The sequence below is a fragment of the Solanum stenotomum genome, chromosome 11, assembly GCF_019186545.1.
Source record: "Solanum stenotomum isolate F172 chromosome 11, ASM1918654v1, whole genome shotgun sequence".
Classification (NCBI taxonomy): domain Eukaryota; kingdom Viridiplantae; phylum Streptophyta; class Magnoliopsida; order Solanales; family Solanaceae; genus Solanum; species Solanum stenotomum.
In genome coordinates this window covers 5,425,351-5,497,439 of record NC_064292.1, presented here as the reverse complement: position 1 = coordinate 5,497,439, position 72,089 = coordinate 5,425,351, and the positions used below count along the sequence as shown (strand labels likewise).

Genomic DNA, 72,089 nt, shown 5'->3' with positions numbered 1-72,089 from the left:
TATTTAGAAAATATGTCATTTTTTATTTTAAATTATAAATACAATTTTTAAAAGAAAAAAAGGCCAAGTGTCAAATCGAGTTATAAAGACTACAAAATTCTGAAAAAGTATCGAAGCACCACAAAATATGAAGGATAAAGAACCGATCACGACATGTAGGATATATGTACTAAAAATATTATTTTTATCGGTCTTTGGTTTTCGAGATTATTGAATGTACGAATAAAATATTATGTTAAAAACATTTTTTGAATTAGCTTAACCTGACTCTGATATCAGAATTAATGATTCGATAAGACAAATATAAAGATGACATATGATCTTTTGGGTCTCGACTTATTGTCTTTGTTCGTCTACTGATCAATTTACTATATATCTTTACAGAAGTGAATTGCAATCACAAAGAGATGTAATAGAAATTTTCTTTTTTTCACACCTCATATTATTGTGTTTGTTGGGTATGCAAACAAATTCACATATTACTAGACGAAAAGAAAAGAAAGTTCAATATAAGGAATATGATTACTTTTACATGAAATTAAAGCCTCTAAGCAAAACAGTGTGAACTTTGTCTGAAATAGATAATATCACATTATTTTAAATTTAAAATATTTTTGAATAGTCGGTTAAACTCAATAACTGATATCAAAATTAATAATTTGATGAAAATAGTATGAAAATGACCGAATGATAATGATATATGGCTCGATTTACTGTCTTTGCTAGTCTTCGAATCGATTTACTATCGTATCTTCTTAACTACCACTACAAAGATTCTGAAAAGTATGGAAGCATCACAAAACATGGAGGATAAAAACCGAGAATATTTTTTTTTACTTTATGGTTTCCAAAGAAACATTATTTAAAAAAAATAATAATCAAAGTTTGCAGAGATATATGTAAGAGACAAGGATAGGACGTAGAGTTCACGGAAGAAGATCGATATATATATTTTACATATTAATTTAGAATTGAATCATTCAAAAAAAATAAACTTACAAGTGGAGTCTGAAGAGGATAGAGGCGTACTCAAACGTTACCCCTATTTTGACAGGTAGAGAGATCGTTTCAGTTAACCCTCAGTTCACGGAAAAATTTAACACAAGCAAGTCATATACCAATATAGTAGGATTTGTAAACAATTTAACGAGATAGGTGTGTATGTGTATGTGTGTTTGGCTGTGTATAAATATTTTTGACCAAGCGATCAAATGTGTAACTTCCCCTTGAAATAATGCAGCTGTAAGCCCATTAGAGCTTCAATAATTGAAGTTTTTCTTATTGAATTTTTGTTTAACTTACATCAAATCTATTATTTTGAAATACAGTATACATCTGTTTTGTTTACATTACAGAGGTAAAAAGCTTTTTTGCCCAAAACATGGCACAAAATTCATTCACTAGCAGATTAAACACAACACGAAAATGTTCATTTCTGGAAAAAACTCTCTTCAATCGATCTCTGAGTTGATCAAGACTCGTGACTGAAGCCTCAAGCGCTCCTGCACCAAGAATGAATCGTGTATTTAGGGATCATATGGACAAGAACACGTCGTGACAGAAAATTCCAGAAGGAAATTGACATTGTAACAACAAACAAGTTACTCGTCTTCCTACAATGGAGATATTTAGCCTGAAGGTACAGCCTCGACTAAAAGATGCATAACATGGACACCGGAATTTAATATAGTAAAAATCACTGGTTAAGGGCATCGATGGAAATTTTAAATCTAATGCAGCGTCTGCAAATGCGCCTTAACATGTCTAATAATCAATAAGAACGTAAAATATGAAAAAAGTATACCAAAATTTGACCACATGTCTTTGCATCAAGCTCCTGATAACCTTTAAACGCTTTAACACAATTTAGTTGTAAATAATATGAACTCCCGACAACATTTTAGCACGAGACAACTTTTTATCAGATTAGCATGCGCGCACACGCATGCATTGTATATCTGTATTAATCATCAATACTGTTAATCAAGTAAAATCACATGACAGAAAAACAATATACCTAATGTAATCCCACAGGTCACATGCAAGGTCTGGGAAGGGTAGAGTGTACACAGACTTAGCCCCTACCTCGTGGCAGTAGAGTGGTTGTTTCCGAAAGACCATCACCAAAGCACAATCGATGAAAAACAGAGGAACTATCTTATTACTAACCCCTCAAAGATTGGTTCTCCACACCAAGCACCAAACTAAATACAAAAAGGGGAAGAAATAACATGCATATGAAAGGTTTCAGTAAGGGTAGTAGGTTATGTCATATCTATGTTTTCCTTCCTGTTTTTCTCTTTTCGGTGCATTCAAGGCCCAACCACATAAACCAATAAAAACGTCTCTCAGTCTGACATAAAAAAGTTGCACATCACCAAGAAGAAAGTGAGAGCCTTAACCTAGGTTGTGTTATCAAAATGAAATTTTAAAATTTTTGAAAAAATTAAGGCTTCTCGTAGCAATATAATATAGCTATCAAAATAATGAGAAAAGACCCTGAACTAAGAAGCAGAACCAGCAGCGTCTTTGATAAGTTTTGTGTCAAAGATCTCGATCCAATAGCCATCAGGATCTTTAATAAATGCAATACCTTTCATTTTTCCTGCAAATATGTTTACCTTAATTAGGAGATGAACTAAAATATATGCAAAGATCAGCTGACTATATGAAAACGAAAAGAGATCAAAGCCTTCCAGTCTAGTATCTGTCAGAAATTAGACAGAAAGGAATCCAATTAAGAACAATAGAAGGCGAGGTAATGATTAATAAATTCAGAATGTGCTAGACAGGGAAAATCCAATAAGCTTTGAACTCAAGCATCTAACTACAGGCAGATCACAACAGAAACAGAGATCTAATGTTTTCTTGCTTAACGTTTAATTATTTTTTTTAACAAGTGCTTATGGTTTCATTTGAGGTTTGTTAATTAATTGGAAACTTTAGTGACATTATTTTATTTTTTTAATCAAACTGAGTATAAGATACTCGATCAAAGATTAATAGTTTCACAAAAATAATACTCTTAAAAGGTTGAACGGTATGGGGAATGGAATAAACAAAGTTATCCCATGGATTGGGATATTCCATAGGATAAGTTATCCCACCATATATAAGGGATAACTTATCCCATTATAATAGTGTAAATGATGGGATAACTAATCCCGAGAATGATTAATATCCCTAACCAAACGTAGGACAAAATAATCCTGCATTTTATATTGGAATTGTTATTCCTTATCCCTCATACCAAACGACCCCTTAAATCCTTGACTTGGGAGCTTCCAATCATACATCTGGTAACTGGTTGCTTTTGTTTTTGGTAGTCGGTCCCTTTCTCAACTACTTCTGATTCTTGATCTTTTCTATGTTCACATTGGTCAAACAAGACAATCAGAGTCCATCGAGCTACCCCGCTTCCTTTTTTTTATTTTAAGCTTGGTCTTTTATGTTACTGTTATCCACTTAATCTCATATCAATTTATCACTTTTTCAAAAAATGTAGTAGCCGTTGGCAATAACTTTGTTATAAATGACCAGAGTACGAGAAGGATCATCCTTATAAGGCATGAGCCACATAGGCTTTTACTATTTCAATCTTCCAAGACCACCATCATTTGTCCGGTTAACCCCTCCATTAGTTTATATTAGGGATTATCTTAGATTTTATTTAGCAACCTCTCTTAAATCACACCACATCTAGATTATTCTTGTGTGAGTTCTCGTTCTCTCTTGGATTTGATTGAGTACAATCTAATTAGTGTCAAGTTATATTTGATTGTTCTTGATGTTAACTGATTGTGCTCTAATTGTTTGAATTCCCCTATCTTTCTAGCTATCTTTGATTAGTGTTTATTATAGGAATTTCAAGTTTAACTAATTCATAGAAAAAATCTAGTTATTTCCCCTATCTGAACCCTAAGCTTCTATCCTTAATTTCTTGTTGATACAATAGTGTGTTCTTGGGGTCCCTTTTTGTATCACCTTCTGTTAAATGCTCTACACCTTTTGGATATGTTGGGTTGGGCTGAATGTTATTTGATATTTCAGAAAAGTTAGATAAAAATGTGGTTTCTCAATCCAGTTCAGAAACAAAATATCGAGCCACGACCAAGGTAAGTTGCAAATTATAACGATCAAACAACTACTTCAAGAACTGAAGTTAGACTAGTCAAATGAAACTTGTTTTAATCAGATACACTTCATAGCGGTTTCTCAATCCAGTTTAGAAGCAAAATATCGAGCCACGATCATGGCAAGTTGAAAATTATAATGATCAAACAACTATTCCAAGAACTGAAGTTAGACTAGTCAAATGGAACCTGTTATAATCAGATACTTTTCATATTTACATCCAATTAAGTATTTCATGAAAAGACCAAGCACACAAAACTCGTCCATTTATCAAAAATACCTCCAGGAGGCATTATTGTTAAGTTTGTGAAATCAAGTAAATAATCATCCTGCAAATATATTCTCCAAGTCTATTGCTTGTCCACACCATTGTATATATAACAGATTAGGTGCATACAACTTGTATTAGAGTCCCACAATGGTGAAATAAGATTGTTCAACTGATCTGCCTTGGTTGGGCTATTGTACATGATGCTTGCTTGACAAGATTTGAAGAAAAGAGGGTTCAACTTATCAAGTATATGCTTCTTTTTCAAGAAATTAACAGAATCAGTCTATATATTATTTTTTTTGCATAGTAAATACAAATGACAGATCAGTGTATGTTCATGTCTACAGGGATAGAGTGGGGGATGCCAGAGAATCTAAAGCTTACACTAGCGTGGGTGATGACAGGGCCAGAGATTGATGAAGGAACGGAGGCATTTCCTTTATGAATATTTTGGACAATTTGTGTTGAAAGCTAAGTAGCGGACTCTTCACTTTCAGTGTTGCACCCGTGGCGACACAACGTGGGTGTGATGAACTTTTGGGTACTTTTACCAAAATTGATTAGAGAAATTCAGGACAAAAGCTAGGGTGAAATAATATTTAGGCATATGTTTTTTTATCGTTAAAAGATATTTGTGTTAAAAAGTCAGCAACTAAGGGTGCTTTAAAGATATTTACAGGTCAACATCACTGTTGAATGTGCAATGAACTCAAGAAGTCTATCATGACTTCTATATCATTTGCAATAGTCATGTTACACCCACAAAACAATAAAGAGATGCATGTGTACTTACTAATTTCATATTTGAACTTTGCTCTTAGTGCTTTCCTTCCAAATAGTCCACCATAATTTACATATATTCTTTCAACTTTGTTTTTAGATATTTGAATTATTTTTAGCCGAATCCCCGCACCCGTAACCATACCTAGATCAGTACCCCCAAATCCTAAAATTTAGATCATGAAGGATCCGACCTCTAGATTTGCACCTGTATCGTACAACCCGAATCCAAGCAACTTAGGTTAAAAGAAATCTTAGGTTCTTTGAAGGGGAAAATAGCATTTATTTTTTTGTAAAATCGAAACGGTGTAAATGATCTAGATAAAGTACTAGAATACTTTAATTCGCTAATACTTGAGAAATAAAGAAGTCTTTTTTTAAAAACTGGTACGATAATCAAGAAAGAATCTTACCGACTAATAGCAGACACGTGAACAAACACATAAGAGAAGATAAGATGAAGAGAGTATTTCTGAGTGAGAAAGGTTAAATTTTACTTCTCATAGCTAGGAGGCCTACTGTACCAATGAGATTCATCCATCAAAGCTCAAATAATCAAAGGTCAGAAAAGCATTTCTTTAGTGATGCATAGCCAATTTCAATTCACTTGTTAAGCTAGCCTTTTCATACAAATATCGTCTCAAAGAGGCCTATAAAGTAAGGTTAAATTACCGTCAAGAGGTTTCTTTACAAACTCCACTCCCAGACTTTCAAATCTCTCGCAAGCCTTGTAGACATCATCAACAGTAACACCTATGTGTCCTGAAAGAGGAGGAAACAAGTCAACCAACACCAAATAGGAATTGTAACATCTACAATGACATGCTCTAGATGCTCATAGAATTGCCGTTAGATACAAAGTAGTGAGCATCAGAAGTTAATGAAAATAGGCAGCCAAGAACTTTCAAGTGCGCAACGTTTGAATTTTCATATAGTTACATAGCTTGTAACATATTTGTCAATAAAAATTGGGCTGGACACTTGGAATGTACAATATGGCCTACATTCATAACAATTTTGGCAAAGGCTTTACTTTTTGCATCCCAATATATGACGCGTATCCTTCATCTACCACGAACCATCTCAATTGGCTCGACTAACTTCTATACAAGGCAAAGTCTTTTATTTCAAAGAAGTCAATTTTTGAACAAAATTGCTCCACTGTTCACACAATTGAAGTGTTATTCAGAACAAATTAAAGTGTAACTAGTATAATATCCTTCAACTTATCTTTACTGATCTCCAGACTTGCCAGATGGGCCTAGCTAAAAAGGGACAGAGAGAGAATGCCTTCTCTAAAATGGATTCCAGAAATCAACAAGTCACCTATCTCATAAGATACGTTCTCGAGAAACACAGCAATTTTTAAAAGAATTATTTTCTTCATTTCAAATTGACAACTTGCTTTTGTTGTTCACCGGCCTAAAACGGAATCTTCACCTTTTCTCTTCTTTTTTCCTTTGATGAAGTGTATCATCATGTTTTATCATAGGCAGTCCAACACTTACCTGCCCTTGCTATTTACCTACCAAGCATTTAAATTAACAGAAATTGATCGATTTCTCCCATATGTGAGCCTAACTGTCAGAAGGTTCGTCTTAAAACAAATCCACTAAGATATCTAATTGAGTGAAAGGAAAAAAACAAACTATTGCCACTTTACTTCAAGACACAACAAGGTAAAGGTTTACTGCAGAAGAAAATCAATGAGGTTTAAAGGGACAGAAAACGAAGCAAACAAAGAAGCTCTCTAAAGTCGAGCAAACAAAATTTGCAAATGTGCAAATTACATACCAAAGCCACGTGGTTCCGAATTTCCATTGTGGTAACCTGTAAAATTAGGGTCACTCTCAGTACCCCAGTTGCTGCAAATAAAATTTAAGAAACTATGAGTCACCAGATAGCAAGAAAATAGCAAATATCATACAGGCACCATATACACAATAGAGTTCTTACTGTGTAAGCTCTAATGTAGCTTTCTGACTAAAGGTCCAAGCAGTACGTTCAACTGGATCACTGGGTGCTAAGGTTGTATCCTATACCACCCGTAAGCAAATGTAAGGGAAATGAATATAAAAATTGGAGAGGGGAAGTATATCCAAAAGGAAAGAAGATAAAATAGCATTCTAAACACAAAGTTATCAGAAACTCACCTCATACCCCATGAAGTATAAGCTGAACTTCATCTCAGGGAAATCCAATCTCTTGAGCAAGCTGTAATGGACAAGGCATAAATCACACTTCTTCCGTTTCAATTTGCTTGTCTTACTTTCCTTTTTAGTCCATTTCGAAAAAGAATGCCTCTTTCCTTTTTTTACTCTTTAATTTAACTTTCCACATGACATGTTTAAAACCACAAGATTAAAAGACATCGAGGCACATTCTGTTTAAGACCACAAGATTCAAAAGTCTTCTTTACTTTCTTAAGCTCCGCATCAAGTCACAACAAGACAGATAAATTGAAATGAGGGAGTACTAAAATATTGAACTCCACATTTAGCTTATGCCTACACTTTGATACAACTAAGACAAATTACATCTATATTCACAGATTTAAGGATTTGATCAAACTCAAAAACATAAAGTTCAGAGATGTATTCGTCAAACATTATACTGTATGGGAATCCAAACAAGAGCATTCAGAACTTAATCAAACACCATTTGTCAATGTCAAACATTATACTATTTGAAAATCCAAACAAGAGCTTTCAGAACTTAATCAAACACTATACTGAACAAATCCTACAGTAACATTACATTGGGTTCCATTGAGTTGTAATTTACCAATACAAAGCATTAACAAAACACAATATTAGGGAGAAAGTGAAATAGATAACATTAGCATAGTAAAAATTAATTCTTGTGTGTTGTTTTGTATTGTTTTGATGAATACAACTTGTTTGGATGGTTGTTACTTGTTGTATTGTATTGTGTTGCTAGTTTAAATGCAATGTTATTTTGATTGTTAATTAAATTTCATTATATCGTATGGTAAAATGCATCCTTAGTTATTGAAGAAACGTCTCATTTGTATAATGACCGACTTGGTGCGATCGCACCGTTATCTCTTTTTTCTTTTGTCATTTTGTCTTAATGTATTATATAATAATCCTGCTTTATCATTAAACCTTTTTATAGTAGCTCTACCTCACACCCTACTTTACTTGAAGGTTAATCCTTCAAATTGTTGATGTTTTAAGTTATACAACAATGAAAAATGATACAATCTATCCAAACGTTCTATTCATCAAAACAACACAACCCAACACAATATTATACAATACTGTATAAAACAATACGAAACAACCATCCAAACAGTCAGTACAGGCAAACGAATATTCGAAATAGATAGAAAGACTTACGACATGCCCAACACTTTGGAGTAGAACTCAAGACTCACTTTGGGATCCTTAATTCTAAACATCTAAATTCAAAAAAACAAAAAGGGGTCATTAACACAATCCATAAAATCATTTACTCAGTATCTACAGTTCCACAATTTTGGGGCTTACTGTTTGTTGCAAAAAGTAATCTTTAGTTGCTTCATCAGGGGTAGCATGAAGACCTGGATTATTAGAAGGCGAATCCTTTGAATCTGAAGCCATTGATGATGATATAAACCTAGAAAAATTAGTAACCTGCAAAGAACAGAAATGGGTATTAGTAAAAATTATAAATTTTTACAAAAATTGAACCAATTTTTTTTTGTTTTTGGAATCAAGAATTGATATGGGTGTTGGACCTTAGGTTTGATTGTGAAGAAAGAAGGTGTTGGAGATGAAAATGGTGATAAGGAAGGTTTATTTATGGTTGAATTAAGCAAAGAGAGTAAAGAGAAGGCTGCTCTAGGAAGTGAAGCAGCCATTTTTGGGGCTGAAGAAATACAGAGAAAAGCTAATAATCTCACCTGGTGAACTTTTTTTTACCACTGTAATTGGCTTTGGATAATTTGTGTAGTTTATTTATATAATAGAAGTATATATACGCAAAGTTACACAAATCTCACTCGTTTATGAACATATTAGTACTTTCCTGTACGGGTTTATAATATTAAGAATTTTATTAAAATTTAAAAGAAGATATATATATTTATTCGCATGTATATTGTTGAAGTGTGTGACCATCTCATCTAAAAATTTAAGTTGTTAAAGAGAGCACATTTTTATTATTTGATTATATTCTCAACACGCCCCTCACGTGTGGGCCTGATTTTTTTCATGGGCCAAGCACGTGAAAATTCTTTTTGATTTGGGTGGCAATGAAATTCGATCTCAGGACCTTTGCCTGCTCTGACTCTCTTCTTATGTATCTATATTTTAAAAGTATGTGGTATTTCTTATACATATATCTAGTGTGATTTGCATATATAAATGTGATACATAAATTATTTCACTTGTCTTTCTCTCTACATTAGCTTGGGTCGCTTGGTAGAGTGTATTAAAAAATATAATGCATGCACTAGGTGTGTGTATTAGTAGTACCTTGTTTGGTACACTTTTTCATGCCATGTATTAGTTATACACTATATTGTGTATTAAATTGTGTATTACTTATACCAAGGAATTCTAGGTATTAGTAATACATAACATTTAAACACTTACATTAAATTAAATAATTACAAAACTACCCTTAAAGCCTTTTTCATTTTCTTTGTTGTCATAAGTTTTTGTTTTTATTTTGATTTGCTTTCCAGTGTCTTTTAATTTGTTGGTGTCTTAATAGGCTTTATGGCCTCTTAAGTATCTTTTTAAAAAGAAATTAGTTTCAATATAATTTTGTTACTATTGTGACAATAAATTTGATAAAATAAATTATTTTGCCAACTTTTCACAAAAAATTTTTGACGCAATAGTACAACTATTTAATATTATTTTTGAAAAAAAGAAGAAGAAGAGTTAATGATGTTTTGGCAAAGAACTTTGTTGCAAAGAAATTGTACAAATAAATAAAGTGTGAAGGGTATTTTTGTAAACATATATTTTTTAATAGAAATTATGCAAGTTTTGTTATTTCTAATACATCAAACCAAACAATGTATAAGAAATAATGTTTGCATAACTGATGCAGGCTAGACTAATTCAAGCATTACTAATGCACCCTATTTTGCATTGTTCTTATACACTCTATCAAACGACTTAGTGTATGTAATAGCAAAAATACATATATTTATGTATATTGAATTGAAATATGATATATAATTATAAATTAATAATACTATACATAATTATTTTAAACTATATGAAAAAATAATAAATATATATATAATTAGATAAATACAAATATTAAACACCGAATAAAAAATCAAAATTATCGCACCAAAAACAGAGAAAGATTGCTCAAATCTACGAGGAAAGAGAGAAAATATTAACCAAATATCTTACCAGAAACAAGCACTAAAAAGGAATAAATATATGGATTTAATTTGTATTTTTTTTACAAAATTGGGGTAAAGAAAGTTCATATAATCAACCATTTGAACTACTGTCATTTCTCAAAAATATGATAGGCACCTGCTGGGAAACAAAGATTTAATTTGTACATACTAAAATACCATTAAAAAATACATTATTAATGGTGTTTAATATGTTCCAGCAAATTATTTGTCCTATTTTTAAATTACTAATCCTAATTATGTAGGGGATTACTTATAATTTATCTTTTTAAGTAAGTGATGATTTTGTTTTATACCATTAGGTGATGTTTAGTTGTTTTTTTATTTTTCTTTTAGTCTTCATTAAGAGTCTGGCGTTCATACTGAAGTTTCGAATAAATTTGGACAACACATTGCAGGGTTTGTTTGAAAATGAAGCTATAAATAAAATTTTGATTAAGGATGAAACAATTCTACCACCGCATCACAATCCATATTGATATATGTAGTTGAGTTCTAGAAAAAACAATCTTGACGTGAAATATACTTTTTTTTCATTTTTATATATATAACTATAATGAATATTTGAACCAAAAAAATAAATCTATTTAGTTGACTTAATAGCATAATACTTACCAAATATGTTTAAAGTAAGGAAAAAATTTGTATTTTTAGTCTTTAATTAATTGAATCAATGCTTAATCCTTCAAAATTCTTCCTAAATTTAATGAGTGATGTGTTCTTGTTATGTGTAGGATCTGAAAAAAGATAGGATCGCAAGGGTTTATTATACATAATTTTACTCTGCATTAATTGTTAAATCATTTAACTATCCAATTATTAATATTTTTTTTATTTTCAGCCAGTGTCCGAAGTCCACATTGAAGCTCCAATTAAATCTGAGTCATATATTGCGAGACATATTTGTGGATGACGCTCCCTCCCAACTATTAATATCACTCTATATTTAAGAATAATATTACTTTTATAAAATAATTTAAATGTTACACACTTCCATGTAAAGGGATAACAAATACACATTTTATTTATTTATTCAAGAATAAATACACCGGATCAAATATTATAAAAATCAAAATTAAAGTTTACCAATATTCCTAGAATAAGAACGAAATTGTGGTCAACTACTACTATTTTAAAGATGGTTTTTCTTCTTCTTTCTATTTGATGTTCGTATCTGCTTTAAAATTTGACTAATTTGAATTTTTATGGAAAAAAATAATTTTTTAAATTTAAAATTCAGACTCAAATTCAAAATCTCAAATTAAGAATAAAAAATAAATAATTACCATTCCATTATAACATTAATCCGGATTTAAAGGCGTCATACTTTGGTAGTGGAGGAATTAAATATATTTTGAAGATTTAATATTTACTTGTGAATAATGTGTAAGAAAGCAAAAAAGATTAGGTAAGAGGTAAGAGGTAAAAAAAAAAAAAAAAAATTAGGTAAGAGGTACCTAAGTTTATTTATTTGCTTACGAGTTATGACTCATAAGTAATCACTTGAATATTAATTTGCTTAGTTCACGATGTGTGTTGAATATAACAATAATTTTAAAAAAAAGGTAAAACATTACTTTCGTCGATGAATATTTAATATTTCATAATTTAAAATTTCGAATATTATATCAATAGGATTTGATCAATATTATGATTTGACACTTGAGAAATAAAAATAACCTTGGTATAAATTTTTTCATTACGCAAAAACTCACACATTTAAATACAAATAATCTTTTTTTAAATATCAAATATATAAATAAATTATTTATTTTGGACTAAATATAAAATATAAAAATATCAAACAATACGGATAGGTATGATATAATTGTTGTCCTTTTGTTATTTACTTCTTGAAGTACTAATTCAATATTCAATAAATCTAAGCATTGAATGTTTGTACTAATAATTGAGTTGATTATTTTTTTCAAAAAAATTAGTTTTTTGATAATTTGTTTAAATGTGTGGTCCGCCTGTTTTTATTGTCAGTCGTTATATCTCATAAACGTACACGACATGTAATAGTACCACAAATAACTGTCAATAGTTCAAAAATGAAATTAATAATTTGCATCAAATTTAATACATAAAAACACTGTTATTAATTAAATTTAGATACACCCCGATCTATCACATGTGACTCTTGACGAAGAATCAAGAAAAATGTTAAAAACAAACTAAACTTGATCAGAATTTAGGATACTTCACTCATATTATAAGATTGAAAGTGTATTTAAATTTATTTAGTTAAATAAATAAGCATTTTAAAAATTATCAATAATTTAAAATTGAACGTAATAATTTACATCAAATTTACGAGCTTACTATATCAGATTTAATACTATCTACCTCACCTACAAACTAAATCATTATAAATGGTCCTAAGAAAAAAAAGACAAAATAATCTTGCTCTAAATATGAATGGTCTACTCTACCATGGCAAGTGTCATCCTCTAATCTAATCTACAATTGTCACACACACTGATGTGATGTGTATTTCATTGTCATCATCTTCATCTTTTTCTCTGTAATTCCAAATACCCAATTTCAATTTCTCACTGAAAAATCCAAAAAATTAAAAAAAATTATCTACAGAAAAGTAAGCAGAATTGATTTTTGATTGTAATGGAGAAATCTGGTTATGGCCGTGATGGGATATACAGATCTCTTAGACCTCCTCTGTTTTATCCAAAGGATGAAAAACTATCTATGGTTTCTTTTTTATTCAGAAACTCCTCATCTTACCCTGAAAAACCTGCGTTTTTTGATGCTGATAATGGTGAAACTTTATCTTTTTCTCAGTTCAAATCTATGGTGTCTAGAATCTCTCATGGACTTATTCACCAAATGGGTATCAAGAAAAATGACGTTGTTTTGATATTTGCCCCAAATTCTGTTCAATTTCCTCTAAGTTTCTTTGGGGTTATTGCTATTGGTGCCATTGCTACAACTGTTAATCCTATGTATACTGTTTCTGAACTTTCTAAGCAAATTAAAGATTGTAAACCAAAGCTTATTATTACTTCTCCTGAATTGTTTGATAAGGTTAATAGGTTTAATTTGCCTATTTTGCTTTTGGGTCACCCAGGAAATTTGAATTCGAATAACTCGGGTGTTGTAAGGTTTACTGAGCTAGTGGGTAAAGCTGGGTATTTTGATTTGGATAAAACTGTGATAAAACAAACTGATACTGCTGCATTGTTGTATTCTTCGGGTACAACGGGGGTTAGTAAAGGTGTAGTTTTAACTCATAGGAATTTCATATCGGCGGCTTTAATGGTGACTAGTGATCAAGAGTTGGCTGGGGAAATGCATAATGTGTATTTGTGTGTTTTGCCTATGTTTCACGTGTTTGGTCTTGCTGTTATTATGTATGCACAGTTGCAGAGGGGTAATGCTATTGTATCTATGGCGAAATTTGATTTGGAAACGCTTTTGAAGAATGTTGATAAGTATAGAGTGAGTCATTTATGGATTGTACCTCCGATTGTTTTAGCATTGGCTAAGAATCCTGTGGTGAAGAAGTATAATTTAACGTCGATAAAGCAAATTGGATCCGGGGCTGCACCTTTAGGGAAGGATTTGATGGAGGATTGCGCTAAGAACTTCCCTCAGGCTGTTGTTATGCAGGTAATTTTTGATGTATGCTTTTATCTTGAATATTGGAATGAAGGATATTGGCGCAATATAAGTAAGAGTTGCCGCCATGTGATCATGATGTCACGGGTTCAACCCTTGGCAACAACCTCTTGTAGAAATGCAAGGTAGGTCTGCGTAGAATTGACCTATGTGTTGTGGTCCTTTCCGAACCTTACGTATAGTAAGAGTTTAGTGCACTAGGCTACCCCTTTTAGTGGAATGAAATAGGTCAAAATGGATCATAATGGATATAGAGGATTGCTATAGCCGACCACGAGTAGTTTGGGATTGACATGTGTTAATTAAACTCCCTCTGTTTCAGATTTGATTGTCAGTAAAGAGAACTTTTGAATCTTGTGGTATTAAACTTGTCACGTGGAAAGTTAAAATTAAGCAGTTGCTAGATAAGGAAAGACATTCCTTTTGAAACAGACTAAAAGGTAAGTAAGCAAATTGGTGACGGAGGGAGTAGTAGTTTTTGTTTTAACCTTCAAATTTCAATATAATACTCCTTGAGTAGGCATTTGCCTTCTAAACATCAAAACTACTTTTCTCTTTATCTGTTTGTCTAACCATTTTTGTGGAAGAAATATAATTCTATGAGCCTCAATTCTTTGATACCTTGTTTATTATGTTCATGTTTAGACCAGAACATCATACGCATGAAATGAATGAATAATCAGACAGACCGTATGGGCAATGTTAATAGTTTTACATATATGGTCATGTCATTCGACAAGTACTTTGGGAAGAATAATGTGGGCTTCTCATAGTACTAGTGCTGTAATTTCAGGGATACGGTATGACAGAAACCTGTGGAATTGTTTCAATGGAGAATATGTATGCAGGTCCTAGACATACAGGATCAGCAGGGACTCTAGCTTCTGGAGTTGAAGCTCAAATAGTAAGTGTTGATAAATCAAAGCCTCTTCCTCCTGGACAATTAGGTGAAATATGGGTGCGTGGTCCCAACATGATGAAAGGTAACATATTTGCTAAATTCGACTTGTAGTTTTTTTTGTAAGAAGTTCATGTATTATGGAATAGGACTATCTTCTTTCTCCCATTGAAGGAGTAACGTGATGTGCTAGGTACTAGCAGTATAATGAATAAAAAGGCAGATCCAAGATATAAACTTGATGAGGTCAACCTTTAATATTCATATATATGAACTCATTGTACTTCTGAAAATTATGGGTTTAGTATAGAATGTTTGTGGTGTGGCCTAGTGGTCAATGAACTAGTTGAGAACTGAGGTCTCAGGAGACAAAAAAAACACTTGGTGATTCTTCCCATCTATCCTAGCCTTGGTGGATAGAGTTACCTAGTATCTGTTGTTGGTGGGAGGTGGCAGGTATCCCGTGGAATTAGTTGAGGGTGCGCGAAAGGTGGCCCGGACACCACGGTCATTAAAAAAAATATTCCTCCCTCCATTTCAATTTGCTTGTCTTACTTCCCTTTTTAATCCGTTTAAAAAAGAATGTCTCTCTCTTTGTTTGGAACTCATTTAATTTCAACTTTTCATTGTGCATGTTTAAGACCACAAGATTAAAGGGCATTTTGGTACATTCTACATATCTTTAGTTTAAAACCAAAAGATTCAAAAGTCTTCCTTACTTTCTTAAACTCCATGCCAAGTCAAAACCAATCAAACAAATTGAAACGGAGGGAGTAATGTTTTTACATGTATATATCTATGTTTTATGTCAAAATATTGTCTTCAGTTGAACCCATCGTTCAAAAGCTCCATCCGATCTGTATGAAATTTACACCTTGTACCTTGTTGCATTTAAATCTCTTGAAGTATGGTCAGTTCTGAGGAGAATAGGATTAGAGTATCATGTACTTCTCTGCTGGCAATTCTTCCCGATATTTTACTTGTCCAAAATAGAAAAAGGAAGATATTATGAGATAGTATCACAGTTGAGATGCTCTCCACGATTTTTGTTTACTTCAATTGACTTCTAGACTCTTATAAATTTAGCTCTGGTTAGTTGCCAAAGGGCATGTTTTTTGAGCTAATATGTTTCTTTTGGACAAGGCAATAATTGTCAATCTAAAAATGAATAGTTTGTAATGACTGTCATGAGATGGACGGGTTTCACTGGGTATGTTGTTGTTGGTTTCTCACATTTCACAATGACCGGGTCATTGAATTATTTTAGCATGTTCTTCATGGAGTCTTGCTATTTTCAGGCTATTTCAACAATCCACAGGCCACAAAGCTCACTATAGATAATCAGGGCTGGGTTCATACAGGAGATCTTGGGTACTTTACTGAGGATGGATTGCTTTATGTCGTTGACAGGATCAAAGAGCTCATCAAGTACAAAGGTTTTCAGGTACCCTCTTTTTTGGTGATGGCGGAGTTTCTCCAGGTTTTAAAAATAGAAGTAGCATAGACTCAGCTGGACTTGCTGGACCCATTTTTGTCCGTGCCCTGACGCGGTGCATATGCATTAGTTTCACGACCAAATGTTGATATATTGAAGGGGTCATAATCCTATCTTTCCGATTTCATTGATTATACATATTTATTATTGTATGAGCTGCTCACGACCAAGTTGCATGCTGGATTAGATTCTGACAACAAGTTTCTGGAGAACATTTGTATCAGTTTTTGCAAAACGTGATTGTTTAATGTTTCTGGAAAACATTTTGGTTTGATTTCTAAAAAGGATCATCTTTACTACTTTCTCAGAACTGCTCACAACATGATCTTTTCAGCTATTGGGACTCCTTCAGTATGTCGTTTCCCTTAAACAGGTTGTGTGCCATGTGTTGGCGAAGCGCCCACTAGGTCTGTCTATTTACAATCTCTACATAATGGCAGGTTGAGTCTGCCTCTGTGGTAGTCGCTTTACGGAATATGCCCTTGGTAGTCCCCTAGTGGATTCTTAATATAGGATTGTAGTCCAAGGAGCTTTCTGTAAAAGTTCAGAATAAAGAACATATTGGGGGTCCCTCCTGAAGGGAAAAGTGCCTTCATTAGATGCTTCATGAGGCAAATATTTCTTGTTCCATTTGGATTGATATACAATTCTTTTCAGAGAGGGTATATTCCATTTTACTTGCTGAATGGGCAAGTAAACTTGCACTAACCTTAAGACAATGGGAGTAGCCGTGATCATTTAAACCCCTTTGGAAACTCTCACACAACCGATGAAGGACAAATGTAGTATGCTCTTAACATTCACATCGGAATCCTAGTAACGTAGTTGAAAATAACCTCTCGTATCCACTAGCCATAGTTAACTTTTCAACATCAACTGTATACTTTCATTTCCGTTTTGCAAAATAGTTGGACAGATGGAATTCCATATTATGAAGGAATTAGTTAGTGCTCTCCGGATGCATATCGATTCCTATATCAATTAATCAATTCAAGCTTATTTTTTTATCAGGTTGCACCAGCAGAGCTTGAAGGTCTACTTGTTTCTCATCCTGAAATATTAGATGCTGTTGTTATCCCGTAAGTCTTGCTTTAGTAAATTTTGAAGCTATCTTATTCGAACATCACATGCTACTGGTGATTTATCCAAAGAAAAATGTCATGTGATACTGTACTGTTACCCGAAAAGATGATGCATCAAAATACGAAGTTTAAGAGTTTCCTTGTAGGTTTCCTGATGCTGAAGCTGGTGAGGTTCCGGTTGCATATGTTGTTCGCTCTCCTAATAGCTCTCTGACTGAAGAAGATGTTCAGAAGTTCATTGCGGAGCAGGTATATGCTCGTGAAACAATGACATCTCTTTAGATAAACATAAGATGCTTGCACGACTAGCTTAGAATATCTCTCTATATTAGCTAAAAAGAAAACATACCTAATAAATCGAGGTTGTTGATAAGATATAGAACTTAAACAAACGACATAAATGTCACCTGGATCATTTCAACAGCACCATAACTGTCTCAAAGTATGCAATTTGGCTGGTGTTAGGCATGGACCCTCTTCAGACTATCTGCCGGAATGTGTTTTACCGAATTATAGTTGTCACCTCACATACTAAAACAGCTACAACAAAATGAATCCTTACTATCCATATCGCTCCCTTTAGACTCTGTCTCGATCCAATATCACGGTTGCCTAGGTGAGCAACCTAGGAGCACATACCAAACATATTTCTGTACTATGAAGATTAATCAAGAATTGACTAGTTTTACATTAACCGTTAACCTACCAAAAACTCCTCCATTATATCTAGGCTTGAGACCGACAATATGCTTAATATTTTGTTGGAGCTGCAGTGGGATGTTGGGTTGGCTCGGGAGGTGGAAATCTTGAAATATAAGTCGTTACAGCTTACTCTGAATGAATGTATGTTTTGTCGATTTCAAGATCTTATTTTCATTTTTCGATCCATATCTATGCAGGTTGCACCTTTCAAAAGATTGAGGAAGGTAACATTCATAAACAGTGTTCCTAAGTCAGCTGCTGGGAAAATCCTAAGAAGAGAACTAATCGATAAGGTTCGTTCAAAAATATAAGATTTGTACCCGATACCTGTGCTGGTGGGAGCTAGCAAGTACCTGCAGATTTAGTCAAGGTGCACACAAACTGGCCCAAACACCATGGTTATATTATAAAATAAGTAATGGTAAGATTTGCATAGTTTGCTCATTAGATGTAAAAAGCACATCCATCTACTGTATTTTTTTCAAATTGTAACAGAATTGTATGAATAATGTGAATGTGAAATTACAAGTGATTTGCATAATAAAAGATACACACTTTGGAACGTAATTATCCATCTCACCACAATTCTTGGTGTTTTCTTCTTCTTTTGTATTGATTGATACGAAATATAATGTATTGTTAAAAGGTAATATATTACCAAAGTATTAGCCTTTGATCTACACGGATTAGGGATTTAGCTAACTCGTGAAACACTGCTCCTGAGAAGTATCATTGCAAGATCGAAACTCAAAAGGAATTTAGGAGGCCATCACAAGCCGTGGAGCATGTGATTTAACTCAGTATATCAAAATTTAAAATATATAAAATTATACCAGTATTTGACATTTAAATAAGTAACTAAGAGTTTTTATACGAGGCATATTATAAGTAAAAAAAATTAATCATGGACAACTTATTTTGACATTGTCATTTAATATGTATTAACCTTTAAAAAAATAATCATGGACAACTTATTTTGACATTGTCATTTAATATGTATTAACCTTTTTTTAATTTTAGCACATATTCCAACATTTACTTGTGACGTTAGAAGTAAGGTTTTGATAAAATGAAACTTCAAATACAATGTACATATGAAGTTACATATATGGCTAAAATGTAATTATTTTTGCCAAAAGTTTAGACAAAAGTGATTGAACTTCAGTAATTTTTACCTGATTTCAGTTATTATGTTCGAAGTTCATGCACATACAGCTAAAGTGCAAGAAAAAATGGCTAAAGTCACGCAAAAATGACAACTTTTGCCATATATGTATCTAAACTTCAACTATATGCAAACTTCATATACAATATCTGAAATTGCCCCAATACACATACAAAATTTTAGAAAAACTAACACAAATAAAATCACAACGTCAGAATCAGATATTCGTGCTTTAAAATTGAAAGCTCCTGACTTTTTTAGATCAACTCTTAGAGCACGTAACTTGAGGCCAACAAAATATAAATAGAGAATAGAAAGGAAAATAAAATCAACAAATCAAAAGATATATAACCACATAAAAAAGAAAAGATTATTATACACAATCACACAACACATCGAACAGTAAGAAAGCTCAAGCACTAAAATAAAGAGTATGATACGATGATATAGAATGCAACAAAAATAAAGTGCAAGTAATTAACAAGTTATCTACTTCCAATTCTAAATCCGCTATACAAATATTTTTTATATTATCAATCAAGAAAAACAGATACAATGATCATTAAATTCTTCACACATTGAAGTAACCTTGTTACTGATCATTGACGTAACAAATAAGTACTCTTGCTTTATTTCATTTTATGTGACACATTTTTCTATTTTTGATATATTTTTATATTTGAAAACATCTAATTACAAACTTTACATTCTATCCTTATTCAACAGTTTTTATAAACTACAAATTTTCAAAATCTTTTTTTATTGATTAAATTCTGTTACATAAATTGAAACTGAAAATATAAAAAAAAATTAACGAATACACATACACACGTACAAAGAGGATTACAATGTACATCAATAGAACCTCATTAGTCAAGGAAGGTCTCATTGAGTCGTCCTTTAGCAGCTTTTATAAAAAGGCCCTTGTGTATGTAAAAAGAGGTCCCAAAAAACTATATGTTATTTAATTTTTTTTTTCAATTTTTTATATTATCAGATCATTTAGACGGCAATTACAAGTGGAAAATCTAGAAAATAAGTCAAACAACATAATATGTATGTATAAAAGATTAAATAACGTTTGTACATAGTACACTTTTTGTTTCGAAACACTTCTCATGTTATTACTTTCAAGAGTCAACTTAACTAATCTTTAAATCAAATTAATTTAATATTTTAAAACTATACGAGAAATATAAAGTTGGGAATTTCTTTCATATCATCATGGTGAAAAATCACATCTTAAAATATTGATAAAGAATTAGATAACTTGACTCTTGAGAAATGAAACGTGACAAGTATTTCAAGACTCAGAAAGTATATATAAAACAAGAAAGAAAATATGGTGCAATATATATAGTTTGACTAAGGTAAAAGGGAAAAACCTCAATTCGTCATTCATATCAATTAGTCTTAACTTTGCTTTGACGATTAAATTTGACATTTCATTTTCCTTTGATCATTTGATTTTTGATATCTAAGAGTTAATAATTTTGCAAAAGAAGTACAATAACAAGCTATTTGTAATTAATAAAAAGTAACCACCTAATTTTGTACCCACCAATCTTGAATTCTCTGGCATTAAAGTCTTTATAAAACACTAAATCTTCTAAAGATATCCGAAAGACTTAATATTCAACTTCTCGTATTATTTAGATCGAAATATATCGATTTAAGCTCACACATTAATTGATTATCTAAAGAGGTCTAAACGACCTCATATTCAACTAAAAGTAATTACTATGCCCTTTTCTGACAAACAATATAGTGTTATAATTTCATCGACTAAAAAAATTATTAAAAGAGAGTAACAATTAAAATAGAACAACTATTTATTTTTTTTATAATGGGGAAGTTGCCGGAATGGAGATGGAGATTAATGAAACTCTATGCTTTGTAAAATAAGGCTTATGCCTGGGGTCAAATTTTTATTAAAAATAAATTATGTGTCAAATTTTTATGATTATTTACGATAAAAAGTATAATATTTTTAAAAATATATTATTTTACTCACTTTAACATCTTTTGTACTTTGTTAAATAAGAATTAATAGTGAAAAGTGTTGAACAAATGTATTACAAATTCTTTTTTATTTGTTTTTAAATTTTAGTTTCAAGCATTATAACAAGCATATTAAAATGGGTTATACCAAGTCATCAACTTCTTGAGATTCTATGATTCTACTCTTATCTTTATTTAATATTTGTCAACTTGTGTTAACAATTCATAAAATAATTGCCTCACTTAAAGAATGTATTTCAATATTGAGCTCATAAAATCTTACCTAAAAATAATAAGTGAAAAAATAATATTAAATTTCATCTAAATAGTGTAAGAAAAATAAAATTTGAATAAATACGTATACAAAGTTTGTTTATATTTTAGGCCTCGAATTGAAATTTTGCTTTAGGCCTCCGATTACGTTAACATGCCCCTGCTCTCACCAACAAAGTAAAAGTAGAGATAATCAATCGAACTATAAAAATTTCCCAAAACACAACTAATTCATCTCATCTTTAAAATTGAATGATTAAATGCCATTCTTTAGTTAGTTAACATTAAAAATAATTAACCATTATACTATAAGAACAAGAAAATTTCCATCGAATTCCAAATTTCATTTTATGGTAAAAGAAAAGATTAATTACCTCATTGGTGCTCCTATCTTTCCAGCTGCCAATATAGTTCAGTAGAGATCGAACTCAGTAATCTTGGTCTAAATCTTATACTTTTACATTAAGAAATTCATTGAAATTCTGACTCCGTTCCTGCTAATCAAGTATCTTTAAAACATATGAAAAATAAACGAGTAAAGTTAATTAGAACAACCCTAAAGAAAAGCAAATCAATCAATTAAATATGCATTTTATAAATAAAGGATAATAAATTAAACTTTTTAGGGTTTAGAGGTTCTGTAATAAAGCCCTAAATGACTTTTTATACATAGATCTTCAAATAACATTCAACAAATAATATATGCTTAATTTAATTCATAAATATACAAGGAGTTTTCTTACCTTTTCTTTATAATCTCCAATAACAAAATATCATGAAAATCAAATCTTTAATTTTGGCTGCCTCCTGAAGCTAAAGAACTCAATATATAATATACTTATACAATACATATAAGTTTCATTCTCGATATCGCAAACTCTTTTCTTACCTCATTCATAGGGGATGATTCATTCTGGTTCTATCGACAAATCCCCTATATATAAAAGAAGCATCATGAGACGTTTTTTTTCTTTTCAAAATGCTATATTCACCTGCACTTGAGCCTGCACCTCCTTATTTTCAATCTTTTGTCACATAGGAGGTTAGTAAATATTATTTATTTATTATGATATTGTACTTACAAGTCTTTATCATAATGGACCCTTATTTTCTCTTTTTAATTCTATTTTCCTATAACCAAGGAAAGGAGAAAGGGAAAGGCATGGATAGTGAAAATAGAGTATATTGTTCGAATTTTTCAAAAAATATCATTAGGTATGTGTTGGATAATTGATCAAAAGTAATGTATTTTTCAGATCCAACACGAGTTTGACATAATCAAACAGAAGATGAATAGTGAGTAGAAATGCATAGCTATTTGTAAAAAATTTAACAGATCCAAGTCAAATAACAATGATTTAAAACACTTTTATTTAAAACTATTTTGGAAACCTAAGCACTTAATCATATAGATATGTAAAAATACACGATTTTCAATTCTAACAGAATAAGGAGGAAAAGGGTTACTCAATTTAAAGTAAGTAAACAAAATTCCAAGAAATGTCATTAGGTATGTGTTGGATAATTCATTAAAAATAATGTATTTTTCAGATTCTACACGAGTCTGATAATATTGTTTGAGGATCCGATCGACATATATATCGAATCGAAAAAAAAGATGAATAGTGAGTAGAAATTCATGGTTATAAGGAAAAAATAAAAACTTAACAGATCTGAGTCAAATAACAATGATTCGAAGTACTTTTGTTTTACACTACTTAGGAAACCTAAACACATAATCATATGGATATGTAAAATACATGATTTTCAATTCTAACATGATATAGAGGGAAACATATACTCAATTTAAAGTAATTAAGTAAACCAAATACATACTCGATCTCATAGGTGCATATAAAATTCTACAAAAACTTGTACACTACTTGGGAAACCTAAGCACTTAATCATATGGATATGTAAAATACACGATTTCCAATTCTAACATAATATAGAGGGAAATGAATACTAAATTTAAAGTAAGTAAACAGAATTTTATACTCTATCTCATAAGTGCATATAGAATTCTGCAGAAAATCGTATTTGATGAAAGTTGTATGTACGACTTGGAGAGAAATAATCTTTTATATCTTTCGATATCCACCCTACAACATGAGTTTAAAATATACAAATACATTCAATGATTTTTAAAAATCAAAGTATAGAGAAGAGAGACGTAAGGAGGTGCAGGTGCAAATGCAGAAAAAGGCAACATTTTGGTTTCTTGATTATTACTTGTTATTACTAGTATGCATTCTTTTGCATCTTTTATATACAAACTAAAGCCAGTATGATTTTTCCTGTCTATTTCACAGTTCATTTCCAGTTGTCTTTTCAAATATAGCAAGTGTACACACTATAACTTTTCCAAAAATATCTGAGGAATAAACATTTTTTCCAAAAATATCTAAGGACTTGGCCCTAGTTCATAAGAAAGTTTAGAGATCGAAGATTAGGATAGATAATTAGTAGGTAGTTAAGCGATTTATCTCTACCTAGTGATAGAGATTGGTTCTAAGACAATATATGATAGAAAGACAAATTTAAGTCATTTTTCATACGTTAGGAATATATCTTACCCTAAACTCCATTAATTATTCATGACCAAAGGTATCACACATGTGATAAAAGGTTATCCAAAAGTAGGGAATTAGGTCAAGGATAATAATATGTGTGAGAAAAAAATACAAGTGAAGGACATTATGTGCTGGAGAGCAATTACTACTACTACTATTTACAATATCTAAAAAAAAAAAAACACAATAAAGAAAAGCAGTTTTTAAAGGAAAAGGGTCTAAATATATCCAAAATTACAGTAACAATTCTNAATATATCTTACCCTAAACTCCATTAATTATTCATGACCAAAGGTATCACACATGTGATAAAAGGTTATCCAAAAGTAGGGAATTAGGTCAAGGATAATAATATGTGTGAGAAAAAAATACAAGTGAAGGACATTATGTGCTGGAGAGCAATTACAACTACTACTACTATTTACAATATCTAAAAAAAAAAAACACAATAAAGAAAAGCAGTTTTTAAGGGAAAAGGGTCTAAATATATCCAAAATTACAGTAACAATTCTAAACTTTGGGAAGGACCTATTACCGTTTGCACTATTTAATAGTATATTTTAAAGATCTATAGGTATTCACGTGAACATCATAAATATTGCATCATTATAAATAGTAATTTGTTCAGCTGGGCAATTATATATCTTTAAAATACACTATTCAATAGTACAAGGGTATAGATTTTGTCTAAAATTTAGAATCGTTACAGCAATTTTGATTAAAATTCGAATATATTTCACTTTTTTATTTTTAATAATGTTTGTAAAAAAGGGAAGTACTATTTGTCATTTTCTCTTTATCTTCATGGTCCAACAAGTACCATAAGTTGCCATGTGATATATACCATGTCCTCCACGTGGTATTTTCTTCTTCAACTAACCACATCTCGACACGTGGTGCAATTTACTGTCTTCCCTCGTGGCATATTAATCATGTCGTTTTCTTCCTGACTTCTGTTTTTTTTTGGTTGATAGTTGGATAAGAAATAAGTGATGTATAATATATATGATGTTGATAGTAAATAAGTTGTTTATGTATAATATTAATCTGACGTTTGATTGTCAACAGAGATGGAGCTAAGTGAGGATTAGTGGGTTTAGACGAATCAATAGCTCTTTCATAGACATTGTCTTTATATTAGAAAATTGAGGATATATATATATATATATATATTAACCTATGAACCTCCTAACAAAATTGATTGATAACTTAGTGGTAAGGAAGGGGCCATAGAAATGTTTTCTACATTAGTGTTCTGGGTTCGAAAATATTTTTCTGTTCATACTAAAATTTAGAACTCTCAAACTCCTAATTCTCGCTCCGCCTCTGGTTATCAAACTAAAAACCTGTATAAGTAATATAATATGTATGAGTTATGAGTGAATTTATGTATTATTTTATACAAAATAGAAGGTGGAATAACTAATACATGTACTTCAATCTAACATAAAATAATATATAGATTTACTCATAACTAACCTCTATATCTATATTTTACTAATGATGCATAGTTCTAACTAGCTACCAAACAACCCCAAAAGATAGAGGGTAAGTTACACTTGCGCATTTGAGTGGTTGGTCAAAATAAATTCTTTTTTTTTTCATTTTACTTAATTATTTTAGACTTTGCACGTTTTTTCAAAAAACAATGATTAATATTAATACATTACCATATTACTTGTATTAATTGATGTATAATTTTTAATTTTGACAAATAATTTGAAAAATAAATAATTAATGGTGAGGATAAAATAAGAAATTTCTTTGTCTTTTTTCGATGTATTAAAAGTGACAAGCATTAGTGTTATGAATTTTACCTTTACATTCTTCAATCTTCGCTAGTGAAGTTACAATAAATGTATTATTATTATTGTTGTTAGTATTACAAACTGTTCTTTGTACTCGATACACTTGAATTGAAAGTCTTTTGAAAATAATCTCTTTACTTCCACAAGATAGTAATAAGATTTGCATATATTATACTTTCGTGAGTCCTCACTTGTGAAATTTCACTGAATATATTATTGCATATATTATACTTTTGTAGACCTCACTTGTGATATTTTACTGAATATTTATTGTTGTTAGTATTTACAAATTTTAAAACTTAAATTTGAATTTTATCTCAACTTGTATGTATTATTTTCAAAGAGATAAGAGTACATATTCTCTAAAGAAAAAGAAAAAAGAAAGTGTGTGATGCTAAAAGCCCCAACTAGGACATTGGTAGATTTTCGACATGTCCTTTTTATGACTTTGATTCTAAATTGGTTCCTCAATATTCACACTCTCCGCGTACCTCGTACCTGATAGAAACTACAATAACTAGAAACATACCTAGTGGTAATCTCACGATCGAGTCCGAAGAAAATAGATTGTATGTAATTTTTTACTTTTTTTATATAATCGAAAATGGAGCTAAGGAAGCTGTTTCTAAAAAAGATATATGATTAAGGTAATACATGTCAAAGTGTGTATGTGTTAGAAACTATGTATTTGTTATTAGGGTTTGTCCTGAATTTCCTTTCTTAATTTGATTCTATGCCATAATTGTTTTTTATTCAATATATATATATACAAATAATATGTGATATTTAGATTTCTTGAAATTTTATAAATAGAACAAATTTCTTCTCATAAAAACACAATAACAATTACAATGTAGTTGTCTAGAGAGTTACTAAACTAAATACATTAAAAAAAAATGCGTTAAAAATATTTCTTAAGTGGCCCTTCAGCACCAATGTGGGACAACTAACTTTCGATTATTTTAGGAGTCGTTTGATTCGTGGAATTAAGGATTATAATTGAATAATAAAATTGTTAGTTATTATATTTCATGTTTAGAGTATGTTCGGTGTGAAGAAAATTAATTACAAAAAAAGAAATGGTAATTTATTTGTGCTCGATAGACAAATAAAAGTATTTATGTATAATTTAAACATATTCTATGGAAGTGAGAGTAGAAGTTGGAATGGTGGGGATGAACCATGGAGGCTCTAGGGACGGAGGCAGGGATGAAGATTAGATGTGTTAAAGTTAAAGGACACAATAAAATTAGAATATCACTTGTAGAACATTCTTTCCTATTTACACTAAAAATATCATTTTTTTTTAAAAAAAACTCTAGAGAAAATATTTTACGAATCGAAAGAAAAAAAATATAATACCTAAATAAAGTTATAATGTCTTTTGGAGGTAAAAATTATAAAGGCATTTAGAAAGCTATAATTTGATAGTGATGTTAGCACTTTTCTTTTTTCTTTTGTTCAGTAAAGAAAGCGATACTTGAAGATTTTTTTGTTTATTGTTCTTGATATAAGGTTCACAATGTTGCACGTTTCGTCTTTTAAATTATTATTCTTGATATCAGGCTCACAATGTTGCACGTTTCGTCTTTTAAATGAGTTACAATAAAAAAAAGTTTAAAAAATTTCCTTTAAAAGAGGGTATTTAAAATTTTTATTCTCTAACAATGGACGCATAAATATTTAAGAAACTGATATTATGCACGGTACAATTTGTGAAATATCATGAAAAGAAAATATAATTTTATGCAAAAAAAAAGTTATTTGTTGTGAGAAATATAAATTAATGATCATCCCAAAATAGAGACAGACGTACAATTGACCCCATAAATATGGGCCTAAATTCTGGCCTGGGGAATGTAAACTAAACACCCAGTCCATACATATATGGGCCTTTATTTAGTGGGCCTGAACTGAGGAAGGCACTTATTACCGGAAAAACTCGAGTAACATTAATCTATCTTAATTTTATGAATCGTTCTTAAAGTTTGAAATAATAAAATTTGAACTTCACAAATCTATTTTGAAGTTTGAAACTCCCCAAAATTTTCACACTTCAATTATGAAAGTTAGTACTTTATGAATCGTTCACTTGTTGAAGCTTTGAGCTTCATTATTGTGTATTAGAATCGTTTTTTGTTTTAGTCATAGATATTTTTGTTCAAATTTTAACTCTATTATACAAATTTATTAAAAAGGAGATCAGGAAACAGAATGATAAGAATTGAGCTCACACCTGTTACGTAATCGAAAACATTCACTAATATTATTAGACTATAATTTTTTGTACCGAGTGATTACTTTTGAATTACAGCATATCTATTATTTAAAAATAAGGTCTAACTTCTAAATTTAAAAAAAAAAACAATAAAGTGGCTATTTGTATAAAATGACACAACCTTCATATGAATTTTGAAAAATAAATCCCACCTAATATTCTCTTTTCATCAAAACTTCTATATAAGGGATTTCCTAATATAAGGGTAAAATAATTTTTTTCTATTAAAAGCACCAAATCATGCACTTCCACTTTTACCCACAATTATTATTTACCTCTGAGTAAAGATTTGCTTTTAAATAGAAATTTTCTACCTAAACACACACACACACACAAAATTTTTTTATATATTTACATGGGGATTTTAAAACCAATTTTCCAACAAACTACACATATATTTATTTTGTGCTGTGATATTTATTTTTAAAAAATGAGTTCCAAACAGGAGGGGAAAAAGAAGAAAGAAGAAGAAAATGTTANAATAAAACAGATTTCATACATACTTAATACAACATTCATATATCCAATCATTATTTATACCAAAATTTATACATTTCTCATACCAAATAGTTCATTCCTTTCGCACAAATTTATACATAATTGACAAAACTTAAATAAATAATAACATTTTGAATTTCATACCAACTTAAAACATTTTAAATACACTTATTCAGACTTTAAAATAACTTTTTTTACTAACTAGTTAAGACACTTTCATATTAACTTAAAACAACTGTCATATAACTCTTCAAAAGTCTAAATAACCTTTTTTCCACATTACTGAATACACTTTCGTACCAAATTAATTATAATTACACTAAACCACTACCAAAAAACAGAAACTTACCAAAAAAATCACTAATATTACAATTTCACAACAAATAATAAGTATTATGAACAAAACGTATTGTTTATACAAAAAAAATATCACATTCAATATAGTTACGCTTTACACTTTCATTTTTTTTCTATTTCATTGAAATCCGAATAAAAACAGTAAACAATTAAAAATACTAACCTGAAGCAATCCATCTTCCGCCATGTTTAATTAATATTGATACGTAGTTGTCCATCACAAAAAAAAAACACGTTTTTTCAAAAAAAAAAAAATCAAAATGTCGACAGTCTCAATTTCTGGAAGAAAAATGAAGAGAGAGAAACATAAAAGAAAAATGGATAAATCTGATTTTTAAATTAATTTTAACAAATTGGAGTGAATTAAGGAAACTGAATATTCTTAATTAGTTTGAAATTCCTTAATTCATGCTAATTAATAATTATCTTAATTTAATTCAAATTTAAAAGCCATCCCTGTTTCCGTTTTTTTCATTTTTTCATTCTTAAACGTTTTATTTTAATTTCCTTAAATCAGTTTATTATTTTCAAATCAAATGTTTTTAATTATTAAAAATACTTTTTTATTTTAATAATATGTTACAACTTGAAATTTTTAATGTTATAACTTGAAAGTCTAAATCTACTGCTATAACTCGAAAATATTTATATAATATATGTCATATTAGAAATTTTCACTTAATCTATCTTAATTTTATCAATCGTTCTTAAAGTTTGAAATAATAAAATTTGAACTTCACAAATCTATTTTGAAGTTTGAAACTCCCCGAAATTTTCACACTTCAATTATGAAAGTTAGTACTTTATGAATCGTTCACTTGTTGAAGCTTTGAGCTTCAGTATTGTGTATTAGAATTGTTTTTTGTTTTAGTGATAGATATTTTTGTTCAAATTTTAACTCTATTATACGAATATATTAAAAAGGAGATCAGTAAACAGAATGATAAAAATTGAGCTCACACCTATTACGTAATCGAAAACATTCACTAATATTATTAGACTATAATTTTTTGTACCGAGTGATTACTTTTGAATTACAGCATATCTATTATTTAAAAATAAGGTCTAACTTCTAAATAAATAAAAAACAATAAAGTGGCTATTTGTATAAAATGACACAACCTTCATATGAATTTTGAAAAATAAATCCCACCTAATATTCTCTTTTCATCAAAACTTCTATATAAGGGATTTCCTAATATAAGGGTAAAATAATTTTTTTCTATTAAAAGCACCAAATCATGCACTTCCACTTTTACCCACAATTATTATTTACCTCTGAGTAAAGATTTGCTTTTAAATAGAAATTTTCTACCTAAACACACACACACACACAAAATTTTTTTATATATTTACATGGGGATTTTAAAACCAATTTTCCAACAAACTACACATATATTTATTTTGTGCTGTGATATTTATTTTTAAAAAATGAGTTCCAAACAGGAGGGGAAAAAGAAGAAAGAAGAAGAAAATGTTAAAGTTATTTTTCTTATAAATATGAATTGTGTCTGCAAGAATTGTTTCAAAAAAATTGCTAAATGCACTCAAAAATTGGAAGGTATATTATCAACACATATGATCTTTGAATTTCTTCATATATATTTTTCTTAGTTATTTCTGTATTAATTGCTTGGTCTATTTTACTTTTTGTCAAGTTAAACACGTCTCCAAACACAATTTTTATGTTCAAACGCCTACTAATACAATTTTTTGTTTGTTTGTTTGTTATATTGTGAAAAGGTATAAAGTCTATGGAAATAGAAAATACTGGAGTGAAATATAAAGTAACAGTGATTAGCAAAGTGGAATCATTGAAACTTCAACAGAAAATTGAGAAGAAATTGAAGAAGAAAGTGGAAATAATTTCTCCAAAATCAAAAGAAAATAAAGAAAAAGAGATTCCCAAAAAAACAACACTGGAAATTAATTTGGGATGTGATAAATGTGTGGAAAAAATGCAAAACATAGTGACCAAAATAAAAGGTAAATTTTTCTTTTTTTTACAATTTTTTACAAATTTATAGTCTACAATTCTCTCATGTTTAAAAATGTCCCCTACTTTCATTTAATTTCATTTAAATAAATTTTCTATTATACCCTTTTTTTTAATAATATGAGAAAGGTTTCAAGGAATATTCATAGATATTGTATTAAAGTTTTCACTCCAATTTTCCAAGTTTGCAAAATTAGGCTCAACCAGTTTTTCAAATATATATTTTTACTCATAAAATTTCAATATTATTTTTCAGATAAAATTTCAAATACTATTACCTTTTTTCAACTTAACTTTAAATATTATTTCTTCTTTTTTCAAATATCACTCAATTTATGTCGAAACGCCTACTAATTCCGCCTCACCTATTTAAATCCCCCCCTTTTCATTTAATTTCTTTGATTGAATTTTTCTAATAGACTTAATTTTCTTTTCTTATGATATTATTAGGGTTTCAAGGAATATTCTTATGATATATATATCTTTCCTCATAAAAAATTTTAAAAAATTCAAATAAATTTCCGAATACTATTAATACCTTTTTTTCAACTCAACTTTAAATACTACTTCTTCTTTTATCAAAAACCACTCAATTTATGTCGAAACGCCTACCAATTCTGCCTCTCCTATTTAAATTCCCCCTTTTCATTTTTAATTTCTCTGATTGAATTTTTCTAATATTCTTTTTTTTTCTTCTTATGATATTACAAAGGGTTTCAAGGAATATTCATTGATAGGCCAAAGAACTTGGTAATAGTGAGTGGATCAATTAATACTGAATATTTGGTGAAATTTTTGAAAAAGAAGCTGAAAAAATCAGTCAAAATTGTGAAGCAAGAGAAATATGAAGATGATTTTAAGCCAATTTGGTTTCCAAATTATTATAATTATTGGCCAGAAAGTGATCAATATATTCATGATGAAGCTAAGTACTGCAGAATAATGTGAGATAATTGTTGGTGTTTAAGAAGGGAAAAATATATATATAATGATTTGGGATATAATTTAAGTTTAATCTATCTTTGTTTATATAATATTGAAAATTCAATAGACCTTTGGAATTTATTAAAGTTATCTTATAGAAGAATTTGATTATATAATAAGAAATGTATATTTGTTTCCTACTATAGTATTGTTTCTTTTGCTCATCATATTATTTGATGTTGTTCTTGTATTTCTTTTTTTCATTATTAATTTTAATATGTTTTACTTGAGCTACCTTAAAGACAAAACAGTATACACATCATTCTCGTTATATAAAGTTATATATACGACTTTAGCACAAGGCGTGTTTGTATAATTTTGACATATTTCACAAAATGGGAGCTGCATAGACTGTGTTTAATACTGAGGGAAATCAAGTATTCTAGAAAATAATTTTACATATTAGAATATTAATAATTTTGTTATATCAATACACATGTCCGTGTCTAGCTTCAAAACAAACACTTTCTAAACCTTATAGACCCAAAGGGATCTTCTCTAAAATTACACATAAAAACAGACAGTTCACCAATTTATGAACAAATGACTAACAAATTTAATTTTATGATCTGTCAGTTAACCCCAAATTCAAAATAATTAAAGATAGTTCGCCTAATATGACGTAATTATTTGTATTGTAATTAACAAGTTATTTATCGGACATATATGACCTCATGAAAAATAGTTGAAAGGATATTGTGTATGATTAAATGTTCGGAGAAATTTGCAAACAAATAAACTCCCGCCAAAAGCTCAAACAGAAAGTTTATAAAGTACAACGAGAATTGAACCAAATCACATTGCGGAAGAGGAAAAAAAAAAGTTTCACACGAAATGGAAGAAGCAGATGAAAAAGGCGGCAAAAATGTTACTGCAATTCTCCAAATTGACATGCATTGTTCTTGTGAAGGTTGCTCTGAAAAAGTTCTCAAATGCGTTCACGATTTGCATGGTAACGAATCCGATAATTTACGAATTGATGAATTTTTGCTTCTGTTTTAATTTGATTTTGCTTTTTGAAATTTTTGGCGAGAAGATCTGAATTCGTGGATGAAGATAGAGGAAAATGGAGCGGTATACAAGGTGACGATGACAGGGAAATTCGATCCGTCGAAACTCCGGCAGAAAATGGAGAGGAAATTGAAGAAGACGGTGAAACTCATTTCACCTAAACTGGATATTGAGGAAACTGAGATCCAACAGAAGTATAAATGCAATGAGGTAATAATAAGCTACACACCGGAACTGAAATCTCTACTCTGTTTTCCGGCGAAAGTTTACACCCTCCGCATTGTAGTCGAATGCGGAAAGCATTATTATCTGTTTCTCTCGTGAATTGAATCGATTTGGAGCTTGTTTTGTACTATCGTAACTGTTAATATTGTCGATTGATTCTCAATTTCTTCATATTTTCTCACTTTGCTCAAATTTCTGATCAGGCATCAGTTACTAGTAGTCTGTTTCCGGCGAATTTTAGTCCAATATGGAAAGCATTATATCTGTTTCTCTAGTGAATTGAATCGGAGCTTATTTTGTACTATCTCAACTGTTTACATTGTTGATCGATTCTCAATTTGTTCATACTTTCCTCATTTTCTCAATTTCCAAGCAGACTACTGCTGTGTTTAAACTTCCTCTGAACTGCGACGCATGCAACGAGAAGATTCACAAAATTATCACTCGAACAAGAGGTAGCATTAACGAAATTCAACTTGCTAAACGTGTTTATCATGTATGTTGTAGAAGTTGAAGATACAATCAGAGTTTTGATGATAAAAATGGCTCTAATGCAGGATGCAGGAATGTGAGAATGGATTGGGAAAAGAGTTTGGTGACGGTAACTGGGACAATTGATGTGAAATCCTTGGCCGAATCTCTGAGATATCACCTGAGGAAAGATGTTGAAATTTTAACCGTGAATAACGGCGGCGGAGGAAGAGGCATTTACTCGCCGGACTTTGAATGCGTCAACCAGCGATCAACTATATGCAGATCGGTGACCGGAGATTATTTCTATCCTGCAACAGAGGCGTTCAGTGATGAAAATCCAAATGCTTGCACTGTTCTGTGAACAATTTTGGTAAGTGTGTAGAAACTTCTAGTAGTACTAGTATAATTGATCCATAAATGCTAATTCTCAAATGATTAATTACTTAGATTAGCAAAATTAATGCACTTATATGCTTAGAATTAGAAGTAATGTGGGATTTTTGTTGATTTTGTTCTGTCTCCAACTTAGAAAATGATAAAAGTTTGTGAACATCCTAATTCTCTTCCAATTTCACTTGTGGATCATACTAGAGTGTATTTGGTATAAAAATATCAAAATATTTTCTCTAGAAAAATAAACTTTTTAAAAATGAAAAAAAATGACTTTCTTAATTAAAAAAAAATAAGGAAAACAAGTTATCTCTTTTCAACCCATCCACCACCCCTGAACCACCTCATCTCGCCCATATAGTATTTTGCTAGATTACATTTAAATGATTTTGATATAATGTTTTTTACTTTCTTATCGAACACCAGAAGATAAGTGAGAAACTCAATCATTTTCAAACAAAATACTTTTTAGGTAAATCTTTTCCATGAAAAATACTTTCCTTTGTACCAAACATTCTAAGAGTCGATTTGAATTGATTTATTTTTAAGTGTTCTAAGTAAAAAATAAGTTGAAATTTATAAACATTAGAAATTCTACTTATGTCTTGACTTGTAACTTATAAGCCCAAAAATATACCCATCCAAACAGGCAATCGTCTATCCGTATGCTTTTTTGTTGTTGCTGTTGTAACGGGGGAGAAAGCCCATGAGATCATCTATCAATTCTTATACATAATTGTATATCTAAAAATTCTAGCAATGAACTCTCACTGAATAGAGACGACAATAAATATCCGATCTATACGTATAATATAAAAACAAAATATAATTGTAGGTGTTGGTCCTCCATACATACATATAATACATATTTTATATATCCTACACATACAATAGAAAAACATATACATTTGGATTCAATTGTTCACACTTACAATTGATATCTTAACATATACATACATTCAACCTTTGTTTTGAAAAACATATACATACATATATAGTAAAATTAAATGTTGTATTCCCGCAATTTCTATTAGGATTAGATATTGTGTGTGGATACGGTATACTTTACTGTGTTTTAAAAGAAAAATACTAGTATGTTGAGGGGGAAATATCTCGTTATATATGCAAAAATAAACTCGAATTATAAACGATATGTTAAATTAGGTCTTAGGCCTAACTCACACCCCAAAAGCTAGCTCAAAGGGAGGAGGATTGCCCAAGCCTTATAAGGAGTCCACCCATCTCATTAACCACCGATGTGGGACTTTTGTCATTCTTTAACACGATCCCAATTAAAAACTGAAATTGAGGGATTTTGACATTTTTTGAAAATTTCCCTACTGAACAATTTCTTCGAAAAGCCCATTCTCTAGAATTGCCCAAAACAATATGAACCAAATCTTGTAGTGGCCCAATAATATTTTTTTGTGCTTATGCTGGTTTCTTCTTTCCAAATAAAGTTGTATTTTTTTCTTCATGATTTTTTGATATTTTGTTAAAGTTAAAGTAAACTGTATTAGATAAATTAGTTTAGCGATTTTCATGATATTTGATAAAGCTAAATAACTTTCTATTACCAAAAAAAGAGTATAATAGCTTATGATTATGCCTTAGAGCCTCAGAGGAACAAAGTTAAAGATATGTAACCATTCACGAAGTTAACCTCTTCTTTATTCCTTTTTTTTTCTTCTAAAAAAAACATATTCAACTCAACTCAAATGACTTATTTACATTTCTATGAAATTGCAAATATTGAACTTCTATGAATCCTATTTACATTTCAACTTCCAAATTTTTTTCGTTGGATTACAAATTGGTTTTGTCCAATCACATATGACTTGTTTTAATTGAGAACTTGAATTTATAAAAAAATTCGTTTGGACATTCGAATTATGATTTGTTTCAATTGAACATTACAATAAAATGTTTCTTTGATACACTTGTGATTCAAATTTGAAAAATACTTTTTTGTGTATTCTCAAGTGTTCATTATGTAGTCACATAAAATATGACACTTCCTTTAATTATTATTATTAGTATCAATAAAATCAAACATGATATTTTATGGCTTATTGAGACTAGTGATTTATAACTAAAGAATATGACATATTTTCATTAGCTAACTTATTTACGTAATAAGCATTTGAAAATATAAGTAAAACTTTTTCAAAATTTCAGCTAATGTGTTCAAATACTTAATCAAAATATGTCATAATTTAAATATTTAAATGAAATTTACTAACAAATCTAAGGGTTTATAGAATTATAGTGGAAAATTTTCGTAACACACACGCAAGGCCCCCCTTGGATTCCAAATGCTTTTCAAAGAAAATAACAGGAAAGTCTCTTTTTTGTCTTTTCACGTTATTTATTCATCCCCTTTGTGCTTCTCCTCTCATTCCCTTTCAAATAGGATTGGTAGAGATTAATAATGTAAAAATTAATGATATAAATATTATTTTTTATCGAATATTTGCCTTGATATATAATATTTTAGTACATAGTGTAAATTTAAAGATATTTATTTTACATTTTAAGCTGACAAAAAATCTTACTATTTTAAGAATTAGTTTGATCGTTTTAACATTTTAATTCGCGAATACTAATCTCTGAAATCTTATACCACGTCCTATCCCCTACATAATATTAAACTTTATGCATACAAAGAATAAATAAATAATTTATAACGTACCAAACGGCTCCTAAAAATAACTAGACACACACTTTCATATGAGAAGAATAACAATATGTTTCGTAGGAAACTGACTTTTTTGTTTTATTCGCTTTCTTAAAATTAATAATTTTCTTTGATGCTTCTCCTTGTCTGTTTCCTTGGACTTCAAGCTCTAAGTAAAATTACATACACCTTCCAACTCAATTATTAATTGATTTTGGCCCTTGATATGTTTTGTGTTAATTAAATTAGTTGACATATGTATTTTAGTCATTTATGAATGAATTGTGAATTATTTGTATAATGTTTGCAATAACATTATCAACAAATATGGAGTAGAGTAACAAAGAAATATATATGAAGTAACATTACAAATTAAGTTTATATACATGTATAATTAAGTAGCGGAATGAATTGTAGTTATGAATTATGATGTGTTCATGAACATTTGAAAAGAATCTAAATTGCTTATATTAATTAATTGAAATTTAAATATACTTAATGGAATATGAAGAATAATAGAATTGGCATTTACCAATTATTGAGAGATCAAAATTGCTATTAGCACAAAAAGAAAAAGAAAAACATTGTTCACTTTATAGCTAGCATTCTCTTTTTCCCTTTAATTTCCTTTTGACACACACACATGCTGTGGAACTAAGTCAATGCATTAAGAAAAAGACTTCGTAATTCCTTTTGAAAGACAGAGAAAATTCTTCTACCTAAAAGAGGTGTGGCATCTAGGGCAAATGCCTCCCCAAAGACTCATGAAGGTATGCAAACGTAGACTTAAAGTTAAAAGACTTTGCTAGTAGCATATTGATATAAGTCTACAAGAATGTGAAACAGACAAATTAAATAGAAATAAAAATCTTGAAATATTGAGTTTTCTAATTTACTGTTATTAAAACAAAGAAACCTCTTATATACTATGCATTGGATAAACATTTATGTGCAATAGTTTCAAACTATAAAGAGATGTAAATTGCATTAGGCGAGTCTCATGCGACGAGCTCAATCGAGAAGGCACTTTGACATCTTGTTGGGATACTGCAAATGCTACACCAACATATTCTCTGGAGAAGGAATTAGAGTGGAATTCAATCCCTAATCAGTAGTCTCTACGTAAAACGTAAAGATATAAATCTCATTAGACAAACTCTATACGAGGAATTCAAGTTAGAAGATAATAGGTGGAGTACAACCACCAGAATGACATTCGATCTCTATCTCCCTTGTGGGATTCTTCTGCTACACCAACTCAGTCATTTTTATGGGTAAACTTGTACTATTGAAAATGTAACAAGTTTAAAATTAATGTTACAACTTTAAAGGTGGACCTTTAAAAAATGACTGGTAGGCCATTACTTTACAGCTATACACACATACATACAAAAGTACAAAAAGTGATAAAACCCTAAAAAGGCCCAAAAGGCCAGAAAAGACTAATCTCACCGGCCCACAGAAAGTAAACTTACTTCCCTTACCAGACCCGAAGTTTCCTACTTATTACCCAAAGCCCAATTGTCCTAAAAGCACATAAACTTTCATTTTAGTCTAAATTATTTACTTATTTATAGGGAAAATTACACAATTTCCTAATAAATTAATTTTTTTAAAAAAAACTTATGATATAAAAGCAAATGAACTTTCTTTAGTTTAGAAATAGTCGTGTGTGAGCACATATTGCATTTTAACTTATTTTCTTTACAAGATAATTACTAATTAGTAAAAATCAGGAGAGTTAGGACCTTCACATAGTTTCAAACTTTCAATATATATTTGACAATTTCACCTAAACTATGTTGGATTATTTATATGGAAATTATAAGAAAAAATAATTATGAGAATAATACATGTAATAATAATTTGCTATCATAAATTAAATTAAATTAATATACTTTAAATTCAAAAAAAATAATCATGGTCAATGTACATAATTTAAAATCCTACTTGAAAATCTCTATATTACCATGAAAGAGGATGGTATAATTAAAGGAAATAATATATATATATATATATATATATATTTATTTTTTTATTTTTTTATAATTAAATTAATTATCTAATAGACAAATAAAAATAGTTATAATATTTTTACATTGTATGTATAATCTTTCACGGTGATCATGAGTCTCTTTCTATAAAATTTAAAATGATGATTTATTTTCTTACAGAAAATAATTTATTTGTCAAGCTTTACATTTAAAAAGAAATTGAAACAAAGATTTAAAATTCCAATTTATTTTAATTGAGAACTAAAATTATAATCCTAAATTGCAATTTCAAACACATGCTAAATGTAATTTTCTGATAAATTTAACGGCGTTAGATATGTATAAAGCCTTTTTTTTTTTCCTCCATGCATAAAGTAGAATCATCATCATAACATAACATGCATGTATACTTACGACATGATGACATCTCACACATTCCCATGACAGCTCACTATACCACACGGTCCACTCTCCACTTCTCTCGCACATGCACATAATCTACACACAACTACCCTTCTTCCTCCCCCAACCCACTTCTATATAAATATTCTCACATTTTCTACTCTGTTCTCATATTCATTTTCTACTTTCTAGAGTCTTCTTAGAATATCAGTATCTATAATGGGCGAGGTAAGAGCAAAAATGGTGATTCTAATGGCGTTTTTGTTTTCCGGTGACTGATTTTGTTTTTTTTGTTGTTGTTGATTTGCAGAAGAAGAGTAAGAAGAATGAAGGAGGAGAGAAGAAGAATAACAGTGGAGAAGTAGTGCTGAAGAAGGAAGGAGGAGAGAAGAAGAACGATGGAAACTTAATTGTGGTTTTGAAATCGGATTTTCATTGCGAAGGTTGTGTTACTAAAGTTGTCAAAGCGATAAAAAGCGTTGGAGGTAAACTACAATGGCGTATTCCTTTGAATATTTTACAGAAATATGTGTAACTTATTGTTGTTGTTTTTCTTCTGTTTGGTAGTGCTTTAATTGAACTAAAATTTGTTGTTCTTCTATTTGGTAGTGTGCTTTGTTTCTATATTTCTGCATTTTGCTTTGATTGAACGAAAAATTGACATGTTATTGTTATTGTTCTTCTATTTGGTAGTGCTTTGTTTCAATGTGTCTGCATTCTGCTTTAATTGAATAAAAAATTGACATGTGATTGTTGTTCTTCTATTTGGTGGAGTAGTGTTTCAATGTTTCTGCATTTTGCTTGAATTGAATGAAAATTTGACATATTACTGTCTATTCGGTAGTGCTATGCTTCAATGTTTCTGCATCCTTTGCTTTAATTGTACTAAAATTGATATGTTAATTGTTTTTTTTTCTTCTTCTTTTTGTTAGTGATTTGTTTCAATGTTTCTGCATTTTGCTTTAATTGAANGCTTTGATTGAACGAAAAATTGACATGTTATTGTTGTTGTTCTTCTATTTGGTAGTGCTTTGTTTCAATGTGTCTGCATTCTGCTTTAATTGAATAAAAAATTGACATGTGATTGTTGTTCTTCTATTTGGTGGAGTAGTGTTTCAATGTTTCTGCATTTTGCTTGAATTGAATGAAAATCTGACATATTACTGTTGTTATTTTTCTTCTATTCGGTAGTGCTATGTTTCAATGTATCTGCATCATTTGCTTTAATTGTACTAAAATTGATATGTTACTGTTTTTCTTCTTCCTCTTTTTGTTAGTGATTTGTTTCAATGTTTCTGCATTTTGCTTTAATTGAACAAATTTTGGCATGTTATTGTTGTTCTTCTTCTGTTTGGCAGTGCCGAGTTTTCAATGTTTCTGCATTTTGGCTTTAATTGAACAAAAAATTGATAGTTGTGAATATTAATTGCTTGTTCTTCTTCAGAGTGTGTTGAAATGTACTGTGTACCTCTCTGAGTAAAAAGTTAAAGGCAAATGAGCCTCCGCCTGCGTTTTTTGCTTTTTCCAAGTTCTCTTTTACATAATTATACTTACTCACTGTGCGTTGAAATTTAATAAAGGTGTGGAGAAAGTTACGTGCGATGCCGATTCGAAAAAGTTGACGGTTATCGGAAAAGTTGATCCGGTGATGTTAAAGGAGAAAGTTGAACAGAAAACACACAAAAATGTTGAACTTGTTTCGCCGGTACCAAAAAAGGACGGCAAAGGAAAAGGAGGCGGCGGTGGAGACTCCGCCGGCGGTGCCGGAGAAGAGAAGAAGAAGCAGAACAAGGAAAAGGATGCGAAGGAGAACAAAGGAGGAGGAGAAGACAAAAAGACCAAAGAGAAAGAGGTACTGCAAAAATTACTGACAAATTGTCGCGTCGTTTCGCTCGTCGTTTTCATTCTGCTTCATTACTTCCATTGTTATTCTGTCCCCTTTTTGTCCTTATTTACGCATCTGGCGCATTTTAGCGTTTTTTGGTGTCTCATTCATCATTCGATTGTTCTTTTCAAATTCACAGTATATTCAAAACAATAGAATTTTCTTCTGATTCATTTGTCTCCGGAATAATCGGTAAAATCATGTGTGCCAAAATATCACATGCGTATTTTAGCAGTTTGTTCCCTGTATTGGCGCATCAGTTAACTGTTCATCTGTAAAATTTTGAATTTTCAAATAATTACGTGATTCTTACGTTTATCAGTTACGGCGATGATTAGTCAAAACTGACAATTACTGAATATTCAGATGTTTATTATTCATTTAATTCGTTCTTAAGATTTTTTTGAATTTCTCATTACTTTTGCTGTTTTTGTTTAACAGCCTCCGATCACCACAGCGGTGCTGAAGGTGCATCTCCATTGTCAAGGATGTGTACAGAAGATCTCCAAAATTGTCACCAAATGCAAAGGTCAGATTTGAAACCTTTTTTTTCTCCTTGTTAGATTTGTGATTGTTTCTTGTACTCCCGTTACTTCTTTCGTTGGATTGATTTGGACTGTGTTTTTTGTGAATGGTATGATGGAAAATTGATATGTAGCGGTGATTGTGCAGGATATAAGGAAATGAAAATAGACAAGCAGAAGGATTTGGTGACTGTGACAGGGTCGATGAACATGAAAGAGCTGGCGGAGATGTTGAAGAAACATTTGAAGAAGGAAGTTGAAATTGTGCCGCAGAAGAAGGAAGGCGGAGATAATAAGAAAGAGAAAGGCGGTGACGGTGGTGGTGAAAACGGAAAAGGTGGCAATGGTGGTGGTAAAGGGAAGGGAAAAGGCGGGGAAGGCAATGGCGAAGGAAAGGGGAAGGTGAAGGATGAGGTAGGTGGTGGTGACGGAGGTTTTGGTGGTGGAGAGATGATAATGAATAGTAATGTAGGTAATGGTATGCAGATGATGCAGCAGCAAGTCCAGTTTGGGTATCCATACCCGTATATGTACGGGCCAGTTTATCCAGCTGACCAGTTTCAGAACCCGTACCCGGTATCAGTTCATGCCCCTCAACTCTTTAGTGATGAGAACCCAAATGCCTGCAGTATTATGTGATGATAATCATGAGATTGGAAAAATAATCAGAACTCTTTTTGCTAATTTTAGAGAAAATCAAAAGCTAAAAACTTGTAGATAAAGAGAAGATGGCCTGGTGATAATTATTAGTAGTACTAGTATTAATCATAAATCTGTATGTAATTAGCTTCTAAAAATGGGTGAAAATGTTCTAAAATTAGATAATGATTATTAGTAGTAGCTCTTTTAAGATGGCCAATCCACTACTAGTTATGGCTTAGTTCTGAACTTGCAGAATTTCTTTTGTTGTTTCAAATTTTTGTATGTTAATTTAGTGAATCAACTCTAGTTGAAGCCAATTTTTCTTGAATTTGAAGTTGGTGCACTCTATATTTCATGGATACCACTGAATATATTGTCGTTGGTGGTGGTAAAAAGGCAAATTTGTTAAAACTAAGGACATATACTTTTACGGAAAATATAATTGGCAAGACAGATTTTTGGCACGAAATGACATGAGCAACAAAAATCAGGTATTTTTATAATTTTGGTGAAAAGTTAAGGACATTTGGGTAAATTCATTTATTTCATGTACCTAAATTACCCTTAAAAGTAAAATCACTTTATTTTGCCAGGTGGAAATCGGGTCCCACTAAAAAAAAAGCTAAAAGACTCCATTTCTTTATTATTTTTCATCATCAATTCCATATCTTCTTCTACTTTTCCGTTTCTTTTTGTAATTTTATTATTTTTCGTATTAATTAGTTTATTTGTCAAATGCTGAAATTTAATTATTTTTAGTAGAATTAGCCGTGATTTAGTTTGGATAATTTTTTTATTAAATAAATTAATTTGATTTTTGAAATGTTGAAATTAAGTCAAATTAATTAAGTCAATTTTTTTATCACATTAATTTTATTTTATTTTTTTCTATTTGGTTTTGGTCGATAATTTGATTTTTCAAACGTTGCAATTAAGTCAATTTTTTTATCACTTTAATTTTTATTTTTTTTTCTATTTGGTTTTGATCGATTAGAATATATATGATAATGTAAGAAATTGATCTAATTATATATAGGATCCTTCAAAAAATGTATGCATTATCTAAGAATTTAATTATTTCTAAGAAATATGATAAATTTGTTCCAACGATTTTATTTTTTTACAAAAAGTTAAAAATTTAGTTGTGATATACTATGTCTTGATGATGCTTGATTTAAATAAAAATAATCAATTAAAAAGACATAAGTTATTTTGAACATGAAAATTCATTCTTGACATTCTTAAAATAAAAACATAAATTAAAATACAAAGTAAATGCAAATAATTTGATTATTATAAAGAGAAATACATGAATAGAACAAAGATTTAAAAAATATATATATTTATAACATTTTTTTAATTTTAAAAAAAATTATATATGATGAAAAAAGTTATATTAAAAAATCAATGTATAATCTTTTATAAACAAACACAAAACAAAATATCTAAATTCTCATATTTCGTATATATCATTCTATAAAATACGTATAGCAAAATAAAAGGTTCAAGAAATTAATACGCAAAATTTTACGATTTTTTTATTTGAAATTTCATTACCTTCAAAAATTAATTCGAAATTTTCTCGCCACATTCACATTATTTTTTCTCTCAAATAAATAATACCGTAAAATATGCATATTAGACATTTTGGGCAAGTCTTAACAATTCTTTATAACTCTGACAAATGAAGTAACGTAGAGGAGGAAAAAAAAAGTCGAAGGAATTTTTTTTAAAATGAATGAAAAAGAGTAAGAAGATGAAAGAAAATGAAATAGTTAGGGTATGTGTCCCATTCGTACATTTGGCAGCCAACAAAAGCCTCATATAAGTGGTTTTCTTTTTTGGAGGAAAATACAAGTGATTTTGGAGGCAAAGAGATATTTTCGTTATTTACCCGTGTCTTGACAATTCGTGCCAAAATTCTATCTTGCCCAATTAGCACTGCTCATACTTTTATTTTGTGAATAATGATGCAATTGAAAAAAGTAAGGTACTCATGGTTTTCTCAGAATATTCTTTGTATGATTAGTCATGGAATGACTAAATGTGTAGGGTTAATGAAATCTTAAGATGTGATTCAATTATTCCTACACAAGTGAGATGACTAAAGTTAAAGTGGTGGAAATATTATTTAATTTATTTCCGACAAAAGAGGTTTTACTACTCTTTTAAGATATGGGTGAATTTTGTTTTCATTTACTTTCTTATTGTATTCACTGCTCATAATGACAAGGACATAGGTCTAATAATAACAGCTGCCGCATTATTTTAGTGTATGATAAAATAAATTAAATTGGTATTTAATGGGATTCTTTATTTGACCAAATTGAGTATAGTAGTAAATAATTAAGAAAATCATGCATGAGTTTTTGCCCCAATGCATACGGCGCAAAAACAAACCAAAAAATAAATAAATAGGTGCAATAACAAAGAGTATGTGGACAAATAGATGAGACATGCACTTAGTTATAAGGCTAATATGTTATTTGAACAAATTGAGCAACCAATTATTTAAATAGCTTTAAATATATTCCTAACCTCTTAAATTTATTAGTAGATTTTATTTGGATATTTAAACTATAATCTATTTTAATTCAATATATTAGATATTTCAATTCACATTTAGGAAAAGTCTCTACGCGTATTCTTAAGAATCTATTAGGTAACTAAGTTGATCACATAAATTATATTTTCTCTTTTAATTATATACATCAATGTATTGTTTGACGTTTTACTATTTGTTGAGGTTATTGTGTCTAATTTTTTTAAAAATGAAATACTTCATAACTTATTTGTGTATTGAGCTATGGAGAACACACAACAAAATTACTCTAAATACTTGATCAAAATAATTTTTAAAATTACTATTAATAATAAATGGTCATTTAAGTATATTCTTTAACTTTAATTAAGAGTAATGCTGTAAGTAATTACGAAAATCAAGTATGGGTTTTTGCCCCATTACCTACGACGCAAAAAGAGTGAAACAATAATAATAAATAATATAAGTGGCCAAGTAGACATAGACATTGACATGGCCCCACGCTGAAAACATAAGGGAAAGTTTTGCACTCTGTAAGTTGCAGTCTATAGGGTTATATGTCACCCACTTTCCGTAATATATAAACGTGCTATTTAATTTTGTTTCGGTTGATATATATATATATATGTGTGTGTGTGTGTTTCAATTTTGAATGTGTATAAGTAGATATTTAAATTTATATAAAGTTAAACTAGTATATACACATACGTTCTACGTGACAAATTAAATGAGATAAACTCGAACTGATTTGTATTATGTCACTAGAACTTGTGTGTTTACTTGTTCAATTTTATACAAGTTTATCCAACGCAGGGGTGAAACCACCCTTGGCCAAGGGATGACAAGCGATATCACTTTGCCGAAAAATTACATTGCATATAAAAGTTTAATTTTTATTTAATATATATAGTTTAATCTAGTGATTAAGGGGTCGTGAAAATTTCTTGAGGTCACATGTTTTAGCCCTGATAGCTTCATTTTTTACTACATACAATTATTGGCACCCCTTAATAAAAGTCATTACTACGCCACTGACCCAAAATTAAAGAATATAGATGGTTAAATTAAGTGACATGTTTATATAGTCTTTCTTAATTATGCACATCAGTCTTAATTGAATATACCTAGATATTGTATTGGTATAACCAATAAACAATCTTAAAGCGATTTTGAATGACTTTTTATGATTTATTAAAATTAATGCGTATAACTAAAAGAAGTGACATATTTAACTGATACATTTATTTATGTAATTGATATTTTAATTTTTTTCCAAAATTTGAAATTTAATAAAAATACTTCTTCGAATCAAAATAAATCATAGTTCAAACGTCTAAATAAAGTTTATATTCGTTATGTCCGACCTGGCCCTAAGGCTAAGGGTACCTCTTCTAATTAATTTTAAACAACTCATCGCCGTACAACAGACTCCACTAAAAGGACTTGTTCTTAATGATTTCAATTGGAAAAAAATACTTCTGCATTTACTCTTTGTCTTCAATCAATTACTATTATATATAATTATAGTGTAGTACTATTTGATAAATAAATAAAGTAGTACATTGATTTTAATTCAGACTGAACAATTTTATTTCAAATGGTACTTGTAACATTTTATTTCAAATGGTACTTGCTAAAAATGTGAGTTTCCAATGGGATCAGGGATCGATCGAAAATTGACTTGCTTGAAATGTTTTAGACGAAAATTGAAGATTTCATATTTTCATAATCTTATTCAAATGCTCTCTTTAAGACATATTCGATAATATTAAGACAATCGGAGCAGTTAGAATAAAAGAAAGACGAAATAGCTCCACGGCTTAAATATAGATGCACCATTATAGATTTGTCGAATTCTAGTCTTGGCCAATGACATGTCCGACAACACTAAAGCTATAAGTATAAATGTAATCATCTCAATTCGTCGATAAGCTTAGCTTTGTTTATAAATTCCTAAACTAATTAGAACGCTTATGATTATGATTTTGTTGTATCAACTCTTCCAATAATAACTATTGCTTGTGTTACCTTACAATAACGAAAATAATATATAAATATTTTTTATAACAATATCGTTATAAATAGGATTGACTGCACTCAGATGTTACTTTGAGGTGATCTCTCATTTGAATAAAAACTAAAGCAATCGTTTTCAAGTTAAACTAATTAAACATAATCAAATTCATAAATATTGAAATGTCATATAACTAAGCACCATCAACATAATAACACTGTTATATATTTTATATTCATATGAGTTAAGTAAATTCTCTTTATTTATTTTCATCCTATTAAAAAAATAATTTTAACAATATCATATTTTATGTTATTTCACAAGTGGAGTCTCGTTATTTAATTTTACCATTCTCAAAAAATCTAATAAATCTCTATATATATAAGTACTCACTCATTTTAAATGATTTGTCATGATTTATAAAAATAGTTTTCTTTGTCATTCGTTATAATAGAAGTTTAGGATAATTTGTTTTTTTTCCTTTTGTCTTAAGTATTTAGATTAATTATTTTTTTAGATTACAAACATAATAATAAAATAAATATTTAATAAAAAAATCTTTAAATATGAACATAAACAAAAATAAAATAAAATTATAATTAATATATTTTATATAGAAATACACAACAAATTATTTAAGACAGAGAAGTAACCGTCAGTTACGTTAATAATTGAAATTTCTGTTTAGTAATTATAGCATTGACTGTAAATTAATTAAAATTTGGTCAGCCTTGAAAAGTGCAGGAGAATAAATGAATAATTATGTCGGCCTAGGAAAAAAAAACAAAGCCTTTTATTAATCTTAAATAATATATTTACGTCCTAATCTATATTTGGAACACTAATTATTTCCTTTTTATTTTGAAAATAATAATTAAATTTTTGAAGAATATGAGGTTGAATTAAGTTTAAAGAAATATATTTTAATACCTATAAAACGAGTAATTCATTTTCTGATTTTTATAAATTTAATTTTTTATATTAGTTAATACGACAATTAGATATTAGGTTATAGGTAGCATAATCCTAAATTTTGTACCAAAATTAATATCTTAATCCTAATAACCAAAATGCTCAAATATTACAATGAATTTGACAGGTGCATGGTCCATGGACGAATAATTACTTATTTCCATCATTATTTTTTTCCTCCTCGTTTTCTTTTGTTTTAATATATTGTCGGAATTTTAAATTTGTCAATAAATTTTAATTATACAGTTCAATTATCGATTGTGTTAACTTAATATATATTAGCATATAAATTATCTCATAGAAATCACATGACACATAAATTTTAAAAGTTCCTAAATGATCAATTTGTAAGTTGGAGTTTTCAAATGCAACTGCAATAGAAACAAATTAAGGTGTTTAAATGTAAATCCTCAAAGTTAGAGTGTTGAATTGCCAATTCACGAAAAGTTAATCTATGTACTCTCTGTCTCAATTTTTGTGACACACCATTTTTTAGTCGGTCCAAACAAAAATGATATATTTTTGTATTGAGTAATAAATCGATTTTAAATATCCATTTTGTTCTTAATAATATGATTTATAGCTAAACAAGCATTTATAACTTGTTATAAACACCAAAATTTAAATTTCTTTTTTTTAACTTTATATTAAATCAAGTTATATTCATATAAATTGAAATAATATGACGAGAAATATGTATTATTATTTTTATTTTTAGTTTTAGGATCAATGATGAACCACTACTTGTCTACTAAGCCAATTTATCGAAGAGCCCCATTGTCCCACGTTGTACGTAGTACCATAATAATTAACGTAGTAGTAGTGGCCTAGTAGGAAACACATACCATTATTCATGATGTGTCACATGACATTACATGATCATCATCATACACTTAATACAAATTTCAATGCCATGTAAAATTTCTCGGAAGGTAAATATTTCTCACGTTTAATATTAGTTTGTAAGTTTGAGTTACTTAAAAAAAGAAATGATGCGGTGAATAAATTAAGATTATCTCTCCTTTGATCAAAAGTTTTGATTTCCAAATTTTGTATGATTTCTTAGATATAGGGAGTACTTTCATTGAATGAGTCTAACGCGATACGAATTTGAATATGCTGACGCTCTAATATAAATATTGCATACTATATTAGTTTTTTATTTTAAAAGAGAGAGAGAGAGAGATAAAGCAACAATTTAGATTTTAGTACTATTTGTCCATAAAATATAAATTGAAGAGTTTGGTTGAGGTATTGTTTTTGTTTCCAATTTATTGTATGATCGATATTTGTATTGAGGTTTAATTAATTTTAAAATAATATTAAAAAGTGTTAAATTAACGATAAATATTTTTTAATAAAGATGACTCAATATTTGAGACTTCATATTACTCCCTTTTTCCACTTTTATTTGTTATGTTACGTTTTTCGAGAGTCAATTTGACTAATTTTTAAAGTTAAATTAGATTACATTAATTCAATATTTTAAACAAAGAGATATTCAAAAATTATAAGAAAAGTACTATAAATTGTAATTTTTTGCATATCAATATGTTGAAAAAATATATCTTAAAATGTTAGTCAAAGTTCTTATAGTTTGTCTCTAAAAAAAGAAACAATGACAATTAAAAATAAACGAAAGAGTACTAATTAAAGAGTTTGGTTGAGAAATTATTTTTATTTTCAATTTGTTGTATGATCAATATTTGTATTAATATTCGATTAATTTTAATGTTATGCTACAAACTGTCAAATTAATAATTAGTATTCTCAAATAAAAATGACTCGATACTTAAAACTCCAAATTACTAATTAAGAACGAAAGGATACTCAAGCATGTAAGAGATGAAACTAATGGAATACTTGGGAATTATAAATTCATGTTTTTTTTTTGTTTTTATGTTTTGGATTGAATATATGTCTTATGATGAGTTGGTTGAATAAAAACAACTGCAGTTAATATTTTACCAACTCAAAGTGACTTCATGACTTTGTTGGTACTTTCCAAGCTAATTGTTTAATAATAATAATAAAAATCTTCATGGAACACCTCCAAATCCAATCACTCTCTAAATAAATATGACTAAAACCATATAGTAATGAAAGGGGTGTGCTTCTAATTCTTTTTTTAAATACTCCATTTAAAATATATATTATCTCAATATAATGTATATATAATTTAAATAAATATTATATATTGAAACTGATTTTCTCAACGGATACAAAAAAGAATTATTTTTAAAAGTATTTTACAAGATATCTTAACCAACCAAATATAAGAAAATCAGAAAATCAGCACACCCTAAATTAAAATTCGATCGCACATGATTGTTTTCCTTAAAAAAAAGCAAGTAATTCAAAATAGTGCTTGGTTATGCATTTTTTATAAAGTAAATTTCAAGTTAAAGAAATGATTTTTAGAATTTTTCTAAATCACATTTTTTATGTTGAAATGCTTATTTAATACTTGGAAATTTCAACTCAAAGATGGTATACTTTGATTAGATTCCCTAGGCATGTGGAATTTTTGAATGTGGGACTTGTATGTATTTTTAGATGTGATGATTACTTAAGGCCATGCCCATGTGTGTTCAAGATTTGGAAGGAGATTGAATAATGAATATAGGCTTAATCATCTTTGGACCCTTAAAGTTGTCTGCATAATTTATTTAGATACTTTAATTAGGTACAAGTTCTAGTTGAGGTGTCTAAGTGAATTATACGGACAACTTTAAGGGGCCGTCGATGACTTAAGCCATGAATATATTTGAATATAAAACATGAAAAAGCATAATACATAAATATGTCATTTAACTTGGCCTCATTTCATATTTATACCCTCTAACTTTAAGTGTGCACAAATAGACACTTAAACTTGTATAAAGTTGAATGAGTAGACACATGAATCTTATGTGACATAATATACATAGGACACCACTCAAGATGCAAATTGCCACGTAGGACGTGTGTGTCTATTTGTTAAATTTTATACAAGTTTGAGTGTCTACTTGTGCATACTCAAAGTTGAAGGGCATAAATATAAAATAAGATAAAGTTAAAGGGCATATTTATGTATTATGCCACGTGAAAAGGCATGGAAAAATTATGAGCCTCTCAATTATCCTAAAGTCCCCATGCCAAAGTTTGAATAAAGAGACGAAAAAAGAAGAAGAGTGAAGAAAAGAAAAAGACAAGGGAAAAAGCTTCATAAGGGTGAAAGTAAGTGATTAGTAAAAGAGGGCAACTTTTCTTTATTATTAGATTATATAATATAATATAAAGAATTCTTTTCCTTGTCAAATTAAGTAAAAGGACATTTAAAGGTACTATTGTTTTTTAAAATATGAGATATGTAATCTTGAAAATAAGATTCATATATTTTTATTTTAGTCTTTTTAATATTTGACAAAATTGGTTTGATATGAAATTAATTGAAATGTGTGTTTTCGATACTATTAAATATAAAATAATAATATTCACGAGCTTAATGTAAGAAATATTATTAGTTTTCATACATAAATTTTAAAGTTTCACGTACTTTTTTCTAAGTTTGATATGTGTTCAAAGATGTTATAGACAAACATGATCGTCCAACCCAATATATTTTAAATATTATTCAAACGCCTATTTTATTTAGCCTCAAGAAATATTTGTTTGTGGTGGTGGTGGGTTTAAGTGGAGGGGTGGGTGGTGGTTAATTACCCCCAATATAGTATTGGATTACTAGGTTGTTATGTCATGCTTGATGATGAAATCAAATAATTGACAACTTGAGCATTTAAAATTCCATTGAAAAAGTTCCCAAAAAGATGTACAAGCAATTGATAGAAGAAGACAAAATTGATATCAATTCACTTAATTAACATTTTAATCAATCTTATATGATTTATATAGTCCACATCAAAGTTGAAAATATGTAGTTTCCACAATATTTACTACTTCCATTATTGAAAATGGGGTACTATATACAAAAGTTGATGTAGGGTATGTGGAGTTTCCATTCATTTGACTTGGTGGAATACAATAGTTAGCCATCAAAGAGGACTTAGAATGAGTGAAGTACTGTCATAAAACACGTTCCCATATTTGATGCTCTTAAGACTCATTATGTTTTAGATTCACGTCGTGTAAGATTCAGTAAGAAGGAGAAATACTTGGGTGATTTGCATAAATAGGATCTCCGAGTATTACTATTTATATGGGAAAGTTATGTAGAATAACAAATATCTAGCCTATATTAGGTACTATAGCTACCGTTTAAGAAAATTATAATTTCCGGCTACAGTTTCCTCAATTCTTGCTATTTGCCTAATTTGTATAATTGCCTGTTTTGTATAAATTCTGAAAATTTATATAATTCGATTCCTGATTGTGTAAATTCAAAATTTTGTATATGTTTACCCTAACTATTTGTATACAATTTATGAAAAATTCATAATAAATTATCCTATTTGTATATTGATAAGAGAAATATACAAACAGAGTTCTGAAAATTTTCTAAATGTATAAAAACATATACACTTACCGTATTTGTAAGCGAAATGTCTTCTTAAATATTTTAACGAATTTTCTCATGAATCAATCTGTACTATAGCGTATATATATATCAGCTCAGAATCATGCATAAGATCTTGATCAATTACACATAAATAACCATCTATGCATGAATTGATCATCAATTTTATTGATTGCAACAAACATTACAACTCTACAACACAGAATCTAAAGCTGGATATACAACTTCTTGTCTGTTTGGGCTCTGTTAAGCTGGAACTTTAGATAAATGGTGAAAAAACTGGTCTAAACAGTATGAAGAAAAAGAGAGTTGAGAAGTGCAGCCTCAAATCCATTAGAAGCTAACCATTTTGAATATGGAGGTGGATTTAGAGTGTCGTCTGTCTATGTGTTCACGTGAACCCATTAGCGTTTGTCAAGTTCCTACAAATGTAGGAAGAAATTTACTAGATTTCTATAAATGTTAGATTGTAAAGTGTAAACCCACTTATCATTGTATATTAACTTGAAAACGTTGTGGGACTTGCTACACTTCAAATCCTGAATCCGCCTTTGTTTTAATATTGATCTCATTCTATCCAATCTCAGTTGCCCCAAGTCACTAGCTTCAGCAATCAGGCTCAATTATGACTGCACCTTCTTCAACTCTTGTAGTGAGAGACATGAGCAGAAGAGCAAAACAAAGGAATCATAGATGACACACGAATGGAACCTATCGTTTTTTCAGTTGCTCGAAGGATACTAGCTTCGAAAGGATTTAACAATGCAAAGTATGAAAATTATACTATCCAATTCGTCATAAGCAACGCCTTATTTCTTACACTGCCACTAAGAAGCAGCGCTATGAGAAAAAATACCAACGTTACCATAATAGCAGCATGTGTAAGACCTTCTCGCTTCTGACTTATAATGCTTCAATCTAATTAAGATGACGTAAAAAGAGTGCTTCCGAAAAGGATTCTAAAGCAAATGATTGAGATTGAAGCTAGTGCAAAATCTCTATTCCTATCTGAGTCTATCTTTCAGAGAGAACCTACCTCTTCTATGGTTCCCACCTTCAAACAAACTTGTACTAATTAGATTTAAGTAAATATGTCAATCTTGAGCCAAGAAAATAACATCTATCTAATATACAAAATTTATGGCAATGTGTCCGTATATTGGACTAAGAAAGGAAGTTATCGGATCTGGAAAAAAAAAAAATCATGATAATATTTTAAGAGCCAACTACATATTGAGTACAACTAAATTACTGAGATGAGATACAATTCATTATTTGTACCTTGTTGGGGTGAGATAACAGGATCAGCGCACTGTTCTAGTGGAAGTTAGGGCGAGAAGTGTCATTTTCGTTGTCATCCAAAATAAGTTTCACTCCATTGCTCTTAAGGCCGTTAACTATAGCCCAAACTTTTGTACGATTCTTGAAACCTTTCTTCTCAACCTCTTTATTTACATTGACATGGATCCCGTTTCCTTGTCCCTGATCAAGACCCTCCACTTTGAGACGCATTGCCAACACTTCTCCTACAATCGCTGCAGCCTTTGCATTGCAAGTTCTACCGCACTCAAGTGACTGTTTCACTGAATGTTCAACAGTAGATGATGTTGCTACTATACATCCGTTGTTTCTGTCTACCACATTTGCGGTGATGTACTTCAATGATATGAACAATCTCAACACATACCTCTTCAACAACGTCATATTTCAAAAATCCAATCTGTTCAGGAGGAAGTTCTGTTAGCAAAATTGTTTTATTAAACTAGAAAGAAAAGAGTAGAGTCGCCACTAAACTAATTTTCAAATGATTAAAACAGTACTTGGGCCTGATTTCTGCTTTTTGGGCCTTTGGCCCAACACCTAGTACCTGTCCTAAACTAACAAGGTACTAGTCAAAATAAATGGGTTTTTTGGCCCAATAATTACAAAATACAAATAGCTGAATTTTAAGGCTCTTTAGCCCATTTTCAATGCAATATACAGCATATACGTCTGATGTATATCGCTGTATATTGTGCATATCCAGCCTTATAATCCGCTCCGAACACCTGTATGTCGCCTTTAGGGAACCTGTTTTTCAATTTTATTGATTTGGTTGACTCGATAAAAGAGAATTGGGCCTCCTTGGCCTATTTTGAGATGCAAGGGAGAACATGTGGAGTCCAAATGACTCAATCCGAGGGAGTTCATGCATAAACAAAATAAAATATACGATTTAATAGCTCATCATGGAATCTCGGGTATCATTTAGAAGAGTCAATGATACCAAAGCAAACAGGCATAGCCTTGACAAGAAATTCGACCTATAATAGTGATAATAATACAAAGGACCTAACTCCGAATAATAAGATGCAACACTTTGTATCCAACATAATTGATATAGCAAGCATAAAAGAAAGAAAAACCAAATTCTACTTAGAGAAACACACTTAGTGGTTAACAATTAATAAAGAGGAATGTCAGAGTACTACTGCATCTTATTGAGGCAGTAACAGATGATAAGGGAGAAGTAATTGTTTTCTAAAAAGTTGATATACACCGGAAGCAACAGGCAATCCCACAGTAAGGATATGCTTACGAATATAGCATTCGAATAAAGGCAAGTAGCAAGCTAAAACACAAAAGTGCATAAAAGACTAAAATAAGTATGTCAAAGTCCGAACTAGATTGAAATACTAGAATTATTGACACATGTTATGAACATGATTGCTAGGCAGTAGCTATATTTCGAAATAAGGAAAGGAAGAACTCAATTTTTATGGAGCATTTAACCTAGAAAAGAGCAGCGAAACTATTTAAAGAGGTTTGGAAATGCCGATGCTACACTAGAGAGAGCGAATACAAAAGGAAGCCAGCAATCAGGAAATCAAATATTTCAAACAATAACAAGAACAAAGACAAGGCATCACAGGGAACGAACAAATCAGAGGAGCTGGACACTTTGATGTTAAAGATGTAAATCACATTAAAGACTCTAGGTTACGATAAGCTATAATCATACTGTCATGGGTCGAAACCAAACAGGACCTAAATAACACTCAAGCTACGCAAGAACAGATATAAATTCTACAATATTAGGCTAATACACAATGAGAGTGTAAGACAAAGAATCATGAACAGAAAGGAAAAACAACCCAAAGCCATGGGTGAACAGTAAAGAAAACACAAATGTATAGCCGGTGTATTCAAACTTGAAATCAAACAACTCGAACGAAACAAGATAGAGATTCAGCTAGCTTTCAGAACAAGAATATCACTTCACCATTTCACTTAACAGCTTCTAACGTTCTAAATTCCAAAACAAAACAGAGGAAATCTAAAGGTAGAGAAACTATATACCTCTTTTGAAGCAGCGAACTGAGAATTCAACCCGAGCAAAGCTTTCTACCACCAGCAACAACAAAAATCGATATAATCTCGAACCCCCAAAGCAATGAAATCAGAAATTTTAGTTATATATATAAGAATTATCGCCCTAAAATCAACTTTCTGTTTTCTCCTTTCACTGTCTCAAACCCTAAACATTGAAGAAGAAAGGGCCTTAACTAGATGAGATTTAAGGCTGGAAATGGTACGATTTCGTTTCTGGTTTCGTCCCGTTGAAGAAGACGAAGACGCGTATGGGTATTGATGTACGCTGTTAACACTGAGAAAATTGGGCTAGGATTTAAGGGAATGACATGAAAAATTGGGTAGAAAAGGGTTAAAAGTGAAATGGGAATGGCATGCCAAATGGATTGCAATTATAGACATATAAAATTCAAAACATAGCCGAATTGAGTTAATTTAGTGAATCCAGGTAGAATTTAAATATAATGAATTAATATTAATTAATTAACAAGCTTCTTAATCTCAATAAAAATAAAATAATTAACTTAATTATGAACTAAAAACTCAAAAATATAAATTATTGAATAAATTGAATAATTAAACTAATTAACCGAATACTTAATGAAACAAAATCTCTTTGAGACGATTTTCTAATATTTATAAAATATAAAATATATAAAAGACATACTTATTATTTAAAAATAAATGACAAAACTACTTTTAAAATAACTTGAAAATATTTTGAAATATTATAAAACTAATTATTTAAATCATTTGAAATTAAAGAAGCTCGATGATTAATTCCTACATTCTCAATGGTAATTAGGAAGATAAAACAAAGCTCCACCTTGCAATAATGATCAATCGATACTTCTAAAATAATAACAAAAATTAGATGGACAAATTCTATAACTAAACAACAAAATTCGTCACAAAATGATGAATTATCGACAGATTATCATAAGATTTTATAATTGCTAGTCGGCAACGTTCCTTGAGAGTAAGTTATTAAGCTCCACATCTCTTGTGTTGATTTGCGAGCTATTGAACAAAAGCAAATTTAGCCAGTACACACCCAAACAGTTTCTCTGAAACGATTTCGTACATTAATTGAAGCATATAACTGTTTGCCAAAAGAGTTGAAAACTCACCATATGAGAATTAAGATTCCATCTTTACTGCCAAAACTTTTACTACACATCAACATTATGGACATTAGAGAAGAATTGATAACTAACAAAAATACTCAAATGCAGATTGATACAACTTTGAGCCATCAGCTGAAATATAAGAGCTCGTATCTTTGTCACAGAAGAACCATAGAAGTAGATATATTATTTTTGAAATATTCTCAACTAAAATAAAATATATCAAACTAGGTTTGGAAAGAAAATACTATTTTGAAAATAAGAAGAAAGGAATGATAAACAATATAATAACTAAAGAAAATGTAACAATAGGTAACAAAAAATAAATAATAAAATAGTAGAAGTACTGTAGTAATAATAATAATAATAAGGAACTTAACACTTTTTTAATATCTACTTACCTTTTACCCTAATTTTCATATTTTAATTTTTCTATCTAAGCTCATGTCCTCGATATGTTGGAGTTGCGTCATGTCTTGGTTAATCATTCTATCAAATACTTTTTTCGAACAACCTCTACCTCTCTTCACCAACCTGTTACACCTCTTTCTTCTCAGAGCATATGTGCATCTCCTTTTCACATGTTTGAACTATTTGAGCAACGATTTTCTCTACTTTTACACCAATGAGACCACTCCCATCTTGTGTCGAATATCATCGTTCCTATTCCTATCTCTCATCGTATGCTCACACATCCATCTTAACATACTCATTTCCTCTACATCCATCTTCTAGACATGCAAGTTCTCGGTGAACCAAAATATCAATTACATTTGAATTTGTGGATCAAGGCGGGGCCACATCTCGATTTAGTCATGGATCCTTTTGAAATCAATAAATTCTAGTCAAACATGTAGAAAATCATTATATGTAAGGGATGTTTGATACAATAATTTTAACAACGAAGGTGAAATTAACCAAATAACATAACGAAGAACAAAATTAAACATTAAATCAAAATATATAAGGATATATTTGACCCTTTTCCCTCTATCCCATTCTATCAACACCACTAATTTTGTGGTTTCCCCATATTATTATCATTTCCTTTTCTAATGGGCCAATAATGGGCTCAAGGCCCAAAAAAAACAAAAGTAAAATTAGGTCAGCCCAAAACCAAAACCCACCGTCCACTAAAAAAATCAACACTAGATTTTCATTTTTGTTGCCAAACTTGAACAAAGGATCACCGTCCATATCTATCTTTGCACCTCCATTGAACCGTCAACGTGCACACCCTCACATACTATATATACTTTACCTCCAACATTTTCTCAACCCCTCTTTCAAAAAACCCTCGTTCCTCTCTTCTACAACCTTTAACAATTTCTCCAAATCCGTAGATCTTACGAATTCAAAGGTATTGTATTGCTGATTCAGTTTCGATTTCCGATTTTTTGTAATTTTTTCTGATTTTTTTGAGTTGTAATTCGTGTTAGATGGTGTCGGATGCGGCGAAGAAGAGAGATGCGCAGAAGAAGGCGGCAGCAGCTGCTAGGAGAGGAGGTAAAGGTGCGGCAGCGTCTAAATCGGCTGCGACGGCGTCTAAATCGGCGGGGGAAAGTAACGGGGTTGATAATTTGACGAATGGAGTAGGGGATCTACAGATATCTGATCGGACTTGTACGGGTGTTTTGTGTTCACATCCGCTATCGAGGGATATTCGGGTAAGATTTTGTGTTTTAGATCTTATTTTCTCCGTATTTTAATGGTTTTAGATTCGTTATTGTAATAGTTTTTTCTTGATATGTACTCATTTTGATTGATTAGATTTAAGATATTTGATGGTGTTTATGTGAATTTTTTGGTTTAGTAGCTGGTTGCGTATTTATAGTGCTACACAAAAGTTGAGTGGACGAGTATCTTTCTTAAGCGAAATGCTTGAGTTTAGAAAAAAAACATACATGTACAGTATCCATTTTGCTCTATTTGGACACATTTCATCCTATAACTGGACAAATTTAGCTACACAACAGCATACTACTTGTGGGTCTGTTAGGGTGGGATGTACACCTATCTGTTTCCGATAAATTCTCAACTCAAAATAGATGTAATCAAAGCATGATTAAAGAAAAACTGACTTGCAAAATAACAAGATAAAGAAAAGAAACGAAACAACATTTAATAGTGAAACTTAGTAGAATAAGATACTATGCATATACTAACTAAAACTACAGCACGCGACTAGCTAACACATTTACGTATGTTTTAGTTATATTGAATTGTGTCAGCTTGCGTGATTACAAGTGTTATTATGGCTTTTGTCTTTTTGTCGTCTCAAATTTTGCATTATATGTGGTTACAAAATTTGTGATATTTCTGAGGTTCCAACCTCGTTTTATTACAGAGGGTGCATATTGCTGTCAAGAGAAGTGCATATATATAATAGTACTTGTTATAAAGAGTATTGAGTCATAAAAGAAGCTGAATATTAGGATGCAGAACCTTTGGATTACCTTTATTTGGAATATCATTGTTTTGATTTGGTGCTCTATGTTATACAGATAGAATCATTATCAGTCACTTTCCACGGACATGATCTAATCGTTGATTCTGAACTGGAGCTCAACTATGGCAGGTAAGACTTGTTATTTTCATGTATTGCTGTGTACCTTGGCTAATTGATGTTCAAGTTCTGACATCATATTTTCACAGACGTTATGGTTTGTTGGGATTGAATGGTTGCGGGAAGTCTACTCTTCTTACCGCTATAGGGTTGAGGGAACTTCCCATCCCAGACCACATGGATATTTTTCATCTTTCTCGGGAGATTGAAGCCTCTGACATGACCTCTCTCGAGGCCGTCATTAATTGTGATGAAGAGAGGTTGCAATTGGAGAAAGAAGCTGAAGCTTTGGCTGCACAGGTATGATGCTGTTAACATTAAATTAATGTTCCTTGGTCTTGGTTTTCCTTTCAGATAATCATATTATCTTCCTCTATTATAGGATGATGGTGGTGGAGAGCAACTTGAACGGATCTATGAGCGTTTAGAAGCTATGGATGCTGCCACTGCTGAGAAACGTGCTGCTGAAATCTTGTTTGGGCTTGGATTTGATAAGAAAATGCAAGCAAAGAAAACACGCGATTTTTCTGGTGGCTGGAGAATGAGGATTGCTCTTGCCCGTGCCCTCTTTATGAATCCAACAATTTTGTTGCTTGATGAGCCAACAAACCATCTTGGTAATCTTCTCTTTTCATTTTCTAGTTCTAGTAGAATAGATCTTTCAGAAATTATTAGGATTTTCTCGTGCTAGATTTATATGGATGATGTGTAGTCTTACACATTGAGTTATCAGTTATGTAGTGTCGTGAATTGCATATATAGGGCATCCCAAGTGGTTCATGAAGGTCTTGAGTTGCTACACCATTGTCTGTTATAGTTTGATGCCTAGATTTTACAGACAGCATCACAACCAATCCGAACTGTCCTTTCACCACTCCATCCTCACACACATAACATCCCAAATGTGAACCACTTAATCGGGATACGTGTGTGTGTGTGCAGGGGGGGAGGTGATGAATTGAATAACATGCTATTTTGGGTTAAGTACTCAGTTTCTTTTGCTGTACACCCCTCTATGCATCGTTGCAGTTCTATTTCAACAGCAACTCTCCTGGCTGTTTTTATGTTTCTTTGTGATGTTAATTTATTAAAAAAAGTTTTTCTTAAATGAAAAGGGAAGTCTGTACTTTTGGACTGATGGAAAATATTAGTTCATCCCCTGAATTTTTTAACACTTCATTTGTGGGTCTTTTAGAGTTGACATGTGTAATTCTTCTTGAATGCAGACCTAGAAGCCTGTGTGTGGTTAGAAGAATCCTTGAAGAACTTTGAGCGCATTCTGGTTGTCATTTCACACTCACAGGATTTTCTCAATGGTGTGTGTACCAATATCATCCACATGCAAAACAAGAAGTTGAAACTCTATACAGGTAACTATGACCAATATGTGCAAACCCGTTCAGAGCTGGAAGAGAACCAGATGAAACAGTACAAGTGGGAGCAGGAGCAGATTTCTGCAATGAAGGAATACATTGCTCGCTTTGGGCACGGTTCAGCTAAACTAGCCCGTCAAGCACAGAGTAAAGAGAAGACATTGGCTAAGATGGAGCGTGGTGGGCTTACTGAGAAGGTGGGGAGGGACAGCGTCCTGGTTTTCCGGTTTACTGATGTCGGCAAACTTCCTCCTCCAGTTCTACAGTTTTCTGAAGTTGCTTTTGGCTACACACCTGATAACCTCATCTACAAGAACCTTGATTTTGGTGTAGATCTCGACTCCAGGATAGCACTTGTAGGGCCTAATGGAGCTGGAAAGAGCACACTACTTAAGCTGATGATAGGGGAGTTATTTCCCACTGATGGCATGGTTAAGCGGCATAATCACCTAAAAATTGCACAGTACCACCAGCACTTGACTGAGAAGCTAGACATGGAGGTGTCAGCTCTTTTGTACATGATGAGAGAGTACCCTGGGAATGAGGAGGAGAAGATGAGGGCAGCAATTGGGAGGTTTGGACTCACAGGTAAAGCTCAAGTAATGGCTATGAAGAACTTGTCAGATGGTCAACGTAGTCGGGTGATATTTGCATGGTTGGCTTTTAGACAACCCCACATGCTGCTGTTGGATGAGCCAACCAACCATCTTGATATTGAGACCATTGACTCACTTGCAGAGGCCTTGAACGCATGGGATGGTGGGATGGTTCTAGTGAGTCACGACTTTAGGCTCATAAATCAGGTGGCCCATGAGATATGGGTATGTGAAAATCAGGCTGTGACACGATGGGAGGGTGGCATCATGGAGTTCAAGAAACACTTGAAGAAAAGGGCTGGATTGGGTGATTAAAAGTAAGATCTCTGTGTTATGTTAGAAAGTGTGATGGTATCACTATTTCCTCTTGGTGGTTCAGTGCCAAGGCGTAATGGTGAAACATCAGCAGGCTCCCATCACGGTAGCTGAGGGGAGAAAGTAAAGGCTTCTTGATCACCAGTAAGACCTAAGTAACGTTAGCTAAGACCACATCTGGTGCTAGAGAGAGAGTAAGTGATCGAACCATGGTCACCGACTGTTTGAACTCTGGTTATTGTTCGGGCTTAGTCCACTATTTTTGTCGTCCATTTTACTCTAATTACATATTACCCTAGGTTTTGGAGAGCATACTTTACAGCTTATTCCTTATGTCATTTCTATTCTATATCATTGCTATGATGTACTTCGGATTTTGGAATTCTGAAAGCTATTATGGATTTTTTAATCATCTTTGTCTCTCCAGTATATATGTTTCTATTTTATTTTCAACATGAAGGGGTGGGTGGCAAGTAGAATTAGCAGGTTGTTGCGCCAATTATCTAGTTCACAACACTTGGAACGTTAACTCCTTAATTATTTTGTAGTTAGATTGTATACTTGAAAATAGGACAAATAAATTTGAATTGTGCAATGTAGGGTTTATTTTGAAGGTAGTCCTCCCAACATGATTTTAATAATAGTAAAAAATGTTGTTCTCTGTATTATATTGATACAACTGATGGAGTTTCGATTAAATTTGAAAGGTGATGCTCTCAACGCGACTTTAATGGTAGAAAATGTTGTTCTCTATATAATATTCATATAATTGAGGTAAGTCAGAAGGAGACAACCTTGTTTGAGTTTTGACTGGTAAAATATTACTTTATTATAATGTTTAAATATGTTTCTTTTTTTAATGTCGAAGTACTTGGGGTTAATTTCTTAATTCCAATGAGTATGAGTTGAGATGATGGAATCTCTTCATAGATTTTCCTTTTATATATTTATTTGTCGTATATCGTTTAAAGAATTGAAGGTAGATAATGCTTATATATAAGAATTAATTTAAATCTCTTTAATATATGTTATTTCCAGTCTATCTCTTTCTGTGCTAGGTGAGGTTTGTGATTATCTTTCAATCTTTTTATACTTGGATTTAAGATCCTTATGCAGGAAGATAATCAATTTGATCATTGTGGTTGAACTCTATTATGGATTTTTGACCACATTCTCCACACCCTCTTATCTCTTACTTTTCCAAGCTCTGGTTATGGAAGAAGGAACCAAGACGAAGATACTTCTTCCCCAAAAATTCCAAATGACAACTATCATCCGATTCACGGAGGGAGAAAGTGATAATTTGTCCTCTTATTTATTCCAGAATATATTTAGCTTCTTATTTTCATACAGGGCTTTTCGTGCACTAATTTCATTTTGGGCATTCTTGGCTTGTATAGCACGGTTAACAAATATGCCCAACACAAAGGGGGTGATTTACAAGAAAGACCTCAGAGGCATAGGACTTAGGAGGTAACTGGTCTTGAACTTTTGATGTTTCCATTGGCCAACTTTCAAGTTTAATAAATTTTTTCTTTTAACTTTGAATGTTTGCCCATGCCAAGGGTCAAAAGTTTAAGAATGTCCACTTCCAAGGTTATTGGATGTAACTTCTTGAACAAAAAGGAAGAAAGAAAATCCGAGGGTGTGGTTGATGGTCAATAAAATAGGAAGAGAATTATGATGTTGTAAGTCCAAATTTCAAAAAAATTAAAAATACCATGCAATTTCTTCTTACTCAAAGTCTTGATAGTCAAAGTTAGGTAGCAGCGAAATATTATAGGCGCAGAGCCACCCTAGAGGAACCAGTGTTAGAGGGAAGCCACTTTATCACTACTTGGTCGAGCACATAAGTAGGGAAGTAACAAATACCTAGTAGGATAATCAAAGTGCCTGTACATAAAACACAATTTCTCTAATAGAATTGACAGAGTCAATAGTTTTAATTCAGACTTTATATTTATGTGAAAAAAAAATACTTAATCTATTTAAATATTTATCACTTAGTTATTTTTATTTATTTATTTATTTATCAAGAACTCAAAAGTTAAAAATTCCAATTTCACCTTATTTGCACCTTACCATTATAAAACACTTTGAAACATCTCCACCTTTTCTTCTCTCTTTTCTCTTTTGGCTCACACACTAGTAAGTACTTGAAAGTTGGAACCAGACAACACGTGATGAAATCGAAATTTTTTATTTTGAGTGAGGTACAACCAACAAAACTTGTATGAGGACCCATTAACTAGTTGACATGTGGATTGTGGGGGCATAAATTGTCCTTTAAAACGGCAATTAAAACCAAAGAGGAGAGAGTGTAGAGTTTAATTGGAAATTGAAAGAAAATCGTGGGTCCATATCAAATACAATTAAATAAACTAATATTCACATTTATTTAACTTGTTTAATTAAGGATTTATATATAAAAAAACATTATTTCTATATTACAAGATAAAATAATATTTATATATACTTTGATCTCTTCAAATTTGCGTTACTTTTAAAAATGATTTTATATTATAAGATAAAATAAGATTTATGTATATTCTATTTTATTCAAACTCGCGGTACTTTTAAAAATGGATATTTGATATATGGATTGAGAAAAAGACTTGAAATGTGTAACAAAGTGAAAATTTTAATAAGTATCCTATGATATAACGACCATATTATTAGAGTATTTTTTTTTTATCTAAATGGTGTTAGATGAATAACAACATTATATAGTACGAATTTCATTTTAATTTGGAACAAAATAGTCAAATTTCTACTTATTATACTTTTATTAAATCGTACAAAGTTTGTATTGAATTTTATCCTCATACAAGTTTTATTGATTGTATCTCATTCAAAATAAAATTTTTCCATGAAATCAAGTCATTTTGTAATAATTGATAGACAAGTGACCTATCTAATCAAATTAGACTTCACAAGTAAAAAGGGGGCCAAAATTCAAGTGGGATCCCCACACATCACGGTGTTTGTACCTTTAGCATCCTTCTACATTATTCATTGATAATGTTTTAAATTTACATTAAATATTTGAATTGCAGTTTGTTTTGATTAAATATTTTAAAATATTATTAAATATTTTTATTAGACTCTTATGGCTCATATTTTGAAAATGTTATTTTTGTGTATGTTTATAAGTGTTCATTAAGTAGATAAATATATCACATAAAATATACATCCTAGTTTAATTATTCACATCAAATGCAATATTCCATGTGTCTTTTTTGTTTAACCTCTTGGAATTTGAAATTCATTGATCCAACTAAATATATTTTTTTTAGTTAATCTTCATCTTCTTCCAAATCACCACAAGTGTGTTCATGGTGTTTTAATTATTGACGTGATCAATGGTGGCTTGAGAAAAAGCTCAAATATGTCGTTGAATTTAACAAAATAGCTAACATATATATTTGTAAAAACAACGAGAGAGAAGAGGATAATGTAAGATTTTGTTAGTGGATAATGACACATATGGTTTAAAATGGTAATGATCGAAGCATATTCAGAACCGACTATTAATGAACGACATATTTTAATCTTTTCTCTTTTTATAATAGTTTCTTTATTCCTAAACTTGACCCTAATCATATATGCATTTACATAAATAAGAGAGTTCTTACTCTATCTCCTTTTCTTGGTCATGATAAATGTCAATTTTTCACTACACACTTATACAAAAACAAGAGTAAATTAGATTTTTTTTTTTTAAAAAAAGTAAAAGTAGGATGAAGTAAATCACTCAGTAAAATAAAGTAAATCTTCATTATATACTCAAATAGTATAACAACATATATGTTTTAAAAATGTACATGTATTGAATGCAACAACTCAACCATGGTGAAGAAAAAAGTAATTATATATCATTAATTAACCAAAGTTGTAACTTGGTGGGATAATCAAGAAATAGAATCTACCATCCTAAGGGATGATCAATCATCCCTCTATCCTGATCCTCGTCTAACGGTCAAAAATAAGAAATAGAGCGATTCAAGAAGAACCATTTGACTCGTGTTTCATTAGTACTTCGTCTCAGGTCAATTCTTTGCAATCACTTCAATCCACTTCTCAAGTGAAAAACCGTATTACTCCGGTCAAATCAGGAATTCTTACCATGCTACAACACTTAGGCTTCATAATATATAATTTAGGGATAACATGATAAAATCAACTTATAGATGGGAAGCAAATTAAGCTAAAATTGTTAGCTTTTTTTTTTTTTTGGCTCCATTATGTTTAACAACTTTTCAACATACTTGATTGTTCATGTCTCAAAATTCTCTCAAATTCACTTGGCCTGCATGGTACTGTAAGTGCACCATCATGATCAAAGCCATACTCCTCAGCAGCTTGTTCCAATAATTTTAAGAATGAAGGATGTGTTAAACATTTCAATGGCACAACAAATCTCTTCAATTCATCTTCATCAACAGCAATAACAGCAAAATGACCTTCTTTAACGTCCTCAGGCACGTTATTCGAGGAGTCATTTTGATCTGATTGGCTATGCTGATGCTGACTATCGAATTCGGCTCCCAATCTCCTAACCATTGAAAGGCTCCTTTGTAATTTCTCCACCACAATTTTCAAATTCACTATCTTGTACATCATCTTTTTCTTCCCATTGGTTTTAGCTAATTTTGCCATTTTGTGTGAATAAACAATAAAATTGTTTTTTTGACACTAGGGGATTTGTTGGTCTTTTTTTAGTAGGGTTTTCTAACTTTGGTGTGCTTTTTTTAGGTATGTTATACCTAGCTTATATAGTGTTTGAGTGAGAAGTCATAGTTTAGAGATAACATCTAAGGGTGTGGCTTTTGTTTGGCTAGTTATAACCGTCCAAATATATTCTTAACATAGTATGATCAATATTGTTCGCTTTAGGTCAAGTACTATGTACGATTTTCCCTTTAGGCCTTACACCACTTAGATTGTTCTAACATTTTATAATTACCTTTTTTTTTTACTTATTAGCAACAACAATAACATATCCAGTGAAATTTCACAAGTGGAGTCCAGGAAGGTAGCTAGAGTGTACATACCTTACCCCTAACTTCTCATCTAACAAGGTAGAGAGATTGTTTTCGAAAGATTCTCGGCTCAGATAACACATATCGAAGATCTCTTTTACACTTTCCATGTGATACTTAATTTGTTTGCACACACTCAACAACCTACTGGTTAATGAAGTGGGTTAAATAACCAGAATCATGAGATTTTAAGTTCAAATTTCTACAGAAGAAAAAATAACAAGTGATATCTTCCAAGTCATGATAAATAAAATTATTTGATATATGTATTAATATAAAAAAATATCATATTTTTCGTTAATTTAATTGAGATACATGTATGCTGACCTAAACACCACGTTCAAAAGAAGGCATAGTTGAGAGATAAGGTCGAAAAAGTGTACATAGTTGGACGGACTTTTGGTGTAAATATTGGGAGACCAAAGCATATGAATGAATTTTCATTTCACTTATGAAACGTCCCTTTTAAACCAGTTATGCTTCCAATTATATGTTGACACTATTATTATTTTTTTCTTCTAATTTTCCTTATTTAAGTCTTTTTCCACTTCACTACGAAATCTTTTTTTGTTACTTAATTGGTTCATTTTATTAAATATTATTACTTCATCATCAATGACACTTGGCGGAGATTTACTTTAACAAGCTATCACACTTTCATATCAGGAACATCAACTTGCATTACTATTGTTTTAATAGATAGGTTGAATAAATTGATTGATTTGAAATTGCGAAATTGATAGATTTTTCTTTATTTATATGTGTCTGATAACAATTATTTTTTTAAAAAAGTATGATGTACACATACAATAAACAATCGTTTGGAAATAATAAAATGTTAATATTAATTTTGAACGTGAAGTAAAATCTTAAAAGGCGAACACTTTCCGTCCTTCATACTCAAATCTACTTAAATTATAAATAAATAAAATTGAATCGTGACAATAAATTAATACGACTTTATTACAAGCTTGTGATCGATCAATGGAAATAAATGAAACTTATATCTTGTCCTAAGAACTTAATACAAATTAAGATATTGTAGCTTAATTAAACACAATGTACAAGTTGTGGACTTAAAATAGCTAGCTTTTGGCTAAGCTAGACACCATTACATTTCATTGAAACCATTTTATCCTAATTAGGTATACAAATGCCACATGACACAAATTTCATTTTGAGGGATAAAATGCGTGTAAAACACTATAATGTAATATAATATATACTTTACAAAATGTAATGTACTGCAAAACATTAGTTATATCATTATTTGTAGCTTACAAGGTCCTTGCGAAACAATGAATATCGTTTACCAAGGTTTTTGAATGGACCCACAAAATTTAGGGTTGAACAAAATAAGTCAGTCATAATCCGGTAAAATTCATCGACTAATGCATATGAAAATTATGAATTTCTATTTTATAACCCCAAAACTCTAAAAAAAAATAGCGTCAGACCTATAAAAACAATGAGTATCGTTAACTTGGTCGTCATTAATGGATCCACAAAATTACGCTTTGAATAAAGTCAGTCAGTTATACTCCAAAAAATTTATGGACTAATACATAGAAGTCACAACAATTGAGATAATCTTGAATTCTTATTTCGTGACTTGGAAAATTCATAAAGCAATGTTGATCCTATAGAAACAATAAGTATTGTTCAGTAGGTCGTCACGAATGGACCAAAAAAATTAGGGGTAAATGGACTCGGTCAGTCATATTTCAAAAAATTAATGGAGTAAGACACACAAAAAACTTAAATAATCCTGAATGGACCGACAAAATTTGGGAAACAATGAGTATCGTTTTGAATGAACCCACAAAATTTGTGGTCAAACAGAGTTAGTCCGTCATATTTCATAAAATTCATGGATTAATACACACGAACAACAAAGACAATCTTAAATTATTGTTTTGTGAGTATCATTCACTCGTTCGTTACAAATGTACCCATAAAATTTAGTTTCAAACGAAGTAGGTCATCATATTCTAGAAAATTTATGAACTAATACACACGAAAAACTTAGAAACTCCTGAATTTATATTTTATGACTTCGAAACTCCAAAAGAAGTGACTTTGGTCCTATAGAGGTAATGAGTATCCTTAACTAGATTGTCATGAATGGATCTACATATTTGGGGTCAAACAGAATAGTTCAATCACATTTCAAATAATTCATGAACTAATACATAAAAAAAAACTTAGATAATTTGGAAATATATGTTTTGTGACACTGAAATTCTTACAAAATGATGTCAGTCCTGTAGAGATAGTGAGTACTAATCACTAGGTCGTCACGATTAACCCACAAAATTGAGATTAAATAGAGTCGATCAGTCATATTCCAAAAATTTAATGACCAATACTCACGAAAAACTAACATAATCCTAAATACTTGTTTCCTGACTTTGAAACTCCAAAATGTGAAGTCAATTTGGTAGAGGTAATTCAATACGTCGTCACAAATGGACCCAATAAATTTTGAGTCAAATAAAGTCGGTCAGTCATATTCGAAAAAAAAATCATGAACTAATACACTCAAAAACTAAGATAATCTTGAATTCTGACTTTTTGATCTGAAAACTTTTAACAAAGAGACGTCGGTCCTTGAAAAACAATGAGTGTCGTTCGCTAGATCGTTTCAAATAGACCCATAAAATTTGAGGTCAAAATATATAGAGTTGATCAGTCATATTCCAAAAAGTTCATAGGCACAAGAAATTGAGATAATCCTGAATTTCTATTTTGAAATTCCACAGCACTGAAAATTGTGAAAACGGTCCAAAAGGTAATAAGTATCATGCACTAGATCGTTCCAAATGTAGCCCACAATATATGGGTTTGAACTGAATCAATAACTCATATTACGACAAATTATTGGACTAATACATCAGGAGAACTTAAGTAATTTTAAATTTTTGTTTCATGACTTGAAACCTAAAAAAAAGGGAATTCACAATTAAATATTTGTAGATTTTTTTTATCCGCTTTATTCAAATTTACTTGTCCTCTATATTAGAAATATATGTTCATTCTATCTTGTTTAGTTTTAAAATATTAAGAGTTATCATTTTATTTCTATTTTTTAATTTTAAATATTAAGAGTGATATAATAAAATCAAAGCTTTTATTTACTATTTCTTAAAGAATATGTTAAGTCAATCATAAATAAAATAAATATATAAAAAAATAGTACACAAAAATATAAGGTCTGCTAAATTTTTTTTATTGAGCATGAATTCATTTAGGGAATTGTTGATGCAGAGATTATTTGGTACCACATATATAACACATAGTACGAAACAATAAACTACCACCACAAAAGCAATACATGATATATCATCTCATGAACCATAATTGCCCCCACTAACATGGAAATTACAATTCATTGTTATATATATATATATATATATGACTAAATTAAGATAAGGGGGCAGAGATAGAAGTTCGACTATATTGGAACTGCAAAACTTAATAGGGCCAAATAGTATTTTTTGTTGTTGTGTAAATTATGGGACATATTGGGTCAACGAAATTCAGTACGTAATTATTGTTTAAGTAATGTTTTTTAAAATATAAATTTGAGGTTTATTAATAGAAAAAAATATTCTCAAAAGAGTAAGAGTCTGTTTGGATTGAATTAAAAATAAAGTAATTTTTAAGTTAAAAAATAAAAAGTCAAACTCAAATTACTTTTAAGTAAAAAATAAACGTAGGAGGAGGCCTACTTTTAATTTTCATTTTTTTTTTAAAAAAAAAAAAGTCATTTTAAACTTATTTTAAGTTATTTTTTAACCTTGCCAAACACTCCAAAAAACTAAAAATAACGTATGGATAGGTTTGACCAACTTTTAAATCAATCCAAACAGGATCTAAGTAAAACAAGGAGGGTGGGGTAGGTGGTGCGTGGTGGGTGGGGTGTTGATGGGTTATGTTTTTTCTTATTAATCCTGATAAGGTAATGAATCTCTTCTAATCAATAAAAATGAAGAAAATGAAAGATACAGAGAATCAGATATTTTATAATCGGCAATAAAGATTGTGATGGAGTGGTAAATACTCTGGATGAACCAAAGGTCTCGGGTTCAGGTCCCTCTTGGATACAATGTCGTCTTTGTTAGAGAGAGCTTTAATCCTCAATGTGGAACTTTCTTATGCGAATTCGAATTTAATCGGAGTTCAACATAGTACTAAGGATGTTTAAATAATGAAAAAAAAGTTATAAAAAATTGAGTTATCAGCCTCAAACTTTTTTTTCTTTAAATATATGAACTAAAAGAGATAAACTATTATTTAAGATAACCTGAATTATTTTCTACTTGTCTTCTTCTTCTCCAAATCAGTCTAGCACGATTTGATTGTTTAAGAAATTCATCAAATATATACACATATTAAATTTTAAATTCAATATATATATATATATATATTAACAATATTGGATTTAATTGAACATGTAAACTACACATTAAATGAATCTTTAGCTATAAAATTTCTCATCAAGTGTAACTAAGATCCCTTGCTTCGCTAACAAATCCACAGCTTCCCCACCTTAATCTTAGGTTAATACATCAATAATTTAAATTTGTCACTTAAGTTTATTAAAAAAAACATTCAAATTATGATTTGTATCTATTAAGCATCTAAATACATGATAAAATATTTATACTAAAATACTTTTGGTTTAAATATGATCAGCCTCTTGCGTGTATTATCAAGTGCTTGTTACATAGATTAATTACATAAATTTCACTTCTATTAATTATTCACATTCATCTTCAAAAGACGTAAACTCTCGTTTCAATTGGGGTTGATACATAAAATTAAAGGAGTTGACGTGTTTTATCTGAAATATGAACAAAAATAAAATGAAAAAAGACGCTTAAAAACACGTACAAAATTAAAGAATTTATAAAATTCAAAGTGAAAGTGTCAAATAGAAATTAAAAATCGATTTCCTCATTGGGACAAACTTAATTTTTTCACCTTAAGTTATCACATGAATAATTATTTTAGTGACTTTCTTTGTAGCATGTTGATTCTTGACTATATATGAAAATCTTATCCTTATATATTTGTAAAGAAAGATATTTTCTTTGCTTAGCCCTTGATGAGTTGAGCCAGA

The 72,089-nt window shown here is 30.4% G+C and overlaps 8 protein-coding genes across 11 annotated transcripts; 5 read left to right on the top strand and 3 right to left on the bottom strand.

The window, feature by feature from the left end:
• Positions 1-1,258: 1,258 nt before the first annotated feature.
• On the bottom strand, positions 1,259-9,145 carry LOC125844983 (lactoylglutathione lyase). 3 transcript variants are annotated; one of them, XM_049524352.1, is made up of 9 exons: positions 8,928-9,086; positions 8,698-8,823; positions 8,548-8,609; positions 7,339-7,399; positions 7,142-7,221; positions 6,980-7,050; positions 5,858-5,947; positions 2,503-2,605; positions 1,259-1,505 (listed from the first exon to the last, which is right to left on the bottom strand). In XM_049524352.1, the coding sequence occupies exons 1-8, from the start codon at positions 9,048-9,050 to the stop codon at positions 2,505-2,507; spliced, it is 714 nt and encodes a 237-aa protein (XP_049380309.1). In that variant the 5' UTR covers positions 9,051-9,086; the 3' UTR covers positions 1,259-1,505; positions 2,503-2,504. The 3 variants fall into 3 exon arrangements, with proteins under 3 accessions (XP_049380309.1, XP_049380310.1, XP_049380308.1); XM_049524353.1 differs by lacking the exons at positions 1,259-1,505; positions 8,928-9,086 and adding an exon at positions 9,093-9,145 and having other exon boundaries at positions 2,499-2,605; XM_049524351.1 differs by lacking the exon at positions 1,259-1,505 and having other exon boundaries at positions 2,499-2,605; positions 8,928-9,087.
• A 3,920-nt stretch (positions 9,146-13,065) lies between these two features.
• Positions 13,066-18,952, top strand: LOC125844285 (probable CoA ligase CCL7). The gene is made up of 6 exons (XM_049523556.1): positions 13,066-14,207; positions 15,010-15,199; positions 16,413-16,558; positions 17,621-17,688; positions 17,838-17,940; positions 18,591-18,952. The coding sequence occupies exons 1-6, from the start codon at positions 13,203-13,205 to the stop codon at positions 18,702-18,704; spliced, it is 1,626 nt and encodes a 541-aa protein (XP_049379513.1). The 5' UTR covers positions 13,066-13,202; the 3' UTR covers positions 18,705-18,952.
• An 11,825-nt stretch (positions 18,953-30,777) lies between these two features.
• On the top strand, positions 30,778-32,290 carry LOC125844563 (heavy metal-associated isoprenylated plant protein 1-like). Its single transcript, XM_049523873.1, has 3 exons — positions 30,778-30,907; positions 31,090-31,332; positions 32,055-32,290. Exons 1-3 carry the CDS (start codon positions 30,778-30,780, stop codon positions 32,288-32,290), a joined length of 609 nt encoding a protein of 202 aa, XP_049379830.1.
• An 870-nt stretch (positions 32,291-33,160) lies between these two features.
• On the top strand, positions 33,161-34,397 carry LOC125845459 (heavy metal-associated isoprenylated plant protein 3-like). Its single transcript, XM_049524972.1, has 4 exons — positions 33,161-33,278; positions 33,363-33,547; positions 33,939-34,017; positions 34,120-34,397. Exons 1-4 carry the CDS (start codon positions 33,161-33,163, stop codon positions 34,395-34,397), a joined length of 660 nt encoding a protein of 219 aa, XP_049380929.1.
• A 5,196-nt stretch (positions 34,398-39,593) lies between these two features.
• LOC125845064 (heavy metal-associated isoprenylated plant protein 3-like) lies at positions 39,594-42,854 on the top strand. The gene is made up of 5 exons (XM_049524482.1): positions 39,594-39,727; positions 39,810-39,984; positions 41,080-41,351; positions 41,826-41,913; positions 42,057-42,854. Exons 1-5 carry the CDS (start codon positions 39,719-39,721, stop codon positions 42,545-42,547), a joined length of 1,035 nt encoding a protein of 344 aa, XP_049380439.1. The 5' UTR covers positions 39,594-39,718; the 3' UTR covers positions 42,548-42,854.
• Positions 42,855-53,854: 11,000 nt separating this feature from the next.
• Positions 53,855-57,092, bottom strand: LOC125845446 (uncharacterized). Of its 2 annotated transcripts, none has more exons than XM_049524956.1 (2): positions 57,076-57,092; positions 53,855-54,314 (listed from the first exon to the last, which is right to left on the bottom strand). In XM_049524956.1, exon 2 carries the CDS (start codon positions 54,296-54,298, stop codon positions 53,912-53,914), a length of 387 nt encoding a protein of 128 aa, XP_049380913.1. In that variant the 5' UTR covers positions 54,299-54,314; positions 57,076-57,092; the 3' UTR covers positions 53,855-53,911. The 2 variants fall into 2 exon arrangements, with proteins under 2 accessions (XP_049380913.1, XP_049380911.1); XM_049524954.1 differs by lacking the exon at positions 57,076-57,092 and adding an exon at positions 55,934-56,337 and having other exon boundaries at positions 53,856-54,314.
• Positions 57,093-58,277: 1,185 nt separating this feature from the next.
• LOC125845396 (ABC transporter F family member 1) lies at positions 58,278-62,334 on the top strand. Its single transcript, XM_049524895.1, has 6 exons — positions 58,278-58,432; positions 58,512-58,739; positions 59,577-59,650; positions 59,728-59,938; positions 60,021-60,255; positions 60,865-62,334. Exons 2-6 carry the CDS (start codon positions 58,512-58,514, stop codon positions 61,920-61,922), a joined length of 1,806 nt encoding a protein of 601 aa, XP_049380852.1. The 5' UTR covers positions 58,278-58,432; the 3' UTR covers positions 61,923-62,334.
• Positions 62,335-65,780: 3,446 nt separating this feature from the next.
• LOC125845397 (auxin-responsive protein SAUR50-like) lies at positions 65,781-66,665 on the bottom strand. Its single transcript, XM_049524896.1, has one exon. It carries the CDS (start codon positions 66,579-66,581, stop codon positions 66,171-66,173), a length of 411 nt encoding a protein of 136 aa, XP_049380853.1. The 5' UTR covers positions 66,582-66,665; the 3' UTR covers positions 65,781-66,170.
• Between the last annotated feature and the right edge of the window lie 5,424 nt (positions 66,666-72,089).

Coding starts and splice junctions, on each gene's coding strand:
- LOC125845397 (XM_049524896.1), bottom strand. CDS start 66,581: ATGGCAAAATTAGCTAAAACCAATGGGAAGAAAAAGATGATGTACAAG.
- LOC125844563 (XM_049523873.1), top strand. CDS start 30,778: ATGAGTTCCAAACAGGAGGGGAAAAAGAAGAAAGAAGAAGAAAATGTT. Junction 30,908..31,089: donor ATGCACTCAAAAATTGGAAG/GTATATTATCAA, acceptor TATTGTGAAAAG/GTATAAAGTCTATGGAAATA. Junction 31,333..32,054: donor CATAGTGACCAAAATAAAAG/GTAAATTTTTCT, acceptor GATATTACAAAG/GGTTTCAAGGAATATTCATT.
- LOC125845064 (XM_049524482.1), top strand. Junction 39,985..41,079: donor AGCGATAAAAAGCGTTGGAG/GTAAACTACAAT, acceptor AATTTAATAAAG/GTGTGGAGAAAGTTACGTGC. Junction 41,352..41,825: donor AAAAGACCAAAGAGAAAGAG/GTACTGCAAAAA, acceptor TTTGTTTAACAG/CCTCCGATCACCACAGCGGT.
- LOC125844285 (XM_049523556.1), top strand. CDS start 13,203: ATGGAGAAATCTGGTTATGGCCGTGATGGGATATACAGATCTCTTAGA. Junction 15,200..16,412: donor TGGTCCCAACATGATGAAAG/GTAACATATTTG, acceptor TGCTATTTTCAG/GCTATTTCAACAATCCACAG. Junction 17,941..18,590: donor AGAAGTTCATTGCGGAGCAG/GTATATGCTCGT, acceptor ATATCTATGCAG/GTTGCACCTTTCAAAAGATT.
- LOC125845446 (XM_049524956.1), bottom strand. CDS start 54,298: ATGACGTTGTTGAAGAGGTATGTGTTGAGATTGTTCATATCATTGAAG.
- LOC125844983 (XM_049524351.1), bottom strand. CDS start 9,050: ATGGCTGCTTCACTTCCTAGAGCAGCCTTCTCTTTACTCTCTTTGCTT. Junction 7,051..7,141: donor GCTACATTAGAGCTTACACA/GTAAGAACTCTA, acceptor TTTTATTTGCAG/CAACTGGGGTACTGAGAGTG. Junction 2,606..5,857: donor TGTAAAGAAACCTCTTGACG/GTAATTTAACCT, acceptor ACATATTTGCAG/GAAAAATGAAAGGTATTGCA.
- LOC125845459 (XM_049524972.1), top strand. CDS start 33,161: ATGGAAGAAGCAGATGAAAAAGGCGGCAAAAATGTTACTGCAATTCTC. Junction 33,548..33,938: donor AGAAGTATAAATGCAATGAG/GTAATAATAAGC, acceptor ATTTCCAAGCAG/ACTACTGCTGTGTTTAAACT. Junction 34,018..34,119: donor AATTATCACTCGAACAAGAG/GTAGCATTAACG, acceptor GCTCTAATGCAG/GATGCAGGAATGTGAGAATG.
- LOC125845396 (XM_049524895.1), top strand. CDS start 58,512: ATGGTGTCGGATGCGGCGAAGAAGAGAGATGCGCAGAAGAAGGCGGCA. Junction 58,740..59,576: donor CGCTATCGAGGGATATTCGG/GTAAGATTTTGT, acceptor TATGTTATACAG/ATAGAATCATTATCAGTCAC. Junction 59,939..60,020: donor CTGAAGCTTTGGCTGCACAG/GTATGATGCTGT, acceptor CCTCTATTATAG/GATGATGGTGGTGGAGAGCA.